At 41.7% G+C, this 60,948-nt stretch overlaps 2 protein-coding genes across 17 annotated transcripts; both read left to right on the top strand.

Annotated features, from left to right (window-relative positions):
- The first annotated feature begins 1,689 nt into the window (after nt 1-1,689).
- NDUFAF6 (NADH:ubiquinone oxidoreductase complex assembly factor 6) lies at nt 1,690-21,913 on the top strand. Of its 14 annotated transcripts, XR_015702858.1 has the most exons (11): nt 1,899-2,087; nt 5,436-5,539; nt 6,033-6,271; nt 6,521-6,643; nt 11,279-11,335; nt 12,911-13,013; nt 15,458-15,591; nt 17,424-17,525; nt 18,176-18,281; nt 21,203-21,259; nt 21,770-21,913. XR_015702858.1 is itself a non-coding variant. In XM_087749395.1 (10 exons), the coding sequence occupies exons 1-10, from the start codon at nt 1,909-1,911 to the stop codon at nt 21,896-21,898; spliced, it is 1,227 nt and encodes a 408-aa protein (XP_087605521.1). In that variant the 5' UTR covers nt 1,899-1,908; the 3' UTR covers nt 21,899-21,913. The 14 variants fall into 14 exon arrangements, 13 of the variants coding, with proteins under 13 accessions (XP_087605581.1, XP_087605562.1, XP_087605627.1 ...); XM_087749395.1 differs by lacking the exon at nt 18,176-18,281; XM_087749455.1 differs by lacking the exons at nt 1,899-2,087; nt 6,033-6,271; nt 18,176-18,281 and adding an exon at nt 1,690-1,827.
- Nucleotides 21,914-32,806: 10,893 nt separating this feature from the next.
- Nucleotides 32,807-55,433, top strand: PLEKHF2 (pleckstrin homology and FYVE domain containing 2). Of its 3 annotated transcripts, none has more exons than XM_087749359.1 (2): nt 32,807-32,940; nt 52,035-55,433. In XM_087749359.1, exon 2 carries the CDS (start codon nt 52,049-52,051, stop codon nt 52,796-52,798), a length of 750 nt encoding a protein of 249 aa, XP_087605485.1. In that variant the 5' UTR covers nt 32,807-32,940; nt 52,035-52,048; the 3' UTR covers nt 52,799-55,433. The 3 variants fall into 3 exon arrangements, with proteins under 3 accessions (XP_087605485.1, XP_087605505.1, XP_087605494.1); XM_087749379.1 differs by lacking the exon at nt 32,807-32,940 and adding an exon at nt 33,605-33,623; XM_087749368.1 differs by lacking the exon at nt 32,807-32,940 and adding an exon at nt 48,324-48,341.
- The last annotated feature ends 5,515 nt before the right edge of the window (nt 55,434-60,948 follow it).

Here is a 60,948-nt window from a genome sequence, read left to right as displayed (position 1 = left end):
AAAAGTTTGTAGAGACCCCTTACAAAGCTTAAATTTTCATATACAGTGTTAAAAACTCATTAAAACATTAAGCCAAATCATTACTCCCACTGCACGGGCAACACAAAAGGATAATTTACTAGAATCAATACAGACCTGAAGAAGCTTTTCAGTAACTATACATGACATGTGAAATATTTGTTTAAAGAAAAAAAAAAGTAATTTAATGAGAACAGTAAAGGTACAGAACAATAAGAAACAAATGTCAGCACACTGAGAAAGAGGTCGGGATTATTGGTTTTTTATACAACACCTGGTTTAGTCTTTTCTTACTAAGGGTTTAAATCAGTTTAGCACCAATTTGGTTCATTCAGAGATTAACAAAAGTTAATATTTTATAAGATTTATTTATAATACCCTTGAGGTTTAGAGTATGTTTATGTAACCCTTCTGCCAGGAATTGGCAGCAGCTGAAAGAGCTGGATTCATTTATCTAGGGGTTCTCTCTGAAAACTTAAACAACAGCAGTTTCAGCCTCCATCCAAAGCTAAATGACCTCTTTTGGGTGCCCTGATGAACAATAAACCCTGCTCAAGGTAGAGCAAGGGTTTAAAACAAGGTCCAGAGTTTCAAGACAGAGAGAACTTTAGAGACGAAGGAAACGGAAGAAGAAAGGCTCAGAGTAAACCCACAAGAACCACTAATCAATAAAATAAATAATGCTTAAGTGAGATCCCTAACCTCCCTCTCCTCCTCCTCTCTGTGACACAAAATAAAGTCTTGCTCTCATTTCCAAACAGATGCCTTGTCACTTGAATGTCGCTGCCCACTCAAAGCTTTCCCTGTATTTACTGCGTGGCTTCACTTCACTTTACAGCTCAGCTAATGAACGCATGCATTACTGTCCGTAAACCCAGAGATCCTACCCCCTCTCTGGCCCACAGCCCTTTGCTTGTGCCAACGCTCCGCACCGGTGCTGATGCTCGGCTGACCATGCAGTGAACTGATTCAAGGCACCAAACTGGCAGAAAATGAACTCAGGAAAACTAAAAGCAAGCAGTGGATGGGTGTCTGCTGGTTTAACTCCCTGAATCAACCCACTGTACTATAAAATGAAGGTCAAAGCTGGCACCAGGGAAGAGGATGGCAAGGGTGGGGATGGAAAGAAAAGCCAGACGGCTGTTGCTTCTAGTAATAACCAGGTTGGGCTAGTTACTAATAGGTTGGGCTGGCATAGTTTTAAGATGAAACTGCTCTTAAGCACGGTGGCACTTCTGTATGAATTTGCTGGCTTATCCCCATATAGGCCAAACTTTGCGGGAGCACGGCTACTCTGTCCATGACTACAGGACTACCGGACCGTTCTGTCTCTAAATAAACTCCAGCCAGCCCGTACGGTATGGAGTCCCTCTTCCAGCCCAGAGGAGGAAACAGGGCCTCTGTTGCAAAAAATTAAACAAAACATTTTACCGAGGACGGAGGGCTGGGGTCAGCTTTGCTGCCCAGGCAGAACTGCCCTGCTCCGCTCCCTCAGGCAGCAAACGGGCCCACAGGCATTTTCCCAGTCCTACAGCCGCTCCTGGAAGTCTCCTATGCCGCACTGCTCAGAGCTAGAAGGTTTTTACAATTCAGCTTCCTCATTTTTGGGGGGCTACCGGTTTAAAAACCCAACCGCCTGGTTTCCCAGGGAGCGGAGGAATTCACCTCAAACCGCCGCCAGCTGGGAGCCGGGGGAAACTGAGGCAAAGGCGGCGGCGCGACGGACGCCATTTGCAGGCCAAGAAAAGGCCGCACGGCTGCCACAATACCCCTGGGCCGAAACCGCGCATTCTCGGCTGCCATCTACCGGTACTTTCTCCGCTGGACGTTTACCGCGGCCCGGCCCCGCGGGGCCGGGGGAGTGACGGGAGGGGCGGAGCGGCGGGCAGCATGGCGGCAGCCGCCATGGCGCGGGGCGGGCGGCGATGCGGGCCCTGCCACCGCACGCTGAGGGCGGCGGGAGCCCGCGGCGGGCTCCCGTGGCCGGGGCTTGGCGGCGGGAGAGCGGCGGCGGGCTGGAGCCGCCCGGCGCCCGGGGGAGAGGTGCAGTACTGTGCCGAGCTGGTGCGGTGAGTGCCCGGGGGGGGCCTGCAAACGCGTGGGTTTTCATCTCCTCCGGGGCGGCGAGCCTGCCAGAGGAAGGCTTGCGAGCGGTTCCCTCCGGAGGGAAAGGCCGCTGAGCTTCCCGCAGGAGGGGGCCGGGGTTTCCCCCGGCTGCCCGGGCCGCCCGCGGCCTCGCCTGGGCAGGCCTGGCCGCGAAGGTAACCCTGCGGCCCCGAAGGGAAGGGCGACGGTGGATGGGGCTGCTCCGGACCTCGGCTTTTCGGGGGGAGCAGCGGCAGCTGGATGCGTATGTAGCTGCATGGATCATTTAACCTGTAAGCGGCAATCTTCCTCTCTTCCTTCTTTGACGGCTGCTTTTCTTCTGAAATGTTGAACGTTTCCATTTCGTTGTCTCGGCTTTTTGGAGAGAAGGATCACCGGAGTGGATGTTTAAAAATAATGGGTATTTTCAGATCTTCTTGGCTACAGGGAAATAGCCAAGCTTCCCAAGTACTCCTTGGAAAATACGCAAAAGCGGAGGAAATCTGACAGCTGGACACACAGCTCAAGTAGCTTCTCTGACCTGACTGCAGGAGGGGGAGGAAGCCTAGTTTTCAAAAGTATCCGGTTTTGGTCCAACCCAAAATGCTCCAAGAGGAGCAGGAGCGCAGCTCAGGCACTTCCAGGCCAGGCAACGTTTTCTGCTTGGCTTCTGGGCCGTAAGCAGCGTGCAAGGCCCCTTAGCTGCTTTCTAGTCCACAAGAGCTCAGAGGTACAAAGTAAAAAATTAAACAAGTTTCTTTGTAGAGACTTAAATAATTTCTCTTTGGATATAGTTGTCCTAGATGGTTGACAAAAGCAGGGAGAAGGCTTCCAAGCGTATATAGAAAGAGTGGAACAGGATCATCTTCTCCAAACGGATGCTTGTAAAAGATATAAAGATGTGTGTGGTCAGCAGTAACGTTTGAAGTAGGAAAACTAACGGAAAGAAACGTGATCTTAAATTTTCTGTGCAGCACCGAGCAGCAGACCTTTACAGATGCATCAGAATGCATAGCCAGGTTGCATTTTCCTTGATAAAACTTCAGATTACAGCTTTGTTTTCCTGGTTACTGTACCCAGGATTTGTTTATCAGTTACTCAGAAGATCAGAGACTGCACGTACAGTTAATGTACAGGTAAAGTTAACATACATGGGTAGAATATTTTCAGTAACAACTGTGAACAGAATAGTTAGGTTCCAAGGCACAGAAGCTGAGATGGTTGAATTTAAACTTTTTTGTTGTTGTTGTTATTTTTGTTAAACCATAAAAAGGACTACTTAGAAAAATACACAAGCCTTCAACATAATAAAATGAAAGGTGGTTATGCTTTTGGCATCATTTAATTGAAGCTGCTGTCCACAGTGGCTCATCTATTGTGTGGAAATCAGAAGTTATAAAAAATAAGAGGAAGGAGTTACTATTCAAAGAGAAATAAAACACTTAAGGCTATGCAAGCATCAGCAGGTCCCCAGTCCCGCACATTAGGAAGAACAACTGAGTTATGCTTTAATGTTGTGATTTGTGCAACTTTTTGCAATATGCAAGATGTCCTTTCTCTTTGGTTTTCCTTTTTATGTTAAATGATGCTTTCACAAGTAGCTTTAAGCTATTTGATTAAAAATATGTTTCCCGAGTAGGTATGCTTTCTGTCTCTTGTTGTTTATGTCTGGAAGACAAACTTGTGACTTGATGGTGTTATGGAGTTTTGTAATGTGGAAGAAATTATTTTTAAGACACTGATTTTTTTCATACTGAAAGTCCAGTAATGGTCCTCAATACCAGACTTAAGGTCATTCCCTCCTTTCTTTATGCTAATACACAAAGAGACTTGGGGTGGAACATGATCTATAGCAATATCAATTTTACTTTACAGGCTGAGGCTTAATGGATTTGCTTTTCTACCGTTTAGTCCAAGGGCACACTGTCAGCCTAAAATTCACGTTGCTCTTCGATTTTTTTTTTTTTTTTTTTTTTTTTCCCTTAGCTATTTCTTGCTACACTGAATTTTTAAGCTTAGAATAATTGGGAAAAAAACAACAACAACATGCCAACACCATTACTAGAGGGAAGACACATTTCTCTATTGTGCTGTCACTTTGTGTAATGTGTTTCTTTGTCTCCTTTCTGGAAGCGGAGGTCGTTCTGTGTTGTGTGAACAACCCAAGCAAACTGCATATCTGGAACTGGGAAAATGTGGCTGCAAACCTGCCTGGGGTGGGCAATACTATGTATTACTACAATCAGCCTTGAAAGAAATACTAGGGTTTGAGCTGATAATACTTTTCAGAAGGTGTCCTAATTGAGGGAGGTTTGATGCATCTGCTCTTTAATATGAAGGTGACCCTTAAAGCCTGCTAAAATTCAAAAATGTAATTTTTCTGTTGATGTTTCTGGATTTGCATCAAGCTCTAAAGCAAGTTTTACAACTGTTGTGAAAACTAAGCATTTGCTCTTTGTCAGCTGCTGTGTATTGTAGGAGTAAGGACCTCTTAAATCTCACTTCCTTTTTGTTTGATGCTAAAAGTAGCAACTCTAATAACCCTTGGTTTTAGGTTGGCCTTGCTATTTTAAGCTCACAGGCAAAAGAAATGTGAGTACATGTAAGAACAGCAGACTTCATGAAAATGAAGTTTTCCTTGACACCTGCTTCTCCACTCTCAAGGTAAAACTTGGAGTTGCCGGTCTTGTTCTAAGAATCAGGTTACAGGCTTATCGGAAAGTACACAAAAATGTTGTTCAAAACAAACAATTTAGCTTTTCAGAGCTGGCCAAGTGTTTTTGTTAGCTGCAGTTATGTTTGATTTTGCAATTTATGATTCTGTGCGCTGTGATTTTTTTTTTTTTTTTAATTTAATGGCACACCCAAGTGGCCAAACAAAGGCATGTCACTCTAGATTGGCAACAAGTTACCTGCAGTGAAACTGCCAAGACCCAGAGTTTTTATGCTTTGAATATAGTTGCCAATAAACAAAAACTTACTGGTTAAGCACTCTTCTGCCAAGCTCCAAAGCACAATATTTAGAGAAATGTGGTTTCATGTTTGGAACAGAAGTCTGGAAGTTGGACAATCTGTATTCTATTTGCAGTTCTGCCATAGTCTTGTTCCATGCCTTTAGCCAAATATCTTGAGATTTGGATTTGAGAGGTTCACTGAGGGTTCAGACAGCGTCCCCTCTCTCTTGGAGTTTGTCTTATTTTAAAATAAGCTTAAAAGCTGCTACTTTTGCGGTCAGAGTTTTGAACTAATTGCTACTATTTTAGGATTTCAGTGCTAAGCCCAATTTACATAGAGCTATAAATAATAAATGTTTTTTTTTCATCCTTTTATAGAAAGCGTGACTATGAAGGGTTTCTGTGTTCTCTGCTGTTGCCTGCGGAATCTCGAACCTCTGCTTTTGCCTTGAGAGCCTTCAATGTGGAACTGGCTCAGGCAGGTATTAAAATATATTTGTGAACTCTGGACATGTAAAATAACAGTTTCAGTATTCTAAATTACACTAGTAGGTGGTGTTCTGCTGAGATTAACTTTTTGTACTATAAGGAGCAATGAATAAATAGTGCAATACAAACCTCTAGTTTTGAATGGGCCTTGGAAAGTAGCCAGCCTCCCCAAAATTATTTTGTTTATATATATAGTTTTTCTGACTTTCCGCTTTGCTGTGCATTTTAAAATTAAATTATAACAAACAGGCTGTAGTCCTTGATGCGGTTATGTGATTGCATCTATGTTCTGGCTTCAAATGCGGCGACTGAATCGGTAAAGTGCAGCGAAATCCTATCTGTAGAAGGTCTGTCACAAACTTGGATGATCTAATCAGTTGCAGGTCGTTGTTGGCAGAAGCTAGGTGTTGGAAAGGCTGCCGGGAGGGAAGTTTGTAATTGGAGAGTTGTGGGAGGGGAGTGGCTGCAGTCTCTTCCCTTTGCTAGGTGGCCAGAAACTGCCAGTGCAACCAGGAAAGTTGGTATCACTTGCCAGAAAGGAGCGATCCAGGAAATGTGCTGACCAAGCAAAATCCTGTGCTGACCAAGCAAAATCCTGGATCAGTTTCTGTGGGCAAGCAAAATCCTGGATCAGTTTCTGTGGGCTGTGCTTCTGGCAACCTGTGTCACTGCCCTCCCTTGCTGCTGTTACCACTGCTTCTTTTCCTTCGGGGAAGAAAGCTAAGGTAAAGGTCGCCCAGGACTTAATCTCCATGGGTTTCCAAGTCAGGTTGTGGTGAAGGTTTGTTTTGTTTTTTTGTTTTTTTTTTTTTACTGTCTGTAGTGTTTGTATGTTTTATGAGGAATAAACATAAACTCAGAACTGAGCACTTTCCCTACTGAGTTTGGCTGTGTCCTGTGTCTGTCTTTTCAGTGTAAATAGACCAAGTGCCTTAAAGACACTGTGAATTTCACTCCAGATGTATCCTTTCCAGATTAAAGACTCCATAACTCAGAAGACTACAGGTTTGATGCGAATGCAGTTCTGGAGGGAGGCTGTGGAAGATATATACTGCGATAACCCACCACATCAGCCAGTTGCTACAGAACTGTGGAGGGTAAAATATACCTTTATTGTCCTAAAATTCACTTAAGTAAAATATTACCGTGGGAAATAATGTCATTGTTTTGTGTGTGCTGTGTTGCATAGTTCACAGTATTATTTTATATAAAACAGATTAATGTAAATTGTGTTTGTGTCTGTGTGTGATGTTTTAAGTTCCTTACAACCAAAGAGCAGAGTTGGAGAAGGAGGATGTTTAGGTAGGGCCTACTTGGAGGGCCAGACTTCTGTGAACCATCTGCTTTTTTTCTCTTCTGTTCAGGTGAAGGACAGAGTAAATTGTGGTAAGCCAGCAAGTGAAGTGCATAAGTATACTTCCCTGAGCCAGTGCTAGTCCTGCCTGAAGAGATTAAGCTGTACAAAAAGGCAGGAGACTAAGCACAGAGGTTGAACTAGCAAATAGGGTATGAGGAGAAGCCCAAGACCTTCATACCTAGTTACGGGATAATACAAAGAATCTTAATACAGTCTTCTTGTCACATCAGGAGTTGCTTGATGACTTCTATTTATGTATTATGTTTTGCACAGATCCTTTTGTGTGCATTGAGTAACAGGGAATGTACTTGTGAACTTAACAGTGCGCTGAGAAACAGGGAATGTACTTGTGAATTTAACAGTTTATTTTTACCGAGATGCCTGGGTTCTCCAGGCACTAGAACATCACACATAAAGTACGCCTATAGAGATCTGTTCCTCTGCTGGTCATGGCCAAAGAAACAGAGGCTTTCTTGCAGGTTTTTTTTGTTTCTAGTTAGGGCTGTCATTGATATGTTTGATGGATGATTGAAGGTCTGAAGGCAGTGTAAATGGATTTCCCCTTGATGCTGATATAGAAGCACAGAATAATTTAGTTGGTAGGGATCTATGGTTGTCATCTAGTCCAACTTGCCACTCAAAGAAGGTCTAACATCAAAATTAGATAGGTTGTCAGGGTCACACAGAGTTGATTTCTGTATTTCTTTGGGGATGGAGATTCCATACGTTTTTAACTTGTCATCTTAGGGACACGGACCACAGCAAGTCTTAGAACGTTCCAAAAGAGCAGCTACTGTAAGGCCTCTACTCTATAAGATCAGAACTTGCATTTAAATTAAGGATGTCTGAGCTCCTGAACAAGAAAAGCTGCAGTTTGTCTAGATCTCAATAGCTGAATACAGGTAACATAAATCCCATAGGTAGTTAGGTTTATGGACCTGCTGAAAAACAGGTAGTGAAATGTGGAGTCTTCATCCAGGTATTCATCTGCATTGTCCCTGTTAAAGTCCTGGGAAAAGCAGGACACTCACTGTAACGCTGGGTTAGAACAATGCGGTTCCTGTGGGATTAGAGCATTTCACTTGTTGCCGTCTTGGCTTCACATCTGCTCTGCTGCACCTCTGAGACCACAAAAATTAGTTCTTTCCAAATCCTCTTTCAGTGATTTTTGGCAGTGCTGAAACTGTGGCCTCTCCCTGACTCTTCTTCCTTCAAATGTGAAATAAAGCATGAGTGAGCATTTGTTCCTGTCTATCAACACTCATGTTTAGATTAAAATTGGGATTTAAACAAGATACAGTTTATTTAACAAAGAGAAAACATAGGTAAAGCCAAGAAATAAAATAAAAGGAAAACACCTGTTATAGTCACTTTTTGGAGGACCAAAGCTATTCATAGGTGTCTCCAGCTCAGATAAAGTGTGTGCCTTAGCACAAAACAAAGCATTTGTACAGTTAAATGAAGACTGGCAAATGTTGTGAGCCTTTTTATGGGATTATGGGAGTTGAAGATGCACCTAGGGTGATATTTTAATGCAGGCATTAAAATGCAGAATTGGTCATTTTGCATGTCAAATCTGTCTGTGCCTTTGCTTTTTATTCCCTTCTTTCTGTCTCTCTTCCAGCATATGGCAAACTTCCCAGGAACAAGACCATTTTCTCCCAAAATGCTTTTGTCTCCTTTCCAGAGAGGAACTTGCTTTAGTGTAGCTTAACTTATTTCTGTTTCTGAAGATATCCTCTTTTATTTAGTTGCCTGATTGAGTGGGTTAGGTACAAGTTAGTTTTGGGTATAATTGTATGTATTTGTTTGACCACTTTTAATTTTAGGCTCCTTTGTGTGTATCAATGTGGGGTGGAAATGTTTATTAGTAGAAGAGTAACTTACAAAAAATGCAGAATATTGTTGTGGTTTAACCCCAGCCGGCAACTGAGCAACTAACCACACAGCCGCTCACTCATTGCGCCCCTGGTGGGATGGGGGAGCGAATCAGAAGGGTAAAAAAACTGGTGGGTTGAGATAAAAACAGTTTAATAATTAAAAAGAAATAAACCCAATAATAATAATAAAAATTGTAAGGAAAAGAGGGAAAAAATAACAAAGAGAAGAATAAAACCCAAGAAAGACAAGTGATGCAAATGAAAATAATTGCTCACCACCAACCGACCAATATGCCCAACCAGTCCCTGAGCAGCGGACCCCCCCCGACAACCTCCCCCCCAGCTTTGTATGCTGAGCATGTTGCCATATGGTAGGGATACCCGTTTGGTCAGTCGGAGTCAGCTGTCCCAGCTGTGTCCCCTCCCAACTTCTTGTGCACCCCCAGCCTACTCGCTGGTGGGGCGGTGTGAGAAGCAGAAAAGGCCTTGACTCTGTGTAAGCACTGCTCAGCAGTAACGAAACCATCCCTGTGTTATCAACACTGTTTCCAGCACAAATACAAAACCTAGGCCCGTACAAGCTTCTGTGAAGAAATTTAACTCTATCCCAACCAAAGCCAGTACAACATTCCTATGTAAATTGTTCAGATATTGAGATACCAATTGCAACCCTTTCCAACAGCTAAGACTGCCAGTCATACTCGTTTCTCACAAAATAGAAAATTGATTTTGAAGTGGAAGAAAGAATTAGCCTGTCTCTGTGGTAAGATTTCACCTTACATATGATTTCTCTAAAGGAAGACCAATATAAGACAATCCAAACAGAACTGGTTGTGAAATAAGATGTTGAAAAATAATTCAGAAGGTATTTCTAGGAGCTCTCATAGCTCTGAATGCTGCAGAGCGCTGGGGTGAGCTAATGATGTAACCTGACCTGGTGACCCTTGCACTCAAGCTGTGATTTTATTTCTGCATTTCAGCAAATATCCCAAGAATGACCTCTTTGAAGAGCACAGCTTCACAAATGTTTAAGAATGTCATTGCAATTCTTAGAAGGCTTTGGAAAGACACCTGAACTCACAAGTATTGCAGAGCTGTTAATGGAATTAGCATGTCTTTTACACAGCGCATTTTATGTATACTCTTCTTGCTGTTGAGTTTGTATGACGACAGTTTTGATTTTCCAGAAGAAATACTAATTTATCATCTTAAACGTGTTCCTGAAGTTTTGTATATCCCAGAGTACTCACATTTGGATTCCAAGAGTTCTATGCACTAGTAAAGTATATAAATAGTCTTTGATAGTATTTCCAGAATTACTAATAGCTCAACTGTCAGTGACTTTTAATATAAAAGCAACTGTACGATATTTTTTCTTGCTAATCTGTCCATTTTGAACATACAAAAAGTGAGGCCTAATTCTTCATTAATTTCTGTGGAATAAGCCAATTTTCAAAACTTCTGAAAAATGAAGACCCATGTGTTTGAATGAAGGTAGCTCAAAATGGATGTAATGTACAATTTGGGTAATTTAGCAGAACTCAGTTTGGTGCTTTAAGTCTTGACCTGTGACTATTTCAAGGAGTTCCTTTACAAAATGATACTCAAGACGAACAAGTGGGAAGCAAAACTGGCATTTGTAGTTGTAACTTAAAATTTGCTTTTTCACATACCAAGTACTTCCTCAAGCAGATCTTGTTGAATCAACAAGAAGGTCTAGTCTTGTCAAACCTTGAAAAAATATTTACAAATATCATGGATGAAAAGATTTGAAAGTGAGCTATAAAGGCTAAGATTGTGAAAAATGTGCTCCATAAGTTTTGTTTATAAATATTTATATGTGCGACTGTAGCCTTTTTGACAGCGTGGTCTGCAAAATTCAGTGTATGTCAGAGGATTGAAGGTAAGTTGATAAAATGAAGTGGTATAGGAAAGAAGACAAATACAAGATAAGGGCCAAAAGAAGAATGTGTGAATATGAGATGCTGTGGGATGCTTTTTTAAACAAAACCACAATATAAATTTTATTACTTTGTTAGGATGCTGTCTTTACAGTACCTATTGGTATGTTGTACTGATGTTTTCTTGAAAATTTACAGGGGAAATCTTTTTATTGCTTGACTCTGGAGGAAACTGTTCTCTTCAGAGAGTGAACAGTTATCTGCAAATATTTTGTAGGAATGTATGATTCCATGAAAGAATAAATTAGTTTCAAAAATATTTTTAAAGAAATGCTTTTAGTTAACTGGCTTCATGCCCAACATTTCATTTTTTGTGTGAAACAACTTGTAACAAATGCCAGTTGAAAATTATTATATTTGAAGAAGCCAATCATATGATTCTGTGATTTTCCACTGACATGTCACTTTGATATAACCCAGTGAAGCCAATCCTTGTAAGAAAAGGATTACCTAAAACATATTTTAGCCTTCAGAATGCAGTACTACCATCACTTTGTATACATTAACATGGATATTTTATTTGATGATTTTCAGGCTGTCAAGAGGCATAACTTGACTAAAATGTGGTTCATGAAGATCATTGATGAAAGAGTAAGTATTTACCATTCAAGGTCTGATTCTGTTTTTAGTTGTATGTGTTTTTTTCCCCCCTTAATTTTATGTGTTTGTGTGTAAAACAAAAGCTTTAAGTAATTCATCTTTTCCAGACAGTAGTATTTCTCTTTAAGAATGGTACTGCTATATTGCCTTTTAATTCTCCCTTGGTGCCCTTACTCGTAATTTCTACTCTTGCTGGCCAAAACAGCTGATAGAATTCTTTGTTTAGTTTTGCTTTAAAATAGATGTAGTTTGTGGGTCAGCATCTTTCTTGTTCCCTGCTCTGATAACCAGTCTGTCTGTGCTTGTGTTTTCTGTTGCTGGTCTCTATCCCTGATTTGAAGGGGTTACCCCCAGAGGTAATCCATTGGGAGTTACACTTGCATACCTTTCTGTATGTAAGTGAGAGAAGTTTGATCCTATGGGATTAAGTAGTAAGGTCTCCATATGCAACTGTTAAGAATTCTGGAAAATGACATTTGAATAGAAATGGAAATGAAGGTGTGCAGGAAGGGAAGCCCATACATGGTCTCTTTTTGTGCCATTCCAATCCTGCCGCAAGAGAAAGGACGTCTTGCATATTGCAAAAAGTTGCACAAATCTACATCATTGGCATCATCTTATGCCTCCTCACCTCTTTTCTCACCATGTCAATTTTGCCCCTAAATAGCTTTCTCTTGTGATGAGTCATGGATATAAAATCTCAAAAATTAAATGACCTGTCTGAACCTTTCTGCCACACTTAGCTGCTTCTCCTTATCGTGGCTGCGGAGTTTTTCTAAGCAGTGTTGTAAATTGGAGCATTCAAATCACATGAATTTTAAAATAACCACCCTTTTTCTGGGAAGACCAAGAGGAGGAATTTCACTGGTACAGTGATGCTGCTACCAACTCTGACACAAAGGCAAGAATGAATAACTGAGGGCAGGAATTTCTTAAACTAGCTTTGCTGCTAATAGTGTCTCATGAAGTTATACCTTGAGAAAATTGATGGTTGGTTACTTGCGGTGTGTCATTGCTATGAAAGATTTCGGAGTTTTTTAATCTTAAGACTGGTATGTTTTAACCACAAAAGCCACTGGGGCAGGAAGAATGCTGGAGGGTGTTACATTTTGGGGGGTATTTGCATATGACTTTGAAACTCGTGTGTATTTGATGGATTGATTTTTGTGCATGTTTTAAAAAATACATTCCTATTTATCTAAATTTCCCTGTTCTTCACATGCAAATTAAGTATTAAAATTGGCAATCCCATAGTGTAAGAATACCATATCATGTTTTGTTTTGGCTGTATCCTTTTTTATGAAGAATTCTGATTTCTTACTATTGCAAAAGGTTATATTTGCTCCAGTAACCAGACTCGGCTGCAGTTGCATGTCGTTATTTGGTTATGTTAGACTTGCTACAAGCTTTAATGACTACTTCTATCTGAGTTTATACTCTCTTTCTATCTCTTAATTTTGTCCTTTTTTTTCTAATAGTGGATTAGGCTGTCCTGACTGTAGTAATAAACTTGCACAACTGGCAGTTATATTTACATTTTACTGAAGTTCTGTGTTCATATTACAGGAGAAGAATTTGGATGATAGAGCGTACCGTAACATCCAGGAGCTTGAAACGTATGCTGAGAACACTCAGAGTGCTCTCTTGTACCTCACCTTGGAAATGCTGGGTAGGCGTTTTCCCCTTTTAAGATTTTGTTGATGACTCATTAGCGCAGGTACAATATTTATTGATGTTTCAAAAAGCTCGCTCTTTTTCCACTGGAGTTTAATTTCAGTAGAAGTTGTCATAGGTAACACTTCAGATATCTTTTGAATGCTCAGCCATAAATCTGGAATCTTACTGCACCTGTCCTAGAACTACATTCTTTCCTTAGAAGCTCCTCAGTGGAAAGCTCATTGAAGTGTGGTTCCCTACTGCTCTGTTCTTTGCTGCTTAACACTGTTTTCTCTTTTCTTGCTCCTATTACGGAGTGTGGTAAATTCAGCTCTTCACCGTATTTTTTGATTGTCCCACTTATCAGAACACAAAGTGCTGTAGTTATTCTGCAGCTGTTGTTCTGTATTGCAGCGATGTACACCGGTTATCTTGAAGCAGCTGACTTCCCAGCCTATAAACTTCCCTTCGTAATGTTGTAAATTTGGGTCTGAATCCTCTCCTCTTCCTAAAAGTAGGTTAATACCAATAATTGAATAGCTAGAAAAAACGCAACAAAGATTATATGATCCTTGTGGCTAAGAGCTAGTATCTGTGTCATGTCTAATATAAGAGTTACAGATTGGGAAAGAACTGTTCATTTGCACTGAAGAAAAGGGTGACTTTCTTTTAGGTGTCTGTTGCATTACGGAAGTATTCCTTGTATGAGCTCAGATGTAAAAGAAGGGTGAGAATTATTACTATTTAGTATTGTAGTAGCAATATTTTCGTTTTGCTTATCAGAGTAGTCTGATGGAAGGCCAATGCTGAGGTTAAAAGAGTTTCAAAAGTAAATAAAGAGAGATGGTGAGCACCTTCTCCTTAGGAAGAAATGAGGAACCTATCTCTTAACATCTGATGTTTGCTTCCTCGATAGGAAATCAGTGAAATGTTGCAAGTATCTTTCTGAACTTCTGATTTGAAGAAATGTAAGAGTATGAGAAATATCAGCATCTTCCATTCTGAGAAATGTCTTCGATCCTGAAGAAGTTCAGTCATGCTTGGGTCACTCATGATACAAGTCAGATGATCCTCTTCTTGAAAATCTGTTGTGAGGGTGGTTTTAGGTGCCCTACTGTCATGTTTAACTCCTCTTAAATATACCAGTGTAACAAAATATCTAAGCAAAAGTCTCCTTCACTGCATATTAAACAGTTAACTTCTGTGGGTTTTTTCCCACAAATGGAGAAATTAATTCAACACAGCCCTTTTCTTGGTGTTTCCCATCAGCAGTCTTGTCTAGAGTAGGGGGACCTGATTTCATTATAGGTCATGTTTGCTAAATTTTTTGTGCTTTTTAGCTTCTTTATTCCTGACCTGTCTCCAGGTTGTGTGTATTTCTCCCAGTAGTAGTGCTGCTTTATTCTTACTGATTTTGGGTTACTTTTGTCAACCACATTTTGACTGGTAATCTTGTTGTCCAAAGTCCTGGCGCTTCCTCCCAGCTCCTGTCATTTAAAAACATTAATATTGTGCTCTCTGACTCATTCCCTAAGTAGTTAGGAGTCTGGTACTACTCAAGAATTTTGTTAAACCTCTTCAGAACCTCACTTTTGGGATATATTCCCAGGTTGAGCATGAGTCACTGCTACCTCTTACTCTTTGAGCTTTTTTTTTTTTTTTTTAAATTCCTAGTTATATGTAAAGCCTGAGCTGCCCAGTCAGTATCAATAAGTTATATCCATTGATTCCTCCAAGCCACACTCTGCTTTCTGCTGCTGTTGCCAAAATGATCAGTCTAAGCCAATCTTGTATGGTCTTGCCATGAAGAGTGACGGTGCTACTCAGCCCCACCTGTCTCCCTCTTCTTTCAGTTCTCACTGTTGTGTGACCACGCAGTAACTAAAGTTAGTTTTCCGTTGTGTCAGTGATCTGATTCAGTTTGCCGTGCTACTGCCTCATTGCCCATGACAGCACAAGGGAGGTGGCAGAAATACGGGTTGCGGGGGGGAGCGTAGGACCGTTCTCTCTGGCTTCAGTACGCTGCTGAATCAGCTGCAGCTAGTCATGAAACCATGCTGTAAGCATTAATGCGTGTCAGGAATCTTACACTTGAATGATTTTTCTGGCAGGAAAAACAGTTCTTGGAATACTGTTATCCTCAGGACATGCCAATGAAAATGAGTTTGTGTACTGATGTATTGTATCTGAATAGGTGCCGCTCTGCTAAGTATACCCTTTGCAGAAACTACAACAATCTGAGAAGCATCTTGGTCCTGAATGTGTAAATCAATGAATTTGCCTGCTGCTTTGTGCCTCTGAGATAAGATCTCAAGGCAATTTATGAACATAGACAGTTCTATCATGGACCAGCGCACTTAGCTTTCCTTAATTAGGACTGTGATACACGTTAGGGAAGACTATACCACTCAAAAGGTCTGACAGTATGTTCTAAACATATTATTTCTGTAATTTTAGGTGTGAGGGACATCCATGCTGACCACGCAGCCAGTCACATTGGGAAAGCGCAAGGCATAGTTACCTGTTTAAGAGCAACTCCCTATCACACTACAAGGCAAAAGGTCTTTCTTCCCATGGACATTTGTATGTTGGTAAGAGAAGCAAGTTGCCTGGAATTGAACAGTATAGTGTTTCTAACTGTGTCTCTCAACACTAGATATGAGGTCATAATTTAGTAGGCCAGAAACTGAACACCTTTTTTCTTTATTTTAACTCTGCTCTAGCCTAGTAATATGCCATTGTTACGGTTTTATATCTTTTGGGAGGTGAGAAGAGTGACCTTCATGAAACTCTAGGGTTTCTCTTTTTATCTTTTTTTTTTTTTTTTTTTTTTTTTTTTAATTAAATGTAGTAGTATTTTAGCTTTCAGGAATTTTTCCATTAATGTGTAGAAATACACATATGGAATGGCACCTGGGTTTTGGGTTTTTTTTTGTTTGGTTGTTTTTTTTCTTTTTTTCTTTTTCTATCCCCATAAAGGAAGCACTGTGAGAAATTTTACTTCTGAACAACCTTCTCGGGTTTCTGTTTACTACCTTTTCATAAATGTGCTGGTGGTTTTGGTTTTTTTGGTTTTTTGGGGTTGTTTTTTTTTTTTGTTACATATTTCATAGTTATAGGCATACATTCCATACATTCCTGTAGGAGATGGTATAGTCCTCCAATTTAAACTGTACACGTAATTCGCATTGGAATTTACCAGATCTTGCAATTTGGGTAAAATGGGATTAAAGCTCAAATTTTTTCATTAATGTTCTCTGACTAATCTATAGGCATCGCAGCTGTTATTCCTTCATCTCCAGTCTTTATTTTTAAATGTTAATGCTGTTCTTTTTATACTTAACCAAAATTTATGTAATTATGGTGATGCTTAAGGCAGTTGTGTTAATATTTTCTGAATATCATTTCGATACAATTGAAAGATTTGATTTGAAGCTTAGTAATTTAGGTAGTTGCAAAAAATGTAGATACTAATGTAGGTCAGGGTTATAAGACTGCAGAAAGGAGCTGCACCCTGCTTTCAGCCCTTCTGGGACTGTATGGTATGGGAGGCCTTCCAAGTTTTTAGCTTTTCAAACATAGCCTGAAAATTCACAGTCATTCCTTGCCACAGAAGGTGTTTTACAGTGAAACTGTAAAAACAGCTTGCATCCCTTCTGTGCAGACTGAGCATCTTGTAAGCATTTCAGCTGCTGGCAAGTATTGCAGAGTTCTACTGGAGTTTCTATCTCCTGTGAGGCCTACCTTTATACAGCTTTCACGTGTCTGAGTGTTGTTGAGAAGAACAGGCACCTGGTGCAATTCTGAATATACCATATTATTAATATTATTATTAATATACCATATTATGTCTTACATTGGTCACTGTAGTCAAAGAATAAGTTTGGGGTTGGGTTTTTTGGGGGGTTTGGGGTGGGGTTTTTTTGGTGCTTTTGCTTTTTTGTTTTGGTTTGGGGTTTTTTTGGTTGGTTGGTTTTTTTGCAAGCCTGGTGGTGCACACCAATCCCAAGGCAATGACTTACTTCATAAGCCATCATGGCTTCTGTGTTAGCTGTTACTGCCTTTCTTCTGCTTAATATCGATTCTTGGATTATGGTTTTAAAAATTGGGCATCTAAACTGATCTAAATTCCCAAAACTTTAAAATCTGACTTGGTTATCTGACTGACCACAAAGTCTTTAGGGAACAAATTCATACAGAGAGAGTCTGTAGCAACTGTTCTCTTTATTCTCCTGATTTTTTTTTTCCAAGTGACTGACAAAAAGAAGGGAAATAAAAAAGGAGGGGGCAGTGGTAAAACATTTAGGCTGTTTCAGTCTTGTGTCATTAGTTTGGTTGCTGGGACAAGTTTCTGAGAAGCTAAAATGGAAACTTGGTATTTATTGAGGGTTCTTCTCTTTTTGATTTTCCTTCCTATGTCTAGCATGGAGTTTCACAAGAGGATTTCATAAGAGGCAAGCAAGAGAAAAATGTGAGAGATGTAATCTATGACATTGCCAGCCAGGCCCATGTTCACCTAGAACACGTGAGATTCCTTCCCTTTTATTTATTTAAATAAACATAATTGATGCTAATCTTCACAAAGTATTGTGCATATGTGTTGTTAGAAGACTTGCAGCTGCATACTTAGTTTGAAGTATTTTAGCTTTAATTACTTAGAGAGTTTAAATTAAAAAAAACCAAACCAAACCACCACACAAAACTTTTAAATATTACAACTACTTCTGTATGAATATTATATTTATCTCTATGTACAGGAGGCAGTTTACTCACAGCCAGGTCCAATTGCATATATATATAAATACTGCCTAAAAGCGTTATTACTGGGAGAGAAACTTCAAGCAGACTTCTATAAATGCAACTATATGCCAGCATGGGATCTGCACCATAGAAAGCACTTCTGCATATGGTATTTCACAGTACAGTGGAAAGGGTGCCAGGAAAGCAGAGCATGTTGCCTTTAACTGCTGGTTAGTCTGTGTGGGAGAGGGGATTCATTCCCTAACATGACCAGCCATGCTCAAAGCTATGTTGGGAAAGGTACTTTCTGTTTATTTCTTTTCTCGCTCACAGCCAAGTGAATTAGGAAAGACTTTATTTGCTTGGAACAGTGGATAATGAATCCTGAAGCACTGCATACTCCTACTCTATTTTTCTTTTATGCTCTTATTTTAGCTACACTCTGAATTGCTTGTTGGTACACAATACAAAAGCAAAAGAATGTTTCATCAGCAATGCTGTGTCTGCCTTTATCTGGAAAAGAAAACTTGCAAGAAGCACTGTAAGGAGTTTCTTATGTCTACAAGTACATGTACACATAAATACTTTGAGTATTGCACCCCATACTTCCAATCAAGGTAGTCTGAAAAGATACCACTTCAGAGGAAAGAAATGCCAGATTTATCTCTGCATTTACACCATTGATATAATCCTCAATTACAGCGTTACCTGTGATCACAGTATTTTATGCAGTAGAGATAGGAGAGCTCTTCTTCATTTTTCTGAAGGTAAAATGAGGCATCCCTGGTTTGTTCAGTCAGTGGTTAGTTAGTTGATTAATGTTTTTATTTTTTATTAATAATATGTAGCCTTGGGCTTTATTTTTAATACAGACTACTTATAATTTGCATTTAATGCATTCCTGTTCATGTTGTTTCACCTGATGTCTCAGGTTTTGTTGTCACATGCCCAAGGAAACTGTTTATTCCATTTAGAAGCAGGGAACAGAGGGAAAGAAAATGCAAGGTCAGAACTGTCCACTATCTTTGTTCAAGCTGAAATATTTTGATTTTTCTTTTTTTATTCCCCACCTCTCAACCCATAATGCACAGTGTATAAAGCCCATTGACTTTGGTTGCAACTGTGGCTTACAAAAATGCCAAGTACCTGGCCTGAAATGCCTCGTATTGGGGATGGGAGGCATGGAAAATGAGCAATGTGCATTTATTGTCCAGCTATTTAAAAGTTGGTTGCTGGTATTGCATGGAAACTTTGGAACAGAAGCAGAGAGAGAATTCAGTTCTTCAGAGCCTTTCAGATCATTTGCTAATTCTTAGTGCGTTGGTCCCCTGGCTCCCAACATGCCAACCAGCTGCTGAAGAGAACAGGTAGAGCCTTACCCCCTGCTTTCTTCCCACTCCATTCCTAGAGCCCTGCCCATGTTATGCTCTGGGAGGGTCCTATGGAAAATATCCAATGTGATCATGTAATTGGAGACTATACAGAAAAGTATAAACACAAGGAAAGCAGATTAGGGCAGCATTAGTATTTCATTCAATTGAATGTTGATCTTGGTGCCCCCCCCCCCCTTTTTAATGGATGGGTTATATCATCTTAGTTAAAATAAAAATAAAAATCCTTTCTGAGTACTTGCTTCCAGCCTCCATCATCATCAGTGAAGAATAATTGACAGTGCAGGATCTCTAGAGTGTTCAAACCACTTGAACTGGCAATAACTGGCAGTAATAACAGGGTATTAGCCTCCTCGATAATCAGATGGTCTTTGTTAATGCAAGGATAAAGATACTTTCTCCCCTAATGGATGAAATAGGCTTTTGCTGGCAACATTTGCTGGGTATTTCAAGACTTTTGGGCTGGTGCCTTTAAATGCATCTGTTCTGCTGTATAAAATCACCATCTTGTTTTGCCTCAGGGTCTTTTCAGCCAGTTACCCTCTGTCTTAGTTGGAATTACAGGGTAGGGTAAAGTTTAAACCTGCAGAGAGGTTTCAACAATCTCAGCATTTGTTACACAAACCACATATTTTGGAGGATGAGGGTAACGGTTACCAGCCCCCTTTCACAGTCAGAAGAAACATAATCCTCAAATGCTAAATTAAGTCTCAGTGATACTGTAGTTATGTGGCACTTTATCTTGGGAGAAAAATTTCTGAAGTGTGGTCAGCTCTTCTTGATACTTTGACTGATGACCAGCAGAGGGCAAAATAAGGTAATGAAGATTGCAGTTTTCTTTAGGAAATGTGTGTTTTATTAGAATAAAAGCATATAATAACAATGCTCTGTCAGTCCCACAGTGATCCCTTCGAAAGCCTGCGAATACATTTACATGTTCCCCCTCTTTCTCTTTAGCACCCCCTCCCCCATTCCTCTTTTTAAAAGAGGGTCTCCTTTTGGCTTTTTGCATTTATCTCAATTATGCTAGCTCATTATGGACTCAATTTACCAAGGAAGATAACATGCTTTCTGAATGACATGCAACCCATTCTGGGTTAAGAAGGTCAAGCAAGATTACTTTCTTTTGTCATCTCACAATTAATAATAGTAAGGCAGAGCATTAGATAAGGGCAGAGCATTTTCCTTACATATATATGCACACATACACACACATGATTACATTTCAAAGTTATACAGTAATTTGCCTTCTGAAAAGATTCAGTATTTTTCAGCCTGATTTTCTCTGTTGTCTGGAAAGTTCCATGGAAAACTAACAGAAACTCGTACATTCTCATCAGTATTCATAGAGGGTTGGTTTGTTTGTTTGTTTTAACCTGTAAGAAAAGGCAAAACAAGGAGGGATTCTGTATTTATAAATAAGCATTACAGGAAGCTTTGCTTCAGCTCTGTTAGATGTACCTGAGTTGTACATGGGTTTAAATTGTAGATTTGATTCAGCCATGGTTTAGACTCTGTTTATATGTAGATACTGAGGACCTGAGGCATTGAGATCCTTTCAAAGTCCCATAAATGTAAATGGAGCGTAACTGGACTTCTGGGATGGATGGCAATGCCGGACCAAAAAGATGCACTCAGAGAAATGCATTTCTGGTCTTCCATCATTTCTGTCTCCTGGGATGCAAAGAGTTATTTGGTGGGGGGAGAAAAGTGTTAAACTGTATTTATTAAATGAGATGCAACTTGGAACTTTGTTGGAACAAGGGATGCTAATTTACATTGGTTTATTATATGTAAACTGTAAGGTTGTCAAAACATGTAAGAATTTTAGCAGGCCTCTCCCAGGTATTACATACTTTCTGGGTAATTACTTTTGTATACGGTGAGGGATGGTGCTGGCTTGCATATAATGGAAAATTATAGTTTCAGGATGTCAAAATGAAAAGGGATGAAGCTTGTAATACAGTCTGTTGGCTCTAACCATTATGTGTAGTACTTGATGTTTAATCTGAAATGTTAAATTCTTCTGATAAGTATGTTTGCTTTTTGTTTTTCTCTCATTTACTTTCAGGCTAGATCTTTCAGTAAGAAAGTTCCTGTGAAGGCATATCCTGCTTTTTTCTGTACGGTGGGTGTGATATCATGCACTCTTTAAGTGATGGACTCATTTCTGTGCTAATATGTTTGTGAAGAGTACAGTATCAAATCAAGCATGGTTAACTAATGCTTCATGTGTCTGTTTTGGGAGGATGTAATACCTAAAACTTCTGAATATCATAATGTGTGTCTGACTCTGGAACCTCCTCATAGTTTTGATCAGCACTTCTAATACTTCTTCTTCAACTACATCATTTTGCCCAAGATGTCTGTATATTCATAGACCATCGTTCTCACACAAGGGCCCAAAATCTTGTCTATAATTTGCTGTTTGGTCTAGTAAAAGATAATGCTTCTCTTCAGAAAACCTGCCCCTTTTTTTTACCCTTTGAACGTGATGGTTACACTACCACTTAATAAAACAGGCAAACTGTCAAGCCTTTTTGCAGTTCCTCATTCGGTTTCATGTATTGCTTTTTAAACTTTAATGCCCAATTATTTGTGTGCACCATATGGACTAAGCTTTTTTCTTCTTTTTTAGGTTGCTTTAGATGATTATTTATGTAATATGCGAAAAGTGGACTTCAATATATTTCATCCAAGCTTACAAAAGAAGAGTACCTTATTACCATTGCATTTATATATTAGATCTTGGAAAAAAACATATTAAATTTTCTTAATATGGGTTCAGAGTGCTGAGTTTTTTCTTTAATGTCTTAACTTGATGGAATTGTTAAGTGTCTAACTTCACACTTCTGCAAACTGTAGTTCATGGGAAGCAGCAGATGCGCGTGAACTGTAGCTGTCAGCTTGCTGGCAGCAGTTAAGTTTGTTCTTGGAATATTAGGCTGATATCTCTGCTTCACATGTCTGCCAAGTCATATGTCCTTGTCTGAGATTACTTTTCTTGTCTTTCCTGTAATAACAGCAATATGATAGAATTCTTCTTGGACAAATTCTTTGCTAATGGATACTTCTGACAGTTCTGACACTTTACTGGGGAAAAAAAAGAAAAAGGCTGCTTTGTTTGTGCCCAAAAGCAGTTAGAGTAAATGCCTTATAAAATCAGCTAAGCAATTCTATTTAATGCAAGGAGCAGACGTTTTGCGAGTACTAATGATGCTTCATAGTTGGAAGAATGAGCACATATAGAAGAAAACTGTCAGGAAAAGCTTTAGCTGTTTTAATTATGTAGTGTTTATGCAGAATTTCAGAATGGTGAAATAGAGCTGTAGTACAGAAATTACTTAACTGTGTGTTGAGATCGAGCCTTGAAGTGACTACAGGTAGTAGGAGGATAGCACGAAGAGAACCCTTGTGCAGTTTTTACCTCCAACTCAGCCAAAGGCTTTTTCAGTCTGCTCTTAGCTTGGCAGTGCCTTCCTCCTGCCCTCTCGTCTCTCTGTTGTTGCCCACAGCTGTCACTGCAACATGGGATCGACTGCCCCTTTGTTCACATTCACCATGTCTCAGGACACCCTCCTGCGAGGCTTCCCTGAACTCTTTTTCTTTGGTACTGTGAAGAAACATATTCCTGAATGTTCCAGGTCATTTTAGTCCTCCCTCTCTGTAAAGATACTACTCTGTTTTTTTGGTGGGAAATTACTGGGAGCTTTGTACTCAGCATCTCTTCAGATCAAGGTAAATATTTCTGTCTGATTCGTTGTTTGGTAAAATAATACTTCCTAACATCCAGCTTGATTCAGTTGAACAAATCCGGTAGTTTATTCTGCTGTCATCCTTGTTCTACTAAATAGCTGCTTTCCCCAGAGATTTTTTTTTTTTAATCGGGGTTAATCTCCCCAGATGCTTGGTTGTATAACAGCATCCTGTATTTTAGTGTACAATGCTACATAATGAATTTCTGAGAGCAAGATTCGTGGCTTTTTTAATCACAGAAACTGGCAGCATGGTAGAAATCTTAGGAACCCAACATTAAATCCTTCATTCGGTGATTTTATTTTACATGTTTGAAGTCCGTTTGTGATACCCATCTTGGTTAATTCTGCAGTTTCCTACCCCTGAGTAAGACATGTCTCTTTTAATTAGTTCAGCTCAGGATCTTGGTTTCTGTATTACTACTAGAGGTGTAATAATCAAGGTGGATAGGAACCTAGAAAAATCAGTGTATACTGGTTTGGCAGTATACGGGCTATTTTCTAAAAGTAAAATCTTAACAGGCTCTTTCCACTTCTCGAGTCAACTGCTGTAGCTTATCATTGGTGTTCCTGAATGTGGCAAAGAGGCCTGGTGAACAGAAAATATTTCCTTCCTATGCAGGCACCGCAGCTCTTCCTGCCAAACGCAGAGCAAAGGCTTAGGCTCTGTTGCTGCCACCAGGCCAGCTGCACATTCACTCTGTTCAGTGTATGTTCTGCAGAAAGCATTACAAATGTCTCTTTCTGCGGTCGGTCCTCATTTTGCTCCAAGCACGTTGAGTCAGGACAATAGGGGCAGCCCTGTCTGTCCTCTCACAAGGGATCGCTCTCCTGTGAAGTTAACTTTTGGCAGGAGCGCGGTGCAGTAAGGAGGAAAAGAAGGAAACCCATGCAGTATCGCCAGTGCATCGGGTTGCTACAGTGATACCTTGCTCCCAGGCCACACGGCCAGCGCTTTGCTTCGGTGTTGAAGTGGAACAAATCTTGACAATGTGCTTACAAAGGCATCAATGGAAGGGCTGATTTGTTCTCGTGTAGAAAAGAAGCCATGTGACACAGTGAATGGTTAGCATGGTGAGGGCGACTTACCAGTGAATTAGTAAACAGGATATGGAATAAATAAATCCAAGTTATGACTTCAGTCACAAGAGAGTTTTGAGTGACCTCAAAGTAAAGCAGCACTTGGAAGGGCAACTGACAGGAGGCTGCTTGAATAAGCAATCTGTGTCTCCTTTGTATCCTTCAGGGAACAGCGCTCTCTGGATGCTCGTGCCTGATTCTGCCCTTAGGGACAGTGTTCTGAATGGAGGCATTAAATACCTGTCAAACAACGTAGTCTTAATTTGCTTGCTTTCACTAGTATTTTATTTCTTGATAGTGATTGGTGCCATAGAAGAAATTCCATTCGTCAGTTCTGATAATTTATGATTCCACATCCTACCAAAATTTGTCCTATTTCTGCTTTTTTTTTTTTTAATCTGATAAAATAGTTTCTCATATTGGTGCTAACCTACTGGTCATTTTTATCAGCAAAGCAACTAGCAAAACTGGCAAATCTGTTGCTACCTGCTAATTACACTTTGGAAAATAATTTCCATGCCTAGTTACATCATGTCTAGTTAGCCTGGTCCAGGTAAAGCGGTGTCCAGCGGGTATCCTCCTCAGTGGCCTCATATGTTTTGTGTATCTTTATGGTCTTGCTTTCTTCTGGTTAAGCATAGGATTCTATCTCCTCCTTTCTCTTCAGAGCAGTTCACTGGAGTCAGTTCCAGAGGCTTTTTCCACTTAGACCTGCAGGTTTAAGATAGCAAAACATCAGAATTGCATTACTGCTGTAACAGATCCTATTTTGTCCATGGTAGGTAACAGCTATGGGGTCAAAAGTGCTGACCAGATTGAAACACACCAGGCATCACTTGCCCAGTGATCTTGCTTTGATTGGTTTCCCATTTAGCCATCTAATAGTCTAGTAAAAGCAAACCAAAGAAAAGATTAATTTTCAAGAAAAAATGCAAACCCCTCAGTCATCGCTTTTGAGAAATACATCCTCCAGATTGTCCCTGCTTCCCTCACAACTTAGCATCTGAATATCTGCATCTTATTTTGGTCCTCTCTAGTGTCACAATGTTCAACAGTACCAGAAAATGCTTTCCAGCCATAAACATAGGACCCGCTATACTGTAAAAGGGGAGTGCCACGTACTCTACTTCTTTTAACGTTTGTCTTGGTGCTTTTCAAAGGAAGATACAAAAGAAACCATTTAGATGATTATAAGCAGTCTGCCAAAATCGAAAGGGTTTTTTTTTTTTTTTTTTTTTTCTTACTGCTCTGATGCCAGGGTAAGGCCTGAACTACGAATGTTTAGTTATAAAGGGATTTGGAAGGTGGATACAGTGTTATGCGGAATGTTCTCAGAACCTGTTTTCCATTGCGTTTGCTGATGACAGTTGTGCATTCTCAAAACTACGCTTGCCCTTCTGTCCCAAAACATCATTTTTTGAGCTTTTATGAATCTTGCTCTAAGCCTACAGACTTTTTTTTTTTTTTTAACTGTGGCTGACCCTCAACCACTTTGAATCCATTGAAGTCGATCCAGTAAAAAATTGTCATAAATAACATCCACAAATACATAAAACAGGACAAAACATACAAGTAATCCTTTATGCTTCAGGCTATACATTGATTGGTATTTGCCTTTATAAACAGGCAGCTGTTCACTGATTTACGTTCTCAGCTGAAGCAAATGGTGTTTAGCATCCTGCTCCAATAGGGCCAAGTTATATATGCAATGGGTTAACCTATGGATGTTTTAGATTCTCTGTTCTAGGATGGGCCTCTCTGTATCTCCACAGTCAGAAAGGCACGCTAGGTGCACCTATCTGTTTCGTGCATAAAAAAGTTGGGAGTCTTTAAAGGAGGATGCTGGTTTTCTTTCTTCATACTAGAGGGGGGGACTTCTGAAACCTGTAGTTGTGCAGTAGTAAGTGGTAGAGGGTTTTTTGGCAAGTCGGCTGTGGAAGGCAACTTGTACGTGGTAGCTGTTCAAACTTTGTAGTTTATTAATCTGAAGACTCCAAAGGAATAATAAAAAAAATGTCAGACTCTATCAGTCACTATTCAGAAGGTTGGAATTTGCCTAAGAACAGAAATCCTTTTTGTTTTTTCCTGTTGTACATAATGCACAAAATCCTCAGCTTATTTCAAGTTGCAGGTAGGCAGTGTGTGACAAGACAGGGTATTTTCGTTAGTTCAGCTCTAATTGATTTGTCCTTTCATTAAATTAGCTCAGTTGTAGTTCATCAGCCTAAACATTTTTTTCTTTAAGCACCTAAGGAATCGGTATGCCCACTTAACCTTCGGATTCACCGACAACTTGCTCTAATAGGTTGAAAGATTTCCTTTTCCTAAATAGCCACAAATGTGTGTCTTCTGTTTGCTTTTCCCTATGGGCAGTATCTTAGCAGGAACAAATCAGGTCAATTGGGCGTACAGATCTGTTATGCAAACACCGTGATGATTTCACTCAGATATTCAGTACAGCATCATAAAAATAGGGCCGAAAGGGAGCCTGGGACGTAATTAAAGTGCCAGTCCATCTATTAGCAGAATCAAGTGTAGTCGTAGCATCCAGTTACCCATTTTATGGATGAAATGTTATGTGTAAATGGATTATGTTATGCATTAAATAACAGGTTTTCTTTTTTTATTGTCAGCGATTCGGAATTTATCATTTATTATAGTTTAGGAAGATAGCAGAAAGGACTCAAAATAATTTTTGCTTTCAGTTTTTCAGGATTTACAGCTACTCTTCAGGATTATTTTAAAGCAACATAAAGGATGTTTTAAATCACATTGGGTTGTCAGTGGAGCGAGGGTGGGAGCACATCCACAGGTGACTCTCAGTAATACAGCGACTGCCGTCGTGTTTGCTGCCTGCTACTGCTCCGTCTTTAATCTGTGCCAACAGGAGAGGGGCTGTAATAGGAGGGGAAATTTTGTAGACTGATCCATCTCGTATGGTTTTGTACATCAGAATCACAGCGCTCCGGAGAATCAAAGCCAAAATGTTGGTGCTAGGGGGGCAGAGATTGTTCAGACTCCTCTCGGTCTGTAGTTTAAAAAAAAAAACAAACAAACCCAAATGCTTAAAAATTCAGAGTGGATGTATAGTTTTGCCAGAGCCTATCTATATGCTGTTCCTTGACCTATTACTGCATATAATCAGTTACGGCTGAAGCGTGAAAGCTTAGATTTTGTAATTTCACACCTTCTTTAGTTACCCCAGGCAAAGCAAAACATTGTGGTCTAGGGCATCCGTGCCTATTTAGATTGCCATGCTTAAATAAGCATAAAATTAAATGAAGGGGAAGGAAAAATAGTTAAGACGTAACTCTTGGGCTTCTTCAGTGTCAGAAAGGCCATGTTCCTTCAACAAAGTCTTTGCATATGGCATTCTGGTTTAGAAGCCTGGTCTCTCTTCTAACCAAAAAGCCCAAGCAAAGGCTGGCTGCTGTTTTCACTGCACACAAATCTAGAGATTCCCCGATTCAGCCAGACTCCCCCAGATATTTGCACTCTAACTGGGGAAAAAAAAAACAACAAACCAACAACAAAAACAATACACCCCCCCAAAACACCAACCCCAAACTCCACAGGAGGCCTGAGCCAATGGTGGACATGTGTAAGGGGCTTTGTAACGGATGCAATATTTGGAAATGAGAGGTATGAACTGTAGCTGCAGAAGTTGCATGAAATCTGTCTGCCTGCAAATACTGCTTTTTGTGTAGCGTAAGTGAAGGACACAAGTAACTAATGTGAGGCAGAGGAGGAATTCATCCCATAAATCTGAAATCACAGTGCAAGTAACTCCGCTGCCCAACAGCTGCTGCTCATCTTTACAGACCCCTCTCTTTCCAGTTCTTGAGGTGCCTGGAGCTGTGTCTCTGGGCGGGCTCAGAGCTGTCCCCGCACGGGTGGTCTGATGTTCCTCTCGATGACCACGGCATACAGGCTCTGGACAGATACCGTCCTTCTGGCAGAGCCTCTTGAGCCCCTCGGCCAGCTGAGGACGTGACAGCACGGCTGGGCTTTCACAGAATACAGCCGAGGCTGTGGTCCTTCACGGGCATCCCACCTGAGGCCCCAGCCCCGCTTCCCCCTAGCTTGTAGCACTTTCAAGGCCTCAGCATGCCGGAGGGTGCCTTATCTACCGGGAGACAGCTAACCCGGAGCTATCGGAGATGTAAATAGTCTGCTCTGCGTGACTCGGCTTCTTCCACTGGAGTTACTCCACGACACGGCACAGGATTCACAGTGCGTTTGGGAAGAGGTGAGAGGGACCGTGACCATACAGGTCTTGCGGTTGTACTTGTCACCTCCGAGAGGAGAGCACTAAGCTCTGGTGTCTGCTTCTGAGGCTGGGAACGAGGCACTCGTGTGCCTTTAAGATGTGGATTTCGGCCTCAGTCCGTTGGGAAGCTTCATTGCAAACCGCTCCTGGAGCGATGGAGGTCTGAAACTCCTTCCCTGCCAGCCCGTGCTCAGACACTGTTATCGCTGCTTTAAAATTCCCAGAGATTCAAATACAGCATAACATCTATTTGTCGACTTCTAGCGTCAGGAGATGTAAAAGCACCCTAAAGATTTGTCCATCCACATTTTCTTAACTGAGCTGTTGCTCTTTTCTGCCCCAGCTGAACACAGGAGTTCATCCTCTTAAACCACAACTCTGACCAGGGCAGTTTAAGGATGGAATTCCGAATTTTGGCAAATGGTTTATTCAGAAATGAATGCATGGGACTGAACTCCGTCAGTGTTTTGTAGAACACTCCACAAAGCCAGATTAATATGATTTATATACTGAACAAATTCTATACTCTAAACTTTTAGTAAGGTAATGCACTTTGAACTGCAAAAATGCTATGCTTTTATGGCACTTGGAAAGACAAAAAGTATAAAACTTAGGAGCTATTGAAGTTTTCCCCTTAAAAAAATCTGTCTTCTCAGATTAATTTCTAATAAGGAGTGAGAATCATCTTTTGCTTTCAACACTGCAAGTTTAGAATTCAGCATTATGAATTATTTAATGAAAGCTAAAGTTGAAAATGGCACGAATATTTGCAGGGACAGAACGAGACACATCGATCCCTTGGAAACAAAGAGGTATTTCTGGTTCAGCTTCTGCGCCCTTTCTTCTCCGGCTGTCGGCTAGCAGTTTGGCTGTGGAAACTGAGGAAGAAGCATGCTGTTTGGAAGAGAACTGAGTTTCTGCAATGAAAATGGGATGAACACCAAATGAATGAAAGGTTGTTCTATGTTTATATGAATTTCTATTATAAACATTATTTTGGGGGACAGGCCTTGCTTGTTGTGGCTACTTCTTTGCCAAATTCCTTCATACCTTAGGCATACAAAGAGTGCAGCCTCTTGGTTATAATGAATGCTCATCATACGAAAACTCAGATCGCAAATGAGGGATTTCATTAGCTTTCCCTTGGAAAAAAAGAGATTTTGAATATACAGATGGTGAGCAGAAATCCTTAGTGTGTCAAAACCAGCGATCCCTTTCTGTCAGTGTCAGAGAAGTGATCTGTCAGAAAATGAGCTTGGCTGGAGCCTTTCTGGCTCTGTTATTTGTTAAGGTACGGTGTTAAATGGTTATTGCCGAGTCTCATCTGCATGGTACATACAGCAGAGGGTCAGAAAGAAAAAGCGCTGCATTGCAGTCTGTATTGATCTCACTTCAAAAATAACCTAACAATTTGCAATTTAGCTTTTAAGGTAGGTTAAAATGTTGAACTCTGTTAGTTGTACATGGACGGAGCTCAACGAAAAACTGAGACAAAAACTACAGATACCCATCTGAATTCAAGTTCACAGCTTGGGGCTACGTTTACATTTACATTTACTTAAGCAATTTTAACCCAGAGGGGTTGCGAATCAATCTGCAGTCTTGAATTTCAGTCCCCAGGTTTATTTTCTGTTGTACCTGTACAGATACTGCCTCTCATAATTATAATACATCGGTGCAAGCTCTTCATTATGCAACAGTATATGTAATTTTAATGGAACTCTCAAAACCTTTGCAACAAATTTTTTTGGAAGATACCTAACAGCCAGAAATTCATGTTCCTAACATAAGCTTGACAAAATATTTTAAAAGGATATAAAATTACAGATGGTCCTGGTTTACTGGACATGTTGTTTATAATACATGAGATATAGACAAATGTGCTTTTTCACAGCAAAAAAAAAATATGCCCATGCATTTACATGTGTTTATTTTAAAAGGAAAACACTGAAAGCCAATTATCGAATTATGTTCTTTTGACTGCCTCTTCTCATTAATGTTACATGGAAAATAAGAAGCATAATATATCAATTTTACAAGCGTTCAAGGCAATTCCATAAAAACGGTGTGAGAATCTTTATTTCTCACTTGGCTATTTCCATTGCAACTGCGGTCTGTTTGCTACTGACAATTTTTTTTTCCTATGCCGAGAGTAAAAGTCTAACGCCACGTTGACCCAGCTGAAGGTAAAACACTGGTTGACTTGACGTCTGTTTAGAGAACCAAGGTGTTCAGGAATGATTAACAGCAAGTTTCCACCGTTCATCTTTGGCTCTAGTCGGCTGCTAGTGGGTTTGCCAAGAACTGACTGCTCAAAGGTTAGCAAGCAAGTGTAATAATTTTCCAAATACAAACTATACTCTTTGGTGTGCTGGATCCTATAGAATAATAGAAATAGATGACAGCAAAATTTTAGTCATGTATGTTTATAGATAATATACATTTTAATTTATTTTGAAATAATGAATTGCATCATTCAATCATTGAATAATGAATTTCCAAAGAATAAATAAATTGACACATGAAGGTAAAAAAGGAATTAGATAAATTTAGGGATTCATTATCAGCTGGTGTCTATTAAGGAACATATTAATTGCAACCTCTATCACATGAAGCTCACATTCCTCCTTCTCCCCCCAAAAGACGACTTATTAGAAGCTCAGTTAATGAGATAAATACGGAATTGCTCTATTTTTACTTGCTTTTCTTAAGCCTCCACTAGCGGTCACTGTTGGGGACAGGGCACAAAGTTAAACACAGGTCAACCACCACTTATGGCTGCTGTTGAGTTTCAAGAACGGAGTGGTCTCTTTTGAGTGTTATAGAGCTTTTATTTGTTGGGGTTTTTTTTCTTCTATTTTTGTCTACAACAAAATGAACAGATCCCAAAAAGAAGTGAGGAAGTGATAAGAGTGAAAAAGAAAACTCACATATTTCGCAGAAACGCTCTAAAAAAATAACTGTTGTTGACAGGCAACATATACGGGTCTACAGCAGGGCTTAAAAAGCTGCCACAATATTGTTTAGAGAAAGAAAAAGCATTAATAAAAAATGTTTTTCACGCACATGTGGTTTTCTAGCTATTGCTTGCTCTCTGCATAGAATCCAAGTGGCTTGCCATGGATTTCTTGTCTCGGTGGGACATTTGCTTTCCTTCACCAGGTGTCTTCTCCTTAGCACCGTTTGTTGGCTCTTCATCAGGGTCCACTGGAAGGGGTCAGATTTGTTACTTGCAGTAGGGATGCAGGTTCAGCAGCCCTGCTTGCTTTGGTTCTGTAGGAAATTCACTCACGGAGCGGAGAACGTATCTGAACATATGTTAGTGGTCTTTTACAGCTGTCCATGTCACTTGTCACAGCCCTACACAGAAGCTTTTGAATGTGCCCCACATCCAGAAGCTACGTCTGTCACAACACTGAAAGAGCACCATTCCTTCATTTCTGTCCTTCAGTAAACCCTTAGGGAGGCATTCGGCTCCGGCTGAGCACCGGGTGGATTTGAGGGGAGAAGCAGATGGCCAGGCTGCCGTGCTGTAGGGTGGGAGGGCACGTGTGCTCAGCCCTCCATGTCCTGCTCCCTTCCCCATGTCCCTCTCCCTCAGCGGGAGAGACCCTGCTCCGCGATGTGGCTCTCACCTATCTGTGTCCCCGTCTGAGCTGGCATAAAAAATTCAGATGAAATTCAGGAACTTCAGTGGGTTCATTATTACCACTGGAAAGCCCCACCGCCTAACTACTGTATTTTTTTTCCCCAGAAAAGCCAGCCGCGTTATTGCCCAATAACGTGAAACTTGGAAAATGAAACCCTGTATTGCACGTAAGTGAAACTTTCTTTAAAAAAAGCCCCTCGGGCCATTTTCCAGTGTGCAGACTTGGGCACCGGAGCGGCACGGTAGCAGCGCGCGGCGCTGAAGCGGGGGAGCTGTGCCCCCTTCCCTCCCGCCCCACGGCCCCCCACAGCACCCCACAGCACCCCAGCCGCCCTCCCGCTCCGGCAGCACCCCGCGGCGCCTGGAAATCTTGGAAGGACCGGGTTAGCTGCTGATCGGCAGGTTAGGTTTGGAAAACACTGCTGTGGATGGCTTGATATGTAGATGCTAAAAGAGGTAAAATGGAGGGAAGGGGCTCCTCGTGTTTACGACTCCAGCGGCGTTTCTGGTGCGAGTCGTACTACCAGCCATAGTTTCTCCAAGCTGACCGGCAACTCTTCAAACTAAAACATGTTAATAACGCTCTTCCATGTGCTGTAAAAGTTTATGTAGAGATAGCTAATGAAAAACGTGACCATCCCTACTTACTTCTGGGAGAGCGCGCTTGGGGCCGTACACATGAAACACGGACCCGGGATGATGCGCAAAGAATGGAAATGTGGCGTTTTTCAAAAAACCGTGAGGTAACGCCCCCGTGTCCAGAGAGTCTCTCCTCCACGAGGTGCCACTCGTGGGTCGAGCACCGCCGAGCCCTGCCCTGCCCTGCCCTGCCCTGCCCTGCCCTGCTCTCCCCGCGCAGGGCGGCTCCTTGGGGCCGCCGCAGCCCTTCCCGCCGCCTGGCTCCTCCCAAGATGGCGGCGGCCCCGCCCCGCGCGGGCGGTGTCCCGGAGCCCGTCCCCCGGCGGCGGGGTGTATGACCGCGGCGCTGCGGGGCGAGGGCGGCGGGGCTGGCGGCGGCCGGGCGCTGGGGCGGCAGCCGGAGCGGAGCGCGCCGGGTGAGACAGCGCGGGCCCGGCCGCCTCCTGGGGGCAGGGGGTCCGGCCGCCGCGGCCGGGCGGGGAGGGAGAGGGAAACTTTCCTCACGGAGCCCTTCCCGCCGGGGCTCCGGCCGCTTTTCCGCGGCCATGTTGGGAGCCGGGGGCTGCCTGGCGGGGAAGGAGCTCCGCCGTGCGGGGCTGTCCCGCCGCGGGGCTGGGGCGCTCCCGGCCGCCCGCGGGGGCAGTGCCGCTTCCCGCCGGGAGGGTGGCGGCGGGGCGGGAGGGACGCGGGGAGGAAAGGGGCGGCGGCGGCGGCGGGCGCTGGCTCGTCCCAGGGCGCCGAGGGAGTTGCGGGGCCTCGGAAGCGAGCTCGTCTTCGGGAGCGGGGAGGAACAACAGCGGCCCCGGCCCCGCCGCCTTACATAAGTGCCCGAAACTCCCGCCCCGTCACCGGCGCCGGGGCCCGGGCGGCGGCGGCCGCCGCTCGACGTGGGGCGCCGGGCCGGGCCGGGGCGGAGGGCGCTTCCTTCCCCGGCGGGCCCCGCGGGGCGGCCGCGCTCCGCCGCGGGGCAGCGGCTTGCTCGCCCTTTGAAACTCCCCGTCGTTCTCGCAGCGAGTCGCCTGAAAAGTCTTGATGCTGTGGTAAAAAGGGAAAAAAAAAAAAGCGGCGGAACAGCGAGTGTTGCGGCTGTGAGCATAAGGTGCTATTTTTTTCTGTGAGACTCGCATATTTTGGAGAGGAGCGTGACTGGTCTGCTTAAGATACATGTGGCACGTAAGCTGTTGCCTGAAAGCGGTTCAGGAAAAGACAGCCACATGTTTTTCCTCTTGCCTCATTTGAAATACTGTGTGCACAGGCACCGGCGTTTATAAATGGCAAAACTGCGCGTCGCAGCAAGAAAGCGATGAGCGAGCCTGCTGAGCAGCGCGTTGGCACCGGCTTTGTCGCCGCTGAGAGAAGCGGCCGTAGCTCAAGTTTTGACGTGAAGCGTCAGTGCGATAGCTGCTGATAACCAAAATGACCTGTTGCATCCTTAACCAGAGATTAAGAGGATTCCTTTGCCTATATTTTGGTTGCGTTGGTGAGAGTGGTCCCAGAAGCATCCTGAGTCCTAACTCAGGCTGTCCAGTGTGCTGAGGAGTTACTGTAGGGGTTGATGCGTCTTTGATAAACACTACGTCCGAGGCTGTCACGTGCCTAACGCACCAGGGGTTCAGACGAGGTTAATACAGTAGGCAAAGTGGGTCTAAAATCAAACCCACAAGACTGGAATCGGTTTCAGAACTGAGATTGCAATTCCTCTTTCTCTCCCGAAATAAAGAGAACTGAAATACTCAGATTTCAAGTTCTAAGGATATTGCATTGTTTTAAGGATGGCTATCTGAAAGAAGGGAAGTATTTAAAAATGGCAAGTACTTAAAGATGGCAATGTAATCAGTGCTGAGATGCTACAGATGATTTGCTTTGTATGCACTCATCGACATGTGGAAAGGAATCGGTTCTTTAGCTCAGAAGGCAACGTTTTTGTTGTTAAATTGTATAATCTAAATACTGTTGACTAATCAAGTGCAAATAAGAATCCTTATGTAGTTAAATGTCACGTATATCAGCTCAGTTTGTTAAATAACATCTTCCCAGTTGTACTAGGGCTGTGCTGCTTACGTTGAAAACGGCAGTGAAAGTGAAGCGTTGTGAACCCGAATCCCAGATTCTTGCTTCTGAATGCAAATTGGCCACGTGCCTTTTGGAGCGTCTATGCGTTTTGCCCTGCATAGAAACCCACACAGAGGAAGTCCCGTATATGTTAAATGAAAACCGGTCAGTAGAAATTTGGAGCTGGGGAAGCTAGATCAGTTTCCTCTGTCGTATCTAAAAAGAAATGGAGTAGTGTCTTTTCACCTAGAAGCAAGTTTTCATTAGATGCAGTGATGAAACAGTTATTTAGCAAGAGCTGCATTTTGTTTCCCTTAAATTATGGGCTGAGACTTAACTCCAGTATTACATATGTCCCTGGATGAGCAGAAGATCTACCTGTAACATCCTGAAGCCCATTATTTTACAAAAATTATTATCGGTAAAGCGGTCGTTTATATTCAAACAGCATCGTGACTTTTAGGTTTCACCGTTGTGGTTAGTGGATGCGGGAAGGTTTCATCTCTCCTGAGTCAGTGCAGCAGAGAGAGATGGAACTGCAGTTTCAGGTGAGGCATGGTATGACGGAGCTTGGCAGGTCTCATTTACCTTGCCAAGAGCCAAGTGAGGGCAAGGTAAGTGACAGCCAGGCTGCTGTCTGCAGGCGGGGTACAAACACTGGCTTTGTTACGCTTGCAGCATTTTTAGTGATTTGTCTTCACCAAAGAGGGTTAGAGGTGTTAAAGTGAAAGCTTAGGGTCAAAGCATGGCATGTAGATGAGGGAGAGTTGAGGTTTTTAATACTTGCAGATGTAATTTTCTGAAAAAGTGTCTGTTAGGTAAAATGGTAGAAGTGGTGGTCAAACAAACAAACGGCATGCAAGTTTTTGTTGTTAAAGGCCATTTATTAGCGGGCAATGTCAAATAAGGAAACCCCAGTGTTAACGATGGATAGGTTTCTTAGATGCTGGTAGGTAAGAATTTAGTTAACTTCTTTTGTATTAAGAAACTAAACCTTGTTCTGTACTGCTTCAAGTTCTAAAGGTATGCTTGTGACTTATTCCAAGCTTTGTTAATAGTTGAGCTTACTTTTCCATTTAATTTTTGTGATTTTTTTTTTAAATGATCGATGATGCTTGCATATGTGTATTTTACTACTTTCAAGGATTAATTGAGTAATTTGATGGAAGTGTGGTAATTGGGATCGTTCCAAAAGAGAATAAATAAGGTGCAAAAATAGGCTTTTGAAATAGAACTGCATATTTAAAACTTTCTCCCTGTGCAGCAAATGTGGAGTTGGCTGTTGTAGAAGAACTTTTGCTTTAATGATTTAGCAGAGGACTTGTTTTTACAGTTGTGGGGGGTGAAAAGCTACTCTATAGATAGGTGTGGTAAAACATGTTTACCATACTAAAGATTATTTTAACGTTGTCATAAGCTATAAGATGTGATGACAGCTGTGTTAGCAAGTAGAGTCCTGCAAATTCTGAGCCACATGAGTAGTCCTGTTGAAATAAATGAGTCTGCTCATATGAGAAGTGGCTTGACTGAGAGTTGTAGACAAAGATTCTCCTTTTACAAAAACAAATATTATTGTGCATAAGTGTTATTGAACTGAAGAGTACTTCCATGTTTTTCAGCCTGACACTTTAGTACTACATAGTCAAAAATACACTCATACCTTTACTTTGGTTTTCTAAGTGATGTAAATAGGTAAGAGTGCTACTGCCTTGGATGTAATGATGCTCTTTTTTTTTTTTTTTTTTTTTCTTAACCTACTGGTGATGATAAATAACTTAAGGGTTTTAAAAATTATTTTAAGGGAGTGGCTTTCTTTTTCCTGTTTTTTTTTTTTTTCTTTGCATTGTTATGTTTTCCAAAAAAACAGTGTTAAGCATATTGTGAATGCAATATAGCAGGATTTGGGCATTTTGTATAAGTGTAAAAGAAGAGAAAACAGTTGAAAGTTAAGGATTGCAGGTACAGGAGTGTTCTCTCTGCATCCCCCCGCCCCATTCCTGAATGCAGTAAGATGAAATGCAAGCAGTTAGTTACTGTGAGATGCAATCTCTTGAGAAGTTGTACTGATTCAAACAGATACAGGGGGGGTGTTAGATAGTGATGTATCTTATCTTTCTATCAGCAGCTTTAGCTTTCACTAGATGCCTCTTGTACCTCAAATGTATCATCCACAGGTAACCGTTTTGCTTTTAAGTACTTAGTATGCCTTCTGCAAAAGGAAAAGTTACAGCATGTTCTTTGACATTTGCATTTCTAACGTGTACACATAATTTGTTAATGCAAATTAATATTAAAGAGTGTACTGTACACGCTGCTGTTCAGGTTGTCAGGTAGCGTCTTTCTCGGAACAGTGAGCTGTGCAGGTTAACTTCAGTGCAAGCCTTTGTGCAGTTTCCAAAGTTTCCTCTAGATCGTGTCATCTTTGCTGCAGCAGTACGGGCCTAAGAGCAAAGGAAAATGGCCTGCTGGATGAGAATCACGTGGACCACGAGCCCCTGCGGTATTCTGGACGCTGTTTATTGCACTCGGAGGACTGGGCTGTGCTGAGTGCTCTAATGTGTGTACTCCAAGTACTTTCCATATAACTTGAAAATGCGTCAAACACATTTGACAAGCAGTAAAAGGGGAAAAGGCCGGTGAGTGCATTTCCCAGGAAGGCCACCTACAGTAAGCTGCTGTATTACGGGGTTCTTTCAGGAAATGACTTTTCCCCCCCCCCCCCCCCCTTCTCCTTCTGCTTTAAATTTCTCCTGACTTAGTTGTCAATACTTGGTAATGTAAAACTTCTGAGGTTGATTTTAAATGTACTTCTGTTCTGAAAGCTGTGTGTGACAGCCCCCCCGTGTCTGTCGTGTCCTGTCCCCCCCTCCCGATTCTGATCTAGGTTAGCAGCATGGAGGCAATTGAACTGCCCTTTTAACACACAGGTTATGGCCGAAAAGCTGGTTACATTGAAAACCGACACATTCTATTTTCGGTGCCATTGTTGAAGCTTTCCTTTTGGCTTTTGTCGATAGCTGTCAGATGTCAGTTTTCTAGTCCTTCACCGTCCATGCATATGTCACTAGGTAGCAGCATTCGGTATAAAGGGGCTTATGTCCCTTGCTCAAGAACGAACAATGCAATGCTTGGCTTATGTATTTTAAGTATTGCTAGATAAATAAATTTTAAATATTGCTGGGGGGCAACAGTGGCAGGTCCATGATTGCAGCACTTCAGCGTTGTCAAGCTTCCCGAAAATCACAACATGTGGTTTGATTCCAAGCCCCAAGCTGTGTTTCGGCTGCCTGCGAGCCCCTGGTTTCTGCTGGGCTGGTGGTTTGCAGCCTGATGACAGCCCTGCTATGCGCATGGTTACTGGGGCTTGAGCCATTTTTTGGTACCAATTTGAGGAACTTCTTTCAGGAGGCTTAAATGGTAGGAAGAAGATTCCCTGCAGCCAGCCATACTTGCCCTCAATCTGTTCTTGCTGGTGAGCTAGTGGTAGAAATTGTTTGGCTTTTTTTTTTTTTTGTAAGGAGTAAAGAATTTTAAGGAACTAAGTAGGTCTGAATATTCTGGGTTTCCTACTATAATATTGAAAATGTGCTGCAGCAGTGCTTCATTTGACCCTGTTAGGTAGTGGCCAGCTGCCTGGCCTCCCAAAAGTATTTCTATGGTGTAATATAGTACTAGGGTTGCCCCCTGAAGTGGAGACTTCCTAACTTATTTAGGTCAAGAGCAGCAGAAAGTTGAGGTGATTGCACCTGCTCAGAGAAGGAGTTGGAGTGTTGTCACTTGGCTTGTGTCTTGTTTAGTTTTGTGGAAATGCTTGGAATTGCTGAGCTGGTAAAAGAAACCTCCTTATCGTGCAGCTTCTTTTCCTATAACACAATATCTGAATTTAAAGGACACGTGCATGTGAAAATATTGATATAATAAAAAATGAAATAATGATGATGTGGTTATGCTGCTGTGCTTGTAAATTGTGAGACTGCATGGGAACACTTTGCTCTGTTTTAAAACATGGCTGACTAAAAGCAAAAGTCCTTTTGTGTTGTAGTAGTTTCTAGGATGTTAATGGCTCTTGCCTAGCTTTGACTACTTGGTAACTCTCTCTATAGCTTGGTCATGCTATAATCAATTACCTGTAGTCTGTTCCTTCTTGGACTGTTAGTAAAATTCAGTAGCTTCTCTCATAATGGAAATAAAAGTAAACTAAAGAAAACTTAAAACAGAAACCACCTTTTTTTTTTTTTTTTTTTTTACACCGGCTGTTTTAAGTACCTGTGCATAGTAAAAACACACAAGCCACTGAACAGTCAGGTGTATCATAGGTGTGCATTCATGAAGAAAGGGAAAATAAAATTCTGGTAACTCGATGAGGCTCATTTGAACATGTAGACGTTCTGGTAGCTCTCAAGTACTAAAACATGCAGGTGCTGTGAAATCTGGGAGGTACTATTTTTAGTGTATACTTGTGTATAAGAGATACACATCAGAAATCCTTCTGTAAGTGTTCTCTACTTGTAGGTTGCAAGAAGCATGCTGGCAAATACTATTCATTTCAGTCACTGAAGACCAAATCCTCTTTTTTCACATTGACTGAGAGACGGTCTAACTAGCCATTAGCAAGTTGCCTCCGTGTGTGCTCTAAATACAATAATCCATAACAACAGCAAATCATACAACCAGTCTGGTTTTGGAGAACTGCTTGCAAGATGGATTTGGCAATACTTCTTGTAGAACAGCTGTATCTGGATCTGTTTTTTTCTGTGCTAATGATACCGTGTCCCCTCTGCAAAAGAATTTAAATACGTCTGTCTATTTCAAGATTTAAAGGTATGTTGATGCTGTGGATTGTCTTCCTTGTGCAGGGTTAGCAAAACTTCAGGCAGGATCTAGCTTGCTCTGGAACTGGTTGGATCCTTTCGACTGATTTTTCACGTCCCTCACCCAATGTGCGTTTAATGTTAAGCGTGGTAGTATTTTTATATGTCAAGCTATTCGGTGCTGCTGAAGGGGGCTGTTGTCAATTAAGCCGTTCCTTCCCAGGCAGCGTATCAGATGGGAAGGGCACACCCGGCGCCTGTCCAGGCAGCCTGGAAGGGAGGGGTAAGTCACGGCTGCCAAACTGGAAAATAACATTTGCTGGGAGAGACTCTTCAAACAGCTAAACAGTTGGAGTAGGGAAACATTTAATTGTAAACAGAAAAACGTATTCCAGTGTTTGGTATCGCAGCCTGCTTGAGTGATCCTTTAAGCACTGGCCCAGCATGCGGGGTTTGTGTCTGCTGGAGCTTCTCGAGCTGGAGCGGGATCCCAGGCTCCTGTCCTCTGCCCTTAACTCTTCTGGCACATTTCTAAGGTGTTGGTCTGTTGTCTGCTGTTCTTCTGATGTCTTTTAGCTACTCGCAGCTGTGCAGAACTTTGGAAGGAACTCGAACTTTTTTGGGCTCAAGATCTGCGGAAGCTGGTTTTGAAACCCTATTCTGGTGTATGTTCCCAGTATTTGGTTAAGATGACAGATGCAGTTTGCTAGCACCAGAGGCTAAGCTAACCACTGCTAGGGCTCCTAAATACGTGCAAATGGAAAGTTGAAATACTAGGGTATTTTTCCCATGTTGGCAAAGATTTGATCTGAATATTGTGCTTTTTCAGTTAATTGTTTGTTGGTTAATTAAAAAGGGCATATTTGTTATATATATAACCCCTTTATATTTATAAACTATATATATGGGGGGTGTATATCCATGGATGTGTGTGTATACACACGTGTATGTATATCCATGGGGGGGTGCTGTTTTTAGGCCCAATTCAGAATGCTGACAGCTGCAAGTATTTGATACGCCCATAGTTGCCCAGATCTTGCTTTCTGTGCTTTGACAGATGACTTTGTTGTCAAATTGGAAACACTGTTCATGGTGAGTCAGGCCTGCCTGTTCACTTCTGCAGAACTTGAGCTTTTAGGGTTGTGTGGCTGTGTGCTGTGGGGTTTTCTTGCTTTTTTTTAAAGTTCCTTTAATTGTAGCCATTACCCGTTTTCCACACTCATGTGCTGGCTACCTCCTCCTTTGCATCTTGAAAGACCTTGAAGAATTTTCCCATCTAAATGGCAGTGGTTTGGCTGGCAGTACTGTTTCACAGGTGCTGTTCAGAGCTGTGTAAGCCCGTATCGGTGCTTGGGGGAGTGCTCAGCCCATCGGTAGATGGGTAAGGACGTGGAAATGAACTGAATTTAGGAAGTTGCTCCCTTTGTTGCTCCAACCCTTGACTACCAGGTGGGGGATGGAGAACTGTGTATTTCTTTCCAGCAGCAGCTCTGTGTCATGCCAGGAGACAAAAGCAGTATCAGCTACCATGGTTTAATATAAATAGGAGCCTGACAGTGGTAATAAGCAGTTGATCTAATTAAAAAGCTGGATCTCTTACAAGAATGTTGCTCCTGGGCTTCTGCAGTGAGGTCTCTTCTGCCCTAAGAGGCATTCAGGGACTTTTTTCAGTGAAGTTGGGGGTGAGGGGGAAAATACAGCCACTTCCAGGTGTTGTAGGAATAGACTGAGGCTTTCCTGGTCATGTACTTTCCTGTAGTATGAACGCTTCAACGCTCTTTGGGTTTCCACCTCTCATATTTTCTGTTACTGCCAAGTGGGAGAAGGTAGTGGGAACAGCTTTGGGACTCAGCAGTTCTGGATTTGTGTGTTTCTTTAATGGGTGCCACAAGTTTCTTGCTTGGAGCAAGGGTGCTGGCGTTACCACACGTGGTGTTATGGCCAAGGCGGCTCCTCTCGCCCTTCGCGTGGGGCGGGCTGCCGACTGGCCAAACTCATCTGGTGGGGCAGCCCCCTTCCGCTTGCCTCTATTTTCCTCAGGTCTCCTCTATGATTATTTAGCATTACAACTCATTCAGGACCTGGGAGCTAGTCTTTCTGTTTACAAGCTGGTTGAATTGGTGCTCTCTTTCCAGCTGAGGTTTATTGTGTTAAATACCAAACCTCATGAGAAGCTAATGTGCAGAACTTGGATGGTTTTGCCTGCATACAGCAGCTCAGGCAGCGTGCGAACTGTTCGGCAGAGTAGCTTGGATAGTAAAACAGCATTGCTCTGCTCTTGCTGTGCTGATACATATGCTGCTTGGCAAAACTGATAGTCTTTTGCTAAAAATAGCTTCCTGTACCCAAACTAGCTTCTGAGTGGGTTGGGGAATATAAGGAACATCTTGAAAGATCTCCCTAGAAATGATCTCCATCCCGAAAATGGAATTGGCATTTCTAGGCATTCCTGGCTCAGTTGGATAATGGCTATTGCAAATTTGAAGAATAATGCACTTGCCATGCAGGTTTGGTAATAAAGTGGTTTTTTTGTTGTTGTTCTTCATTTAGAATAATTTACATTCTATAAGCAATTCTCACACAATTGGTCAGTGGAAGGGAAACAGCAGTCCTTCCTTGGAAGCTGGAAATTAGAGTATACTAAAATCAACGAATGTGTTGAAAGAATTACTAAACTGTAAGATGTTAGGCAGTTAAAACAGGGATTTCTGTGTTGTACTTTCAAGAAGAGTTTTAGTGGGCCTAGACATTTGACAGTCATTTGGAGCAGTTTAAAAACAAAAACCGAACAGATCTGTCTGGGTTGTTATGGTAATTACAGGTTTATGATGACATCTGACTAGACAAATGCATGGATCTGCTTTCATGATGTATTTGGACACGACTAAATGCTGGACTGAGAAATAATCTAAAGATTTCTAAAATATTGGCAAGGCAGAGTATTCCCAGGTTGCAAAGTATATGGAGTAGCATGGTTGCTGTTAACATATTTCCAGCATGGTTTCTCGAGTCTGTGGCTGATGCCAGAACATTAGCCAGCAGGTTGAGACAAATGAAGGGTTAAGACTGCTGGTTTGTACTGGATATACCAGTAAGGGAGTGAGTTAGCTCATCTGTGTTTCCCCATGCTGCAGCCATTGCTCCACAGGCTTGCGCAATGCAGGAAACCATGTCTTCACAGTAGGGAAATAAAAATAAAAAATCGCATTCTTCTAGAAACATTACACTAAGAATCATAGAAGTGAGACTTGGAAGAGGTCCGCAGTATCGTCTATTCCACTTCCCAGCCAGTGTAGTATTGATTGATGCTTGCACTATGTTTTCTCTGTAGTGTTTGGATGAAAATGTCACAAGCATCTTTGCTTCCTTAGAGTAATCCAAAGCAGCCTTGATATTGCCGCCGTCCTCTTCTGGTGTTCTATCTTGCTGCTTTTTTGACTTTATTAAATGCCAATAATTAGTAAGGGTGTGAAAAATGGTGCAGAGAGGCAACAGCATACATTGCCTTAAGGAAAAGGTAATGCTTTTTTTTGCCTGTAAATCAAGACAAAGTTTCTGTCCTGCTACCGGTACCTCTCTGAATGCTGCAGCCATTAACCAGATTAGTCAAAAGTGATTTTGGATAAAGACTTATGTTGAAGAAGTTTAGAGGGTTCTTATTGCCTCCTTTCCTGCTGTCATCTCTACCTTGATACAGTCTCTTTAATCTCTTGGTCCTTCTTATTTCTTTGCAGTATCGTGATGTAGCTTTTTGTCATTCTTGATATTCATATCTTTCAGATATCATGAGGTTATCCTCTGCATCCTTACCAGCTGATTACAGTAGCAATAGGAAGACAGTTTGTTAAATATAACAGTTACGGGAATACTTTTATGAAGAGAATTATTAGAGAACTGCTTGTGAGAAGGCTGTATTTCTCTTTAAGTGACAGTTGTTGTCTTATGTTTTAAATAGCATCCAGGACAGCTAGCTCCAGCTCCAGCACAGTATAGGCATGTAGTTGTTACTGTCATGTCAGCTTTTAGCAGTGATAAAGACCTTCAGAAAGCATTTGTCATACTCGTATCTCCTCTCAACGTGATATTTTTTTGGGGTGAAATTTCTTTTAATGTCACTTTATGGTCAAATTGGTCCTTTTTACTGTTTTATAAAAAGCAACTGGCAAATAATGGAAATATATAATTAATATTAAAAACCCTGCAGTTAATTGTTATAGATGTATTTAACTGTAAAATATAGAACAAAATATTAATGAATTCATAAATTGGTTCAGGGATATTTAAAACTTCATTTTCCTCAATATTTTATTCTACATACTGAATGATAGAAATAAAGTTTAATTAAATACCTCTTGCTGGTATTTCTGTATCATATTTAATCCAGCTCTTGTTACTGCCTTTATTGTCCTTGGCAGGTAGTGCTGACTTGTGCATGAACGCTTGGATTCTGATTACCGCTGATCAGATCTAAGTGCATAAAAGCGTAATTTTGCCAACAAAGATGACACAGTGAAACATTCGGGACAAGCAATGGTGTCATCCTTTTCCGTACGTATTGAAGGAGGCTGTGTAGGAGGTGGAGCTAGTGAGGCCAAAGTAAGACTTAAAATTTATGCTGATTTCTCTTCTCACCTATATCAGAAACTTAGAATAACTGCTGTGCATGTGTTTAGTTCAGCAATTTTCCACACTAAAACTATTTGCAAAGCATTAGACATTGATAAGTGTCCTTAAACAGGTGGCACTTCAGAAATTTACACTGTTTTACTTGGCAGTGGTGCAAAAAGTCAAGTGGTGTTCTGAAGAGCAATACGTTATTAATAGAGATTAGAGTACTGTATTACAGTACTGAGATGCCTTCATAGCTGAAAGTTTGTGCACAAAAAGTAGTGATATTACCATTTCGGAGCTTTAAATCAAAGGTATGTATGAGGGTTCTGGGTAACTTAGTTGTTTGTGTTTATTCAACTGTAAGTCAAATTAGCGTGCCTTCCTTGTATAGGCAAAGAAGTGCAAGGGGAAAGCTGAATGAGCCTGATGCGACAATGTAATGTAGAACAATTATTTGAAACCTATTATTAAAAAAAAAAACAAAACAAAAACAAACCAAAAAACACATTACTATGTACTAAATGACTGATTCTGCCTGATGAACTCTTTTTTTTAAGGAAAGTATGATATTTTTCCTCTGTAGATCCAAAAGATGAGTCATCTTATAAACCACTCATTTAATGCACATTAGATATCTGGTCTGCAGATAGTCCTTGTCTGTCTTAGGTTTAAAATTTATTTGTTTCTGTCTTGTAAAAGTTTTATTGATCTTCTGTACCTTTCATGTGTATTTAACTTGTGTGATTAAGTATAATAAAACAAGATTCAGTTCTGTCTGAAATCTATTTTATTCAGAGCCTTCGAGTTGTAGAGTCAGACATGATAAAACCTTTAACTTTTGCCTTTTATTAAGTGACTCTGAACAGAAACTTTTATTATGACACATATATAAGAGTAACATATCTAAGGTTAACTTAGGCAAGAAGGAAGATGGGTTAGTTTGAATGTACGTGGTGAAACATAGTTGCTGATACTGTCCCTATGTGCAAATGCAGGTGTGAGAACAGGGTTTCTGTATGACAACTGGATAATTATTTAGAAGTTTATTGAGTGGCAAGGTATAATGTGCTTTCATTTACATCTGCTATTTCTACCTTTTCTTTCTTTGTTCTGTTCCTTTTGTATTCTTCTATTTCTGAGTCTTCTCTTTTCTATTCTCGACATTTGCTTCACTGCAACAATATCTAGATCTCATTTCATCCATCCTAATGGTGTGATCAGATACTGTGGTTAGTGACATTTTTTTAATTGGACTTGTGTTACTGAATCTGGCTTGGAAACATCCAGGATCTGCTGCTGCTTTAGGACTGGATGGGCCTCTGTGTGGTTAGTTTTGAGCTCTTGCACTCCTTCCAACAGCTTAAATACACTTTTTTTTTTTTCTTTAAAGCTGTCACCTTAACTATGAATGTACGTAGTAATGGATGAGCTGCCTGCATCCTGATACCATGGTTCTGAGAAATCTAGACTGCCTGGTTTGTATTAATGCAATGTGTTTAATGTGATTGTTAACAGCTTAATTGCAAATTGTAAAGATGATGATAGATGAACTGGCAATTATGGCAAGGCCAGTAGCATTTTCCTTCCTTGAAGGAGTGTTGAAGAAAAATAATGCTAAAATTAGATGCTTATTAATTAATGTTTGTTAGCAGGGGCTGTGTACTGGACAAGACTTGTTCTTGCCCAGGCCAGAAAGTAATGGAGCACTGCTGGTTCTGCTGTATTGCTGAAGAAACTTGGGAACTCAGGCTATGTCCCTCTCCTGCATACCTCTTGTGCCTGTCCTGCAGTCCAAAGGCAGTGCTGGTCGTGATGGTAGTACGCACTGAGCTGGGGTGAGGAAATGTTTTTGTGCTGAGCTGTATGCAGTCTGCATCACTATGCCATAATAGCTTTTTTTTAATCTCATTTCTCCACTCCAGCACCTTTGTTATCTATAGTTCTGCTCTGTGGTGATCATGCCAGCTGCTACGGTGCTAATGTAGTAGCAGAAGACTTTTCTGGCAGTGTTGAATTAGGTGTAGCTATGTCAGTCAGGGTTGCTTTCTTTTTAGTCGACTCCTTATGTCTGTCTTCAACTACAGCTGTTATTCTGTGCAGTTCAGTCTGGCCTCAATCAAGAGCAGAACTAGCATGTAAAATAAACATTCTCCTATTTTAAATAAGACCTGTGGAAGCATTGAGTCCTGGGAGATTGTTGGTTTGGTCACCAGGATACAGTGGCAGAAAGAAACAATTACGTGGGAAGTGACTTGTCAGTGCACAGCAACCCTAACAGAATTATTTTCCTGCTGCAGAAGTCTGGAATGTTAATAACTGTAGTAAATATGTGACTTCCTCAACATGGGTTGTGTTTTAGGTAAGTCAGTAACTTGTTAGTTCTTCAAAGGTTTCAGTAACATCTATGTTTGCTTGCTTTGAAGATGACTATTCTCACCAACAGGATACCAATGTAAAACTGGAGTGAAATAGGGGAGGAAGAAGATCTTGATATCTTGGTAACAGAATGATTATTTCTTTGGAAGCTTCTTGTCAGTAAAAGTAGAAATAACTTAGTGTAAAAGACAGCTCTGCCTAGGGTAGAGGAGTTGGGGCTTTCTGTGTCCTGAAACATTTTGTCACTTTTAAGTAGTATATTACGCTATGGAGATTAAAGCCTTTGCCCAGCATCTTCATCGTGAAATGGGCTTAATGAGAGCACGTGTGTGAGAAGGAGGACAAACTGAAGGTATTGCACCATTTTGAGAGCTGAGATTTATTTATTCACAAAGGCTGCTCAGCCCTCCTCATGGTACAGGTCTATGTAGCTATTTTTTTCCTACAAGGTGATGTGTTTATTTTTGTGATGTTTTGACTAGCAGCTAGTACTATACTGCAGTCTGGACTCGGAAAGTGAATCTGATGTGATGGACTGATGGTCCTTATAGATAAATGGAGTCCGCCTTGCATAAGGGCCTGGGGACCTTTGGGAGTTTGTATGCAAAAAGTGTGAAACTGGAGTCAACCGTGATAAAAGTCTGAACAATACCTTTGAGGTCTTTGATTTCATAGCATCCAGAAACTGAGACTATGTATGAGATGCTCCCACTCTCCCCTTAAGTGGAGCTGTCTAGCCTGTCATTTCAAAGCTCATGGTTCTGGTTTATTCCTCTCTTGCCTTGGGGAAGATTTGGGCATGTTTTCAGCAATTTGCCATCACTCAGGAATTGCTTTGTTCGATCAGGTCTCGAGATCCTGCATCTTGAGGACAGTAATCCAGTATCTGCTTCTATGGTGGCCAACAGTAGAAACTTCAGAAGAAAGTTTTAGCTGGCAGAGAGGAGGATATTGCCACCCAGTTCCAGGGTGTGATCTGTTATCTTTTACAATATATCTGAATATGCTTTAAGAAAAGATTGTTTATAATTTTGAAAGACTAGTGATGGATAACTTTGCATAGCTTTTGGACTGTGACATCTTGGGGTTAAAAGTTCCTTTGTGTGTCCAGACAATGTTTTAATTTAACATCTCCTTGGTCCGTGTGCTCATGAGAAGAGGAGGTGCATCTCTTCTCCTAACTTTAGCTCTTGTGACTTAGGGATGGCTTCTCTTTTGTATTCCTGGTCTGTTTTTTCCATGTTTCATTATTATTTGTAATCATGATACTTTCCAGGTAGTTTCTCATTACCCATTTCTGAACTTCCTTCCTTCCTCAGAAAAGGCTAGTAAAGGTGAATGAGCATTAGCGTGCATAGCATTTCGGATGGATTTTTAACTTTTATTTCTCTAAAAACTTATGAGAAAGATGTCGGAGTGCTTATTTTAAAAAGTCCAATTTATTAGTGTGAGAAAATACAATTCGTGCCCTGGAAAGGTGGAATAATCCATCAGCAGCCACAGCTTTTACTACCGTAATTGAGGCTGGTAGGTGAGAACTTTGTTGAATGTTATAGATAAAAGTTTCAATCTAGAGGAGATGTGATTATCTTAACTTGCCCCAGATTCTTGCTTTAAGTCCAGTAAGTGATTATTTTCACAACAAGCTGAAAGTACAGTCTTCAGCACAAGTTCTGGAGTCATGTGTCTTGGTTTCAAGCCATGACGATTATTAAACGATCCTGGTTAGGGCTGCTTTCTCTTAGGTCATCCTAGAGAACAGTTAATTAAAACCTGTAGCCTTTTCTCTGCCTGTTTTCTTCTCCCAGTGATTTGTATTTTGAAAGCTTTCATGGTGACCTTGAACCGAGTTTGCTGTTTATTGGCAGGGAGTGCAGAGTGCGCCGAGTTGGAGTTGTGGAGCAGGGAGTGCTTCCTACAGGTCGCTGTAGCTTCACACCAAGAGCTTGCTTCGCTGAAACTCATGAGTATGATTGTGGGGTTCGTGGGGGGGGGGGGGGGAGTCCTCCCTTGTGTACTAGCAAAAGCATTTAACTTGCTGTAATTTGCAGATAATTCGTATCAAAGTGTAAGTTTAGAAGTAATGTGTATTGATTTGTACGTGCAGAAAAGTGTATTCTTCTGCTCTGTCCCCTTTGCACTCTGCTGACTGATTTCCTTCCTCGCTTCACAGGGAACATGGGATTACTAAATAACTTTGACCCTGTGACTGACTCCTTGCTTTCTAAGTCTGAAGTGGCTGTTGGTTCAGCTTTGGCACTTGCAAAGGCTGTTTATTGCTGGTATGTTGTTAGGTGGGAATGGTTATTTGGCACTTAGTAGCAATTAACCCTCATTCCAAATCCTGGGCTTTGGCAGTCAGGCACCTGAATTTGATTTTTGAGCCTAAGACTACAGCGAATATGCATCAAAAAGTTCCTGGTTTATCTTTTGTGTTCCCTCCTTAGTACTTTTTCCTTGGTAGACAGAGAGATAATAGTTGGGACAAGCCAACAGCATTCCTGTGGAGTGGCACCTCTGCATTAGATAAGGCTGTAGTAGAAGTGAAGCTGATCACTTACCCAAAAAACTCACTCCCAAGTGCCAGTGTTGTGCCTCTTTGCCATGTGGTAGTAGGTAGTTGGAAGGTGTCTATTTTAAAAAAAAAAAAAAAAAAAGCTAGATCTTAATGCTGAATAAAACGTGTATAAGTTAGTATTGGTGCTTGGAATGCTTGAAAGAAATAAGGTGTCTGTTGAGAGGTGTATTTTGGATGTGCCTGTATAGCCATAGCATTACAAAAAGTCAATCATACTGATGTGATTTAAGTCTTCTGCCGTTCTCTGGGAGAAAAAAAACTCTGTAATAGTTCTGTTTACTGATCAGTTTAAGCCAATGTACTTTCTATGCAGGGCACTGTCTAAGCACCTGCCTTCCCATCCCTCCGTTGTCTCCCTCCACTGCAGCTATGCTGCCAACCCGAGCCCTAAAACTCTGGTTTGTTCTCAACTTGATCAGCCCTCTGATCTGATTCACTGTGTAGCTTTTGTAATGGCACGAGGGAGCAGGGAAGGGGGCAGATAGCAGATATGGTTCTGCTTTATTTCCTTCTGTGGCAATACCAATTCATGCTAAGTTTGGTGTTGCAGAAGGGTTTAGGGATTTAGTACAGTGCCCACTTGTGGGCATCTCTTAAAGGGAATGATGGACAAAGCTTTGACAACCTTGACAAGAGTAATGATTCAGAAAAGTAGGGCTGGTGAAGGAGATAGAAATAACAGGGGTTTTTTGTTGTGGTTGTTTTTTTTCTTTTCCTTGCACTTGGACTCCCGGTCTTCTGTCTAGAGACAAGTTACAAGCACTTCAGTCCTCAGAAAGCTTAATAAAGAAGGTAGTGATGGTTATTCTGATTGAAGAACAAAAAAAGTGTTTGTTTTGTAGCAAAGACAACTTAAGCTTACTGTTAAGAAAATACTTCTTAACTGATCAAATGGGGAGCCACTGGACAGGGTAATGGAAGAGGTCAGCCTTTTTTTTTTTTTTTTAAGATTTGACTGATACCTGGTAGAAATAGCATAGCTGTACTTGCTTGTGTGCCTTGATGCAGCATAATTAAATTTCTTGAACCCTTTTTATTAGTCAGTATGTGTTTTGTGTTGACCTTCTGCAGATCAAAATAATTTCACATTTGGTGGCTTTGTAACTCCACTAGCCATAAAAATGGTTAACACAGTACTCGCATGTTGTAACTAATGCTGTAAGGCCCATAAAGAAGATTCAAAAGAAGTGCTGAGTGATATCTTTAATAGATTCTTCTGTCTTTAGTGTCAGACTTTGATACAAGATGATGTCATGTGCAGAGCTTAAAAAAAGGTCATTTTAGTTGTATCTGAGTAAGCCCACTTGTCAAACTGTTTTAGTGTGGAACTGATTAAACTCTCAAAGCAGTAACTTAAGTTATTTTTTAATCACACTTAACATTAGGCATGCGGATTTGTGTAATCACAGGTAACATACTTATTTAGATGAGGCCTGATGAGAGATTTCTCTGCCACCAATTTTCTATTAAGTTTCATCCCTATTTTGTAAGGAAGTATCTGAGCTTTGATTTATAGGAAGAAGATTGACTGAATCAGGTTATGGCAGAGCGAGAGAGTCTAGGCAGCATCAAATCTGAGCCTTGTTTCAGACCAATTTCGTCTCGGTTATAGGCTGATGCCGTATTGATGGCAGGCAATGTAGATCTAAAAGAAAAGGTAGGTGAACGTAGAGGACTTCCTGAACTGGGATCATGTTGGGAAGCGCAGGTAACAGGCACTGGAGTTTTTGCTACTCTGCTCTCCTTCAGGGCTTGTTCAAAGCAGTGGTTTCTACCAAAGGGCGTTATGAGCATCAGCCCTGCGGTAGCTGGAAAGGACGGCATAGGAGAGCTGCCTTCTGCGTGCCAAGAGACAGGTCTGTCTGTAGTACTCGCCTCTGCCAGCTGCCTCGCTGCTGCATCAAGCACACGGTTCAGGTTCGTGGCTGTACTCAGGAGGAGCTTGGGGGGAGCAGATCTGGATTGGACTGGCAGGAGTTTCCTTTGCCTGGCTTCTGCCCAGGAAGCTCTAGGGTAAAAGATAGGCTAAAGAGTGGTTTGCCGAGGTTTGAATCACTATAGTAACTTCTCCTTTTCAGTTCCCCGTTGGATGCCTTGGGTATCTTACCCTTACGAGAGAAAATCTTATTTGCTACTTGGGGAAGGGCAAGGGGTGGTTTTAATCTCTAATTGGAATGTATGTACTCTGTAGTTTATCAGCTTCCTGAAATACAAAGCCTTCTTGCCTAAACTTTCGTCTGGTGCGGGTCACTTAGTCTTTCTCAGGAGCAGTTGTGAGCTGTGTGACTTGTCCTCTGTGTTGGTCTGCCTGTGTACGTCACCTGATCATGATGGATGCAGATGTGGTTCGAGTAGGCAAGGAGAGAAGGACTGTGAGGCCCCTGCAAAAAGAAGGCAGCGGCAAGTGTGCGGTGGGCCACTAGCCATGACTGCTCCTGCCTCAAGAGTTTGCCATGAAAGCAGGTGGTGTGGGGTGCAAGCTGTGGCGTATACAAAATGTTTCTAGTAGGTAGATTCATAGTTTTGGCCCATGATTTAAGGTTTACAGACTGAAAAAAGAGCAATGCTGAGCTTGGGTATGTTGGTTTACTATGTGAACATCAATTACATCATTTTTGTTTGTTGTGTTAACACTAACATGGGTCTCCAGGCTGCTCAGTTAAGTTGATGTTTCTGTTAGTATTAGAATTTGGAATGATGGATGATACTTTCTTTTGCCATCCAGAGAGTAGGTGCAGGAGGATGTACAGAGAAATATAAGCATTAAACCAGGATGCAGTAAGTTCACTAGAGGGGAAGCCTCTAGTTGCCAAAGGCTCTCAAGAGCAGTGCTGTAGGTGCTGTCTGTGTGATAAAGATAGCTGTCAGCTGGATGGAACATTTTTGCTTTCAAAAAAAAAAGACTAATTGGTTGCTAAAAATTCTTAGGTGTTAATACTTATTTAAATCTAGCCCAAGTCGGTGCCTCTGAGCCAGTGGGTTCTGTTAGATATTTTAAGAAATGCGGGGTTGGTACCTTCCTTGGGGAAGGCTGCTGTTGAATCAGTCCTGTTCTAACAACAAACTTTTTTTCTACTTTTAGGAGACTTGTGAAAGATGGTGGATCGCTTGGCAAACAGTGAGGCAAATACTAGAAGAATAAGTATAGTGGAAAACTGCTTTGGAGCAGCTGGTCAACCTCTGACTATTCCTGGTCGTGTTCTGATCGGAGAGGGAGTACTAACAAAGCTGTGTAGGAAGAAGCCCAAAGCGAGGCAGTTCTTCCTGTTCAATGACATTCTTGTTTATGGTAACATTGTCATCCAGAAGAAGAAATACAACAAACAGCACATAATCCCTCTGGAAAATGTCACTATTGATTCCATCCAGGATGAGGGAGACTTACGGAATGGGTGGCTTATCAAGACACCAACAAAGTCTTTTGCAGTTTATGCTGCCACCGCTACGGAGAAGTCTGAGTGGATGAACCACATAAATAAGTGTGTTTCTGATTTGCTTTCCAAAAGCGGCAAGACCCCTAGCAATGAACATGCAGCTGTCTGGGTACCAGACTCGGAAGCCACTGTGTGCATGCGCTGTCAGAAAGCAAAATTTACGCCCGTCAACCGTCGTCACCACTGTCGCAAGTGTGGCTTTGTTGTGTGCGGGCCTTGCTCTGAAAAGAGGTTTCTCCTCCCAAGCCAGTCTTCCAAGCCTGTGCGAATTTGCGACTTCTGCTATGATCTTCTTTCTACTGGGGAGATGACTGCTTGTCAGTCCACTAGATCAGACTCCTACAGCCAGTCACCTAAATCATCTTTAAATGATGTATCTGATGATGATGACGATGAAGACAGCAGTGATTAAGGACCAAACATTTTTTCCATGTGTTGCAATTTGTGTTTCAAACCATATGGAGCTGCTTTTGGGGAAGTCTATAGTGAGGTTCCTCAGAAAAATCCTGTTCTAGCCATAAAATATGCCTGAATATCTTCAACTGCGATGTGCCTCAATCTATGAATTCTCTAGACAATAGGTTTTCCACTCCTCTGCAGGGATAGACTGTTGCAAATGTTGTCAGAATATTTTCCAACTTCTTATACTTGAGTTGTGTCTAGGTTAGACTTTTGTGGAAGATTGGAGAATAAAATGTACTTTCTTAATTTAACAACCCATACTTCCTAATGTTTCATATTGATATGTTATGTGGGTTTTTTCAGATATGGGGAGGAAAACTGTAAGCATGCATGGAACAGTGATGTTTTGGTTAATCCCTTAGACCGTCTTGTTTTTTTTAACCACGGTATATAATAAGTTGAAATGTGACATAACTTACAAACTTAAATGTCACAAAACTTGGAAATTGTCTTGTTTTGCTCTTATTTATGACTTCCTATGCCAAGCAGTGCCTTGTACCAATTGTGCTGATTCAAGAAGAAACAAACCTATTCTGTGTTGTCTGTATTTGCCTGATGCTGGTATCTGAGAGATTGTTGGTGCTATCGAAAATAACTGCTGTGTTCAAAGTGGAGCTTTGACAAGGTCATAACTGTTCCCTGCGGTGGGTGACGGAGACCCACATCCCACGTCCTCACCCGTGCAGGCAGACCTGAAGACTCTGCAGATTCCCACAGGCTTCAGCAGGGTTCTCCTTGCAGGAGTTGCATTGCGGGTCGGGATCTTGAGATGAGAAGCTTAGGGTGACTCTTCATGGGGATTTATATGTTTTCTTTTCAGAACGGTTTCCAAGTTTCAAATTTGGCAAACACACACTGAAATTTTAGTTGGGTGATATAGATTGCATTTGGATGCGATAGCCTATATATTTTTGGAAATAATTCCCAAAAATGACACTAAATTTTTTTCCCCCCAGGAGTTTTATTGGCTTGTTTAAAAATCTCTCATTTTGAACGAAAAGCCTGCAAGTATCCTTATAAAACTGGCTTTCCTTTTTACACAGCTGACCTCAGGATAAATGTGAGATGCAAGTTATTTCATTCTAAATGTATACCCAGGACCAAGAAAGATGTATTTAAGAACTATAATGAAATCATCAGTGCAGAAAATGTCTCTACCATAGTATTCATTTTTACTTTTAATAAGTTCTTGAATACAGAAATGTTAGGTTCCTATATAAATGTAAAAGTTAGACTTGCAAAGACATGTTAAACTCCCAAATGCTATGTTTCTATATTTTTATAGTGGTAGCGTCAATTTTGAAGCAGAAAAACCTCTTTGAAATAGTTGTATGAGTATAGTAGCAACTGACTTCATAGAAAAAAAATGTTGAACTTTTGTATCTCTTTAAGCAACAATTTCTGCACTGTTTGCCTTGGTTGGCAATAATTGGATTAAATATTTATTGAATAAACAATCAATGCTGCATATTGCACTAGTCTCCCATTCTGTATGCTGTAGATGTCAGTCACAATATTTTTTTATAAAAATTACCAGAGCACTTCAAAGCCGTAGCCCTCCGTGAGATTTCTGGTAGCTAGAGATGCACTTAGCATCTTTAGGGAGGCACTCTGCATTAATAGTCTGCAATACATTGCTTCAGGTGAAAAATGTGTTAACATTTTTAGCTTGGGCAATTTCTAAAAATAAGTTCGTTTTTAAAGCACTGAAGAGTATTTGATCTGCTTTGAAATAAACATAAAAAGGGGAAAACGCTTTCTGATGGAGACTAGGGACCAGGAAGATTCTGTAAAATTGGCAGATAAGCAATAAACAATTGTATATACTCAAAGACTAGCTGAAATAAGTAGTGACATATACTTCTTGAAAGATGAGGGCATGATGACCTGCAGCAGGGGAAAACGGGCTATTCTGAGAAGACCCTTTCAGTTACTAGAGCTTACTTTTTGTACCTCTCTTAGTGAATATTTATATTTCAGGAATGGAGATTTGTCAGCGTCAGTTTTCTACAGAATCAAAGTACAAACATCCCTTGTACATACCTTCTAATGGCTAACAATTTTCTTCCTGATGCAATTGTTTCATCTTTCTTAAGCTGTCAAATATTAACTTGTCTTGTTAAAGACTCTTATCTCCTTGTGTGCTTTTCCCCATGTTTCTATACGTTGTGCTTACTTTTCAGCACTTTTTAGGGGGTGGGAAAAGGCTTGCCGAGAGTTAGATCACATCCTATATTTTGCAGAATGTTCTTGTATCTACTTCAAGTATCTTTTTATCTGTGAATGAAACTTGCACTGCGCTGCACTGATCCCTGAAGCTGTAACCAAACCAATGTGTGTGTGTGATATTTTTTTTTAATCTGAAATTGATGTATATGGTCCAAGCTTTTTGAGAAAGCATTAAGAAAAAAAAAAATGTTTCATGGTAATACTCCTATCCCTCAGTGGTATTTGTTTAAAATTTTACAAAATGGACTTAACATCGACTTCTCTTGTACTTAGAAATTCCTGAAAGGGCTCGTTTCATACTTTGTAATCTTGTTCTGTCAAATTATTTTATTTACAAATATACGGTGTAGCTTCAAGCCTATGTGTTTAATTTTCTTTAACTGTGGGCCTTCAAGGGTGACAGACAATAGGGTGGCTGTTTTTTATCTTGACAAGTATTTTAGCAGCAAGTTCATTCTCTGTCAGGAGGGAGTCATAAACTGGGAGTATACGCATACAGGAGGAGATTTAAGACTAAAGTGGAAATAAAGGTAGTTATGGATTTAGCAAAAAAACTTATGCAGTCGAGTAACTGCTTAAAACAAGGATGACCAAGCCTGTTGCAGAGTTGGCTTCTGTTGGACCCGCGGCAGCTGAGCCCCTGGAAGAGGCTTGAGGGCCCCGAGGTGCGGCAGGGTGCTGAGCAGCCCAGCCTCAGCGCTGCTGGTCTCGGCTCTGGGCCCCATCGAACTGCCGCTGGGGGTGAGACTTCTCACGGTATCAAACCGGAGAGTAACTTAGTACTCTTCCTGGACCTTCTGCACTCTTAAGACCTTAAAATAGTGATTAAATAAGGTCAGTCTCTGTATATTTTATGTACTTTTTTTGGCTTGTGGTAGTCTTAACCCTCTCTTTTTTTGATAAGCTTTTCAAATCCAATGGAACAAAAGCAGCAGCAGCGCCTGCGGTGTCTCTCTTGCCAAGGCCCTGCAGTCAGCTTCTGCGTTGCAGAAGGTGCTGTATTGAAGAAATAAGTACTTACTTGCTTTATCTGAGTTCACATTTTGCACGCTCTTTGCCAGTACTTCATAGTTCATTTGCTGGAAATATTAAAGGAAAGGGAAAAGTCTCTCTCCCTCTTCTGAAGGTTTTAATTGAAGCCTACTAATTTTAGCCTCTGCACCTAAACCGCTGTTGTTATCTTAAGATAAATTACGCTGTTTTCCTTTCAGGCTTGATGCTGCTGAACTTCCTCTAGCTAATGAGTGATTTGTGAGGGTCAAGTGCTGTTATTGAGTGAAGTTTAAAAAAAAAAAAAAAAAAAAAAAACGGGTGAGCGGGTCAATGAGTGTTGAGTTTGCAGCTGGGCTTTTATGGTCTCTTCTCTAACAGGCAGATTATGAAAATGACATGCAGAAACCTTGTATTTATGTGGGGCCTTCCCCTGGGGGATACGCTTTAGCTAATCTCTTAATGCAAATGAAACGGTGGTTATTATCGTTGCTGGTTAATGTTTAAGTGGAAGCAGATTACGGATAGTATTAGTGTGATTTTTGTATTTTCCTGTAATTTCCCTGAACTGATAGAAGAATGCCTAGTTCTGTTAGCAGATACAGCTGGAATCGAGTCCGAGTACTGATTTTATATTCCCCCCCCCCCCCGTAGCAAATTATTGTAAATATTAGAAAGTATCTTGGCTGTTTACTGCCTTTCATTTGATGAAATCTGAGCTACTTGTTTGTGCCTGCAGCCGGTCTCTTGCCAGCACCGGCTCCCGTGACTCATCGGGTAGCCGGCGCTCTCGCCAGGAAGAATCTCTGCTCTGTTCCCTCGCTGTGATCCAGTTCGGAGCTGCCGGGGAATGCAGCGCAGCGACCATGGGTCCGCTCCACGGTGATAGACAGCTCTGCTGTGCTGCGTGTGCCTGAAAATATTCTTAAGCTCCGTCAGGAATAAGAAGTCTGAATCTTGATCTTCAGACTGGAGATTCATTGTTTTCTAAATTATTTTTTAACTGTCTGTAAAATACTATCTGTGCCCAGAGTAAAAATCACAACACTTCAGCTGCACTTGGACATGTTTAGGATAAAAACAAACAATGTAAATTGACTGAATTGGCAGTGAAATGATCTGCTGAGGAGCAGGAGGCGTTTCGGGGTCACGTAGTACATCTAACTGTTGTTTAGCCTGCTTAAGTGGAATAATCTTTCCATTGGGATGAAGTTTTACATTTATGAAACTTGCAGTTACTTGTATCTAGTATTTTAAGAAACACTGTCTCAGGTTAATTTCTGCAAGCATAAAAAGCTACCAAATAGCAGCAGCAGCAGCACCTAAGGTGATGCAAAGAGACCCGATTCCACCCCTCCTGTTCTGGGTCATTCTCAGTTACAGAGAAGGTAACTGGATTAAACAGTAAGGACGTATCTGAAAGAAACCTTCTTCAGAAATCCTTTTACACGAGACGATGCCCCCAGCCTATGTAGTGTTCAGACAGAAAGCAAGGGCTCATTTTATTCAGATGTTCTGAGGCATAGCGCTAATGAGTTCAAGGGGTTAAATCTTTCAACATCCGATCTTCAAGAGCATCTGTTGGTCTTCGTTAGGTAGTCTTTTTTGCTGATTAAAAGTAGATGTGGTCAGCTCTATTGCAGGTGTGAGTGGCTTGCTAGCAATTCATTTTAGCTTCGGGCTAGACTTACTATTTAGATTTTTCTCTCCAAAAGCTGTTGCCTGTATGCAAATTTAATCATCTGCGTTGTAGTAAGAATTAGGGCTTTGCTGGCTGCTTTTTATAGAGCCTGGTGCTGCCGTTGAGCACTTCTAACCTTTGAGCTTGTAATGGGTTTGCATAACATCAGCAGTCTCTGAGAAAGCTCTCCAGCAGAAAAGGCAGGGGACCTGCTTGGTCTGCTCGAAATAGCAGTCGGTTCCTTCTGGTACCTGTTTGCCCCCGTCCAGGTCTGCGCTGTCTCTTCAGAATGACAGCTCGAAAATGGGCTGGGACACCTGCTTCTCTCTATATAAATATATAGGTAGAGTCATTTCCTTCCTTCCCCTCCTGGCTTGCTTCATATTTGCCTTACCAGCGTATTACCCTGGAAGATAAGATGAATAACCAAGGGCTGAGCCCGCCTCTCCTGTCTGACAGGGATGTGAGCGCTGTTGCAGTGTTACGATGGGCTGTGGATGGGATGCGTACACGTGTGCCGGGAATAAGGAAGACAACAGAGCTAATTGCTACACTGAGAAAACGAACACGCTAGCAAATTAACGTTGTCTGGAAGGAAAGACCCGGCTTCTCAGTCTGTCGTGAGCGTGCAAAGTGCTGTGGTGCTTACTGCCAGATGCAGAAGGAAAGGCAACCAGCTTCAGTGAGAATGGGCCTTAGAGGGCCTGTAGTCCGCTCTGAGGCTTTTCTTCTGAAGCTAAAGTTACTATTAAAAAAAAAAAAAAAAAGATAGTCTGTAACAACATTACTCATTGTGTGCATCTGACCTGACCTTTATTGTATATAACTTGGCATTTTGAGTAGAGGAGTCTTAAAGGTTGGAAGAACCAACCAGGCTTTTAAACAAGAGAGCTGTGTAATGTTTTTAACAGCACTGAAACAGTAGCATATGAGAGGAGGAATGCATGAAAAAGCCCCATTTTTAATACAATTCTCTTTTGGCTTTTAGTGATGGATATAGCTCTTCTCATATGAGATCTCTGGGAGCAGAGGGAAGTTACCCTCTGTTGTGGTACTTGCTTCCTAGTGTTTGTAGTGTGCATAATGAAAAGGGTTTTTTACCTCCTTTAATGGGAGCTAAAGTCCCAGAAAAACGCTTCTTTTTGTGAATAAACCCATTTTACTTGTTGCGGGAAATATTTAACACGATCCAAATGAGCGCAGTGCAGTTCTGCTCGTGCCTAAAACGAAGCATCCCCTGTGTGCTGTGTAGTGGAAGCTGGTGGCTTCAGGCTTTCAGGTGGTGACAGCAGGTCTTGAGCAGCGGACGAGTACGATGCTAACGTGGTCCCTGTCACCCTTTGTTCCAAGGGGCAGGAGTGATTTGGGGAGGGGAAACCAGTTACTGCTGTCGTTGGTCAGCATGTACAAATTAATGCTGAAAAGTGCAATGCGTGATCCTTGGCAGCTGCAAACGCCGGAGGCTCCTTTGGTGTAGTTTTGGAGACAGGTAATGTCCCGCCACGCTGTCCCAAAACCACCCATGGGGAAGGAACCATGCCTCATCTGAAACGCCCCGTGCCTGTCCGCCCTGGAACGGGGTGACCAGCGCTGTTGGCTGCTCTACAGCAGCTCTTAAAAAATGGTGGGAGCTCTTTTGCTGCCTGGCTGGGCCTCTGCAAACCCTACCTGAGCGGCCTGGGTGGCTCAGAGCTGGTGAGGGGGTGTGGGGAGGATCACCGCAGGGTACGGATGGGTTCGGGTGAAGTTTGCAGTTGGTTAGTAGAGCGAGTACAGAGACTGCAATCTGCTCTTAGCGGCAAGCATCAGCATGTCTTGTGCGTGTCGCCTGGCTTTGTAGGTGGGGCTCGGCAATGAATACCTGGCGCTGAGGCTGCTGCCTGAGAAGCTTTATCTGCAGTTTCTGCCTTGGATCCAGCGTTCTTTGGCGGTACCTGTGTTAAGAGGTTGTTTCGGTTGTGTCAGAAGAGCGTCAGAGGTGCATTGTAGTTGTCCTGCTTGTGCAAGCATCAGTGCCTGGCGTACAGGTGACTAGTGCCTGAGGCCAGCTTCTACCCCTGCCAGTTTCGTGGCTGATGCTATTCATTACAGCATGCAGTGGCAACCTAAGCAAGGTTAAAAGGGAGCTTGCTGGGCCACACGATGCATGTAACGCGGTTGCCTGCGGTAGCAGGGGACCAACAGTGCCACGCAAGGTCCCTTCTGCTCCTCTGTCCTGTGGGCTGTCGGACCAGTGACGCGAGGCCAGGACTGACCCTTTGGCTGTAGAAAAACCTGTGAGCTGTTCTCTCAGTCTTGCTACACTTGTGTAAACTGGGAGGGGAGGGAAGACCATGCCTGTCTGCCTCCTGTGTGAAGCCACAGGGTCACAGGATGGCTGAGGTCAAGCAGGGCTGCCTAGAGCTGGCTGCCCAGGACTGTGTCCAGGAGGCTTTTGAGTATTTCCAAGGACAGAGACTTCACAACCTTCCTGGACAACCTGTGCCAGTGCTTGGTCACCCTCGCACTGAAAGTGTTTCCTGATGTTCAGAGAGAACTTCATGTGTTTCAGTGTGCACCCATTGCCTCTGGTCCTGTCACTGGGCACCACTGAAAAAAGCCTGGCTCCATCCTCTTTGCACCCTCCCTTCAGGTATTTATAGGCATTGATGAGATCCCCCTGAGTCTACTCTTCTGAACGTTCCCAGCTCTCTCAGCCTCTCCTCATAGGAGAGATGCTCCAGTCCCTTAATCATCTTTGTGGCCCTTTGTTGGACTTTCCAGTATACCCATCTCTCTCCTGTACTGGGGAGCCCAGAACTGGACCCAGCACTCCAGGTGTGGCCTCAACATGCTGAGCAGAGGGGCAGGATCACCTCCCTCCACCTGCTGGCAGTGTTTTCCCTCATGCAGCTCGAGATAGTTGGCCGCCTTTGCTGCAGGGGCATGTTTCTATCATCTCATGCAAGTTGGATTATAAAGTGCTGCTTTATGTCTGTAAGCTTTTGTTAACCTGATTCTTAATTTCAGTTTTGTTGCCCCCCCCCATGTTGTCGTATCCTCTTCCCTGCCAAAAAAGAGAAAGAGAAAGCTTAAATTTTTATGGTTTTGGAAAGATGGAGGAAGAGATTCTAGAAGTTGCTCCTATTTTCTTTATTTGTACCTAGGTTTTCCACACAAGGATGTTTCCCTCCCCCTGCTGCCATCCCTTTGCTCTGCCA

Source organism: Nipponia nippon, unplaced genomic scaffold (assembly GCF_047370975.1).
Source record: "Nipponia nippon isolate SJK-2023a ecotype South Korea unplaced genomic scaffold, ASM4737097v1 scaffold_1, whole genome shotgun sequence".
Taxonomy (NCBI): Eukaryota; Metazoa; Chordata; class Aves; order Pelecaniformes; family Threskiornithidae; genus Nipponia; species Nipponia nippon.
The sequence above is the reverse complement of the archived record's forward strand: the minus strand, read 5'-3'. Positions and strand labels throughout refer to the sequence as shown.

Excerpts from the sequence above, each read along its gene's own strand:
- NDUFAF6 (XM_087749395.1), top strand. The coding sequence starts at position 1,909 with ATGGCGGCAGCCGCCATGGCGCGGGGCGGGCGGCGATGCGGGCCCTGC. Across the intron at positions 11,336-12,910 it reads TGAAGATCATTGATGAAAGA|GAGAAGAATTTGGATGATAG; the intron begins GTAAGTATTTAC and ends TTCATATTACAG. Across the intron at positions 13,014-15,457 it reads CCTCACCTTGGAAATGCTGG|GTGTGAGGGACATCCATGCT; the intron begins GTAGGCGTTTTC and ends CTGTAATTTTAG.
- PLEKHF2 (XM_087749359.1), top strand. The coding sequence starts at position 52,049 with ATGGTGGATCGCTTGGCAAACAGTGAGGCAAATACTAGAAGAATAAGT.